This window comes from Chanodichthys erythropterus, chromosome 10 (assembly GCF_024489055.1).
Source record: "Chanodichthys erythropterus isolate Z2021 chromosome 10, ASM2448905v1, whole genome shotgun sequence".
NCBI classification, from domain to species: Eukaryota; Metazoa; Chordata; class Actinopteri; order Cypriniformes; family Xenocyprididae; genus Chanodichthys; species Chanodichthys erythropterus.
In genome coordinates, this window is record NC_090230.1 from 47,934,369 (window position 1) to 48,006,457 (window position 72,089).

Genomic DNA, 72,089 nt, shown 5'->3' on the forward strand with positions numbered 1-72,089 from the left:
AAGGAATGACAAAAGCTTTCACACCAATAAACAGTCGTTTTTAAGTTACTAGCCCCAATGAAATGAAAATCAAGCAGATAATCTGACAATGTCACTGTTTTTTGTTTGTAAAGTGTTTTTTGTTTGTAAAAACCTTTTGTTTGTAAAAACCTTTTCTTCACTTCAGTCAGCTTTCTTCTCCGTAATCCTGTCTGTTTGAACTGTACAGTCTTTGATGAGAGGTTTTGTAGATAAAAAAATGGGCTTGTTTGGAGTCTTCGTTATGCTATGAGAGTTTATTATCAATTATAAGAGACATTCTTCAACTTGTCTTATTTTACTCCGGCTCTAACGACCTTCCCCAGCAATTTGAGGAGACGCGTCATTAATTAATGGCTTTGGTGCAACAAAATTAGCACTTTAGAGGCTCGACAGGAAACTTCATCAAAGTGTGAAATCCACCGGAGAGCAATCTGACACCATTTCCCTGCCGGCTTGGGAAGATCTGTGTCTTAATCAAAGGGCATCTGTGTTTTCTGAGATCTTTGGTCAAACCTTTTGTGTGTAAGTGTGATCATGTGTGTATGAGAGGCTTTTTGAAGATCAGAACTGCTTCATGAATATTCTGAGATCAACAGTGTCAATAAATGAAACAGATGTCTCCCTTGAGAGATCGTAGATGCGTGTTTATTCACCTTGGTCGCTGTGCCAATATGGCAACGCGTGTGAGCATAAACACGTCATGTCGGATGCTGTCATTCTGGGTGTGCCAAAACATGTTCACGTTTTGATAAATAAGCATCAGCATAGATTCAAGCTTGTTTTCGTATTGATTTGCTGAGCTTGGCTGCAGCATTAAAATTCAGTTTAAACATGTGACTACTTGACCTTCTGCCTTAAAGGAAGTTTGATGATGAAGTTCACTTCTAATTTCTGCAGTGTGCAGGACCATCTTTCCAAGTTAGATGATCAGTTTGGGTCTCAAGGAATGATCTATTCAAAATGAAATATTCAATGCACATTTAACATCTGTTATTACCTGTTAATCTCCAACAGCAAAAAAGTAGACTGTAAGAAAAAGTTATTTTTTTCACTGTATTGGGTCTTTATATATTCAAATATAAAGCTGCTTTTTAAATTTTAGGATGGGGTCCCACACACAAGGAAGATTATATTTGGGGGTCCGTGGCACCTTGAAGATTGAAAATCTAGTTTCAGAGCTTTAGTCTGAGACGTTCTACAGTGGGAACACAATGTTTGTTTAGTATTTCCAGAATTTACAGAAGTTACTGGCATTTTCCTGAAGATCTTAGTTCTGTTCAGCAGTCAGATTCAGGCTGTGGGAGCGGGCTTAGGGCCCAAGAACAAGCAGCATAAGCTTCCAGATATTTGTGGAGTGAACAATGGTCATCTGACCATGTGTACAATTCAGAGTCTGTTCAATATGTATGCGTATGCCCAGCAAAGCCTTCGTTCCACTGAATACTTGTGATGCATTAGATTCAGTAGAGAGAGCATCTTTGTGGCTGCAACTCATGTAGAGCCAAATATCAGAGACGCTACGGTTTGAATTCTGAAGAGTATTGGGGTGTGCTTCTTTGGTGGCTTTGAAAGTGTGTGCATGTGAGTTAGCCTATGCCTCCTCAAAAAAAAGAAAAAAAAAAGGAATGAGAAAATTTGGCTGTACAATAAGTATAGTGAAATGTGAGATTCAATATGTAAACAACTTATTTTTTCTCAAGTAACATTATCCAACATAACGCTGTTCAGACTGATTCAAACCAGTAACAGATTTTTATTTTTTCTAAACTACTGATTAAAGGAAGCAGAGTCATACAAATGAATCAATTACAAATAAATGGAGCCTTGTTGAGCATAAAAGACTTCTTTCAAAACTGCACCAAAACTGGAATATGGAAATGGACTAGGTAGAGATGGACTACACTGGTTACATTGTATGTTTTTCGTTCATTAAAAAGAACCATTTCATAAGAGTAGTTTTGCCAAAAGTACTGACTTTGGTACCAAGTCAGTACTGAAATTTTAAAAATGCATTTTGAATGCTGCTGAAAGATTATGTGTATTTTCATTATCTTTAGTTAGATGCATTTACATTGTGACTGTGTCTCAGGTGCAATCAACTCTGTGTTTGTAAAGGTGTGAACCAAATGGCCCATACAGACGTATGGCCCACAGAAACTGATGGGTGTGAATGACAAAGAAACAGCATTGCTCAGAGCAGATCACAGGGTAGATCGATCTCCTGTGGGAGGTCCTAACAGTGTAACCCTTTTGTCTTCATGTATAAAGTTCTGTCCCACAGACAGAACTTTGGGTTAAGATGTTTTGAAGGCTGACATGCTAACATCGCTGCTGAAGAACTGTGCTACACTACTACCTTCAATAAATTCTTCTTCCCACAAGAACTCTGGTCAAGCTTACTTATTTTATGTATTAGAGAAATCTAATACATTGGCGAGCCACCCAAACGACTGCACGGCCAAATATAGCAAAATCTAACACTGTTGAGTGGATTCTTAAACACCTCTGATTGGCCATTGTGTTCATGCACTCATCAGATATGTCTGTGATTGGCTACAATGATCAACGCTTCAAAAACATGTTGCGAATAGACGTCTGTGATGCTGTTCACTGAGCACTTACACAGATACACACGAGAGCGTTTGAAAGCAGGTATCTCTCAGTGGATCCGTCTATCAGCATGTATATTAGGGATGCTAGAGGGAAATGCTGGTATTGTCACATTTTTAACATTTCAGTACCAACTTGGTACCAAAGTCGGTACTTTTGACAACCCTACATAAGAGTTGTGTTTGTGAATCAGACTACACTGGTCATGTTGTATATTTTTGATATACTAAAATAAAATGGTTATAAGTGTCATTTGTTTGGGAATACGACTGCACTGGAAATAGCTGTTTAATCTTAAAAATAATAATAAAGGTAAATCTTGGGAGTTTATTAACTGATATTGAGCACATATAATATATAATATATTTTCTTTTACCCAGGCCTATTCAAGTCCGATTCATTCATTTGGGGAAGACGACAGGAAGGCATTAAAAACAGTGTGTACCACAAGTTCTTTTTCATTCCTGCGTTGGCTTGCCTCTCTTCCTGTAATGAACCTCATTATGTTCAATTACCTCAGAGATGCTGCTGTCCAGAGGGAGCTGCACTCAGACCTCTGGGGAGACGCGTCTCTAAAAACGGTCAACACACAACATCCGTTAGGCAATTTCATTAAAACTACGAGAGGCCTTGCTGAGGTGTGGAGGTGGGTTTGTGGGATATTTGTTTGGATACCCGGAGTGTGCCTGCATGCTTCCACTTCACACTTCCTTTAAAGTTCCTTTAACATCGTAATTGCCGTTTATGGCTCGATCTGGCTGAGAGCTTTAACCTGCTGTGATCACATAATGAAATTCATCTCTGTAAAGCTTCTATTTAGACAATCATGACTGTTTTTCTGTCAATTTCTGTAACTAAAAGTAGTGACACTACTGTTTTTAAAGTAGCTTTTCCTGTAACACAGTTTAGTTTTTTTCAGTGAGTAACATGAAGAAACCCGTTTTATATTTGCAAAAATAAATTTAAACGATATTGCATATTAAATATTAAATATCTTCAATGTACATAACTTTATTTGTAGCAGGTAATGTTTAAAAAGACAACCTGGACTGTAGTTAAACTAGTTTAAATGCAGTTTTAAAGTACCTTCCCTGACACTGCTGTATTCAATTTAAAGTTTTCAGATGGTATGACAAAGCTAAAGGCTAAGGCATTGATCAACTTTTTTACTAAGAGAGCTTTGAAAGGTCACACTGATGATTGACCATGAGAATGTGTTCTTTCTATTCTCCTGGGGAAAAAGATCCATAAAGCTCATCCACGAATATTCTAGCAGGTTGTTACAGAGCGTCAATGAGGCTCAAAATGTCTGAGTGAGTTTTATGGAAAGCAGAAGGTTAGAACTAGTGACCTTGTCTCCGTTGATTAAACTGTGCCGCCACATGGCAAATATCTTATGATCTACCAGACTTTTTTCCTGCTGTAGTCATTATCGTGAAACAAAGCTTGTTAAAGATGCTTCGGGAATTACGGCCCATCTCAGATGTTAGCCTTTGACCTTTGCATTAGCATTTTGACCTTTTCATTAGGTCTGTGTGATGACGGACTCTAAAAGGTGTAATAACTGAAACCGTATCCTTAGGCCTCTTTTGCACAGAGGTCACACTCATAATAAGTTTGAACTTTACTTTTATTCATACTCGACTGGGTAAAGAACCTGCAGATGTTATAAATACTGAGTTTGTAAATGAGGATCAGAGAGCTCATGCATGTATGTTTCAAATCGATCAATGCTCATTCTGAACACTATTCACTGAAGTGATGTTGGATTTGAATCTTGACTGATCCATATTCCATTTGCCCTCTGACAGAAAGCCATCACAAATTTTTTTTTTTTTTTTTTTTCCTGTAGCAATGGAATTGATCTTCATACGCAGCACAATATGTGAACATAATCATAGAATGATATGCTCTTTTTTTGTTGTTGTTAATTATTTTTTTGATTAAATGTGTAATTTGGAAGTAAAATTTTCCATGTCTCATCTTTTGGTCAGTATCCATGCATTAAAACTTTCAGGAATAGTGGGAATGTCACAGAGAATCCACCGCTCTTCAGTGTGTGGCAAATGCTAATGAAGGTGTCATAATTAATGATGCTCTCTTGATTGTTTGTCCCCGCAGCGCTGAGAGATAACCGGATTGAGCTGGTCCGAGCCACGTCGCAGGAGCTGACGATCAGCATCAGCGAGGTCACGCTGGCAGACGAGGGGCTGTACACCTGCTCCCTCTTCACCATGCCTGTCAAAACAGCCAAGGCTTTCCTCACCGTCCTGGGTAAGACATCATTTTACATACTGTGTGTGGGATTACATCCTAATGCAGCCAGTTGGAGCATTGAGTTATTTAGCCTTAAAGGAATATGATCTCATAATTTACTCACCCTCAAGCCATCCAAGGTCTTCTTTCAGCCAAACACAATCGGGGGTACATTAAATAATATCCTGACTCTTCCCAGCTTTGTAATGGAATTGAATAGTATTCAAGTTCAAAAAGCACATCCATCCATCATAAAATTAATCCATACCTCTCCAGTGGGTTAATAAATGCCTTCTGAAAAGAAGCAATGGGTTTTTTTAAGAAAAATATCCATATTTAAAACTGTAATCACTAGCTTCGGCAATGGCGTACGCGTTCATGAGAGAGTTACGTGGTTTTCGCGAGAGGGGTCTGTTCTCACCTCAACTTACGATACGCCTATGTCATACGTGGGGTCAGAGGTCACCCTTCCACCAGAACACAACTCTCTCGTGAATGTGCTTCATTATAGTTTAAGTTTTATATATGGATGTATTTTATACTGAAGACTGGATGCTGAAAATTCAGCTTTGACATTCACAAAACATTGTAAAATATCTTAAAATAAATAAAGTTTTTTTTCAAACTGTAATAATATTTCACTATATTACTAGGGCTGAGACAATAAATCGATTCTCGATTTGCGATACAATGATTCTGGATTGATCCTGATATTTTTATGTATCTCGAATCTCTCTCTAATTGATTCTGAGTTTAGTTTTTAACAGCAGATGGCACTGCATGTTTTAAATCAGCCGTACTCTGCTTGCTTCCAATTCCTTAAACATACAACTTAAACCTAAAATAATCATTTATAAAGTTCGAAAAGGTTGACGCATGTTTGCAGAATGCTTTTACGACTCCTGTCATAAAAGCATTCTGAGCCGAGGTACAAGAATATTTAACCACTTACATGACTCAGCCGAACGTGCAAGCGCTCTTCAGCATTCTTCTTTTAAAAACTGAGCTCAAAATCGATTTGAGAGAGAGTTGCAATACAGTAAGAAAATATCAGAAATGATCTGGAATAGATGTATCGCAAATCGAGAACCGATTTATTGTCCCAGCCTTAAATGTTACTTTTTTTTTTTTTTTTACTGAATTTTCGATCATATAAGAGACTCCTTCCAAAACTTAAAAAAAAATCTTACCAACCCCAAACTTTTGAACAGTATGTATGTATGTATGTATGTATGTGCATGGTCATGGATGCCTATTTTGGAGGACAGAAATATTTCTGTATCGTACTAAATGTGTACAACCAGTCTAAACTGGGTTAAGGATTTTCTTAAAGGAGCTACATCGAACCATTAACAAGTCAAAAGAAAATGACAAAATTTGTAGTTTCCAGAAAGTAGATAGATAATTAGAATTTTACCTCAGTGGGGGCGTTTCAAATCTAACTTTGGCCTGGATCAGGATTTAATTAAATTGATTCACCCGGTCGCCTTCAACAAAGACACAGATGATCACAGAACAGTGTTGAGAAATGACACAGAAAGAAGTTTAATTAGTTTCCTCTATCAACTTTTACTACTTTTGTCAATCAAAAGTCAACCAGACTTTGAATCAAGTCCCAAACATACCAGAGTTAATGTCAGCTGTGACAGTCCACAAACAGTGCTTAATGCCATATTTCTGCATTAATTAGGAGCCCAATTAGCTAGTCTCATTTTAATTAGTTGGCATACACCATTAAAATCATTACAGTTGTACACTCTGTCAACAAGCCTGCATTACATTAATGTTTTGCTCATTGTGAATACATGAATGGATAAAATTATTTTCCATGTTGTAATTAATATCTAGGAAAATACGCAATAATATACACAATGCTTATTTATTATTTAAACATTTTGTTACATGGTTGTAATATTTGATAACGTTGTTATGGATATTATGTTTTTCACATTTATAATGGATATTATGGGTTGTGATTTTCACAAGTACAACATGTTCCTGAAATAACATCCTTTGTTGATCGAGCTGAAGTTCCATCAACAAAAACCCAATATAATTTTTCCATCTGCTCTTGGATTATTGCAGAAAATAAGCTCTGACTAAAAAAGATTGATTGTTACAAGTTTTGTTCACCATGATCATCTTCACAAATGAACACAACTTTTATGAATTTTGAAGCATGAATACAATCGGCAGAAGTAAAAAGTACAATGTAAAAAAACATTTTTCCTGAATATTTTAAGTAAGATTTAAGTTTGTAATTAATTATTTGTTATAGTTTGCAATTAGACTGTGAACATGGACTAGTGAGATGAGTTTACCTGTTTGGTGTGATTGCGTTCAATTTCCCATCCATGGTAGTCCCATTTAGGTACTTGTTAGTAAGTAGAAGCTTTAAAAAAAATGTATACTGATGTATTTTATGTTGTAGAATAAAATGTGAAAATATCTTGAGCTTGTGTTAAATACAGACCTTATTTTAGGCGAAAAACCCATTTAAAAAACCTATTGACTTCTGGACAATGGAAGCCGAAGTGCTAAATGCTAACTTGCTTCTGGGTTTTGACCTACAAAAATACACCATCCCTGTAGCCAGGGACGTGCACAGACATTTTGGGGGGCAGGGGCTCAAATGGAAAAAAGGGCACTTCTCATAATTATTTATTTTAAAAAAATAATAAACCCTTAAATATATTAAGACAACTCTGACTTCCCTTACACTCATGCAATTGTTTTATACTCCACAGATTTCTACAAAATAATCATTTCACACAGAGACCACTTCTTTAGTATTCACTAGGTTTATCACAAGAGAAGTCAACAACAACTATTTTCAAGCTATATATTTAGAATAAATGACTGCACCGAGGAGAGGGACATAGTTTCACTAATAATTTAATTCAATAAAATTTTTTTTTTTTACATTTTTTATTTTTTTTTGTGCTATTGGAATACTTCTTTCATGAAGTGGACAATTTTAAGATTGTGGTCCATTTTTGCTGCCATGTCTTTTACTCTAATGGAAAGAAAACTCAACCCTAACCCTACACATTTAGATGGTGTTTGTTTTAAGCCTATACCCTCCATCTGTTTGCATCTGTAGATTTATTCTAAATTAACCAAAATAAGCTAATCTGCATATTTAAACACATCAATAATTTGTTTTCCTGAACTGTTAATGCTTAATGCTTAATGCACTATATATTATAACAAATGCCAAAAGCGTGCTGATTGTTGTTGTTAGACAGCACAGCACGATCAAATCCACGATCAAAGCCAACCATGATTAAAAATATATTATTAGATAAATAATAATATTCAGCCACTTCTTTGTGATAGAAATGCAACAGCCACTGTAATTTCTTCAAGAATATGTGGACATCAAACATGCAAAGACAGAGCGAGGGTTTAAATTTTTATCCATGTATTATCATGTGTAAGCGTAGATTTAAGAATAGCATTATGTAGCTAATGCTGTATTGTGATTTTTAAATAGTTTTAATAAACCATGCATCCTTAGAAAACTGTCTAATAATGCGGTTCATGGATGTGCGTCCATGGAATGATCCTCTTCTGGTATTGACAGCCCTACAGATATCTTCACCATGGTTCAAAATGCAATGCATAGCACAGTAAAATAATTGAAATTATAATATAACATGAATTAGTATCAAATCAGGCAGATGCGTTGATGGTGGTCAAACTATTAATGCAGCGTTACATGTATAAATAACCATAAATTGCCAAAACTTTCAGGTTTGTGAACATAGGCTTGCCTACCTGAAAGAAATGCACGGGATGCATCCATCTAGGGCTTTTTTCTTTTTCGCTTCTCATCGCCAGACAGCAGTTGCATTTTCGCGGGAATAGTTGTCACAAGTTTTCACCCAGCAGCAAACTCGAGGTGAGGTGGAGCGGGGCGCGCGAGCGTAAGTGCGGGCATGAATGGCGCGTCGCGGAGTGAGGGCATCTGAACTCGATAAAACCGACCTGATATAGTATTTTTTTTATTTGTTTTATTCAGTAAATATATTTGTTTGACAGGGAAGCTGTGCGCAACCAGGAATATATATTAATTTATTTTAAAAAAAAAAGCACCCTAGAAAAAAGGGCACTTTCTCTCGAGAAAGAAAAAGGGCAGGTGCTCAAGCCCCTTTTTTGTCTATGTGTGCACGTGCCTGCCTGTAGCAATCTGCAGCAGACCCAGCGTACTTTACTGGAACTAGACTAAACGTTGATTAGTACATCGTTTGATTAATTATGGCTTTCAACTATCAATCAAATGTGCACAAACATTGAAATATGACACAGCAAAGTGGCTCAAGTGAATTTGACCCTAAGTGGTTTTGTATAAAACATTTGTGTCAAGAAATGAATCGGTCAGAAGCGACAGCTTGGCATCTTCACGTTTCTTGTCTTGGGACAGTATTAAAAAACAGCACGGCACTCAGCTGAGGTTGCAGGCCACGCTGCTTTGGAATGACTGATGTATTTACTCTGTTGCTTTTTAATGCATAGTACATTGTGGTTGTTTTTGCTTTGATTTATTTCTTAGGAATGTGATTAAGGCCTCTTACTCAGGGGAGCAATAAGGCCTGTGAACTGAATGCCAAATGTCTGATCTCATCTTCAATCAAAGAGAACCCAATATCTAATTTTCCTGACTAATGTTCCCTATTGATTTTTCTTTGTCTCAGGCCGCTACCTCAGAGTGGAAGCTCCTGACACAGTAATGTATTTGTGGGCCACAGAATTTCCTGTGTGCTTGAAATATTTTGTAAGATTGAAATGCTGATTGCTTTTGTACGTGGAAACAAATGTTTGAGGTTCACTGTCTTCTCTTTTAGGTGATGGTTTTAGGATATGTTATATGGCTGTTGCTTTTAAACAAGTCGAATGAATCTTTTTTAGATGAAAGTAGAGCTTTCATGTGTACATAAGCTATCAATTAAATAATACTGAAGAGGGAATTTAACAACACATACTTTGCAAGTGGGCCTTATGTCTACCCTCTAACAGATTAATGGCTCAATTGCTTTAAGTTGGTTCAAAATGTATTGCTGTGGATTGTAGTCCAATGACAGTCAGTCTTTTTTCAATACAGTAATCTAATGTTGAAGTATACTTCATATTGATACACTACCATTCAAAAGTTTGTGGTCAGTAGATCAAATAATCCTAAAAAGAATGTATTAAGGTTTCCACATAAATATTTAGCAGCACAACTGTTTTTAACATTGATGATAAGAATGTTTCTTGAGCAAGAAATCAGCTTATTAGAATTATTTCTGATAGATCATGTGACACTGAAGACTGGAGTAAAAGACGTTTTATTCTAGCTTCATGCATTCTGTTTTTATCCAAAAAAAAAAAAAAACATTTTAAATAAAATGCTGAGAAATATTTTTTTCAGACTACAATGTGCATAAACAATGCTTGTTTCTGCTCCTTTTTTGTCTGTGTTTTGATCCAGAGACTCTGTACTCTTTCAGAAGATGCGTAATAGCGCCCCTACCATAAAACAGTGAAAACATGGAAAGCCAGAAAATGGCGGGGAAGCGCTGTCTCATAAATGACAGAAAATTCTGACAATGGCAGGGAAAGAGTTAAACTCTGCAATAAAATGATCAAATAACCACTGACAAAAAGGGTCTAAATTTAAATTAACCTCAGTGAACGACAAAAAAAACCCCAGGCAAAATAAAAGGACTTGAGTAATTCATAGAAGATGATAAATAAAATATCTCAAATCTTTTTCCATTAAATTCACACTTACCTACTGTTAATATTTTGAACTCTAAAATGCTGAGCTATCTCTCTCTTTTCTCTCTCTCTCTTTTTCCTTCCATATTTAGGTGTGCCTAAGAAACCAGAAATCAATGGACTCACCAAGCCTGCAATAGAGGGCGATCACATCACTCTGACCTGTGTGACTTCTGGCAGCAAACCTGCGGCTGATGTCCGATGGTTCAGAAATGAGAAGGAGATTAAAGGTAAGGAATACTGGTGAAATACAATCAAACGCACATTAACACATTATAAGACAAATCACAATGAAGATGTACTACTTTTGAGTGCATATTTCAAGCTCAGTATGGAAGAAAGCTTAGGTTCAGTGAAATATGTAGCTAACTACTTATCTCCACAAATCCATCACCATATAAAAATGTCCCATCTCAGTCAGACGGAAAAAAGAGAGGATGAAAGCATGCATGTGAAGAATTCTCTAAGTAGGAACTCTCTCGTACGATGCAGATGGCATTGAGTGCCTTTGTCGTGACTTGTGTGTTTTCTGCACTTCTAAAAATACAGCGGTTCTAATTAGCATTGAGGCGACGTTTCCCACGCTGACTGATTATTGTGTCTCCGGTGGACGGAACCTTGGGGAGAGGCCTTTACAGTGAGGAAGAAGTGAACCCCAGAGGATGAAGCATGGCTCAACAGCTTTTTATGTCTTTGGAATGACTTTGTTTTGCAGCAATTAGCTTGTTTATCTGTAAATTGCTGTATTAAACGGCAATACATTTTATTTAATCATGCATTGAATGTACATTAATAATAACTAACCTAAAGGGCTGTTTTCACAGCATAGGGTTTTGCATTCCACTCCACTGCTTTTCCATCATTTGTCTATGTAAATTTGCAATAGACGGATGTGTTTAACCATTGCACTTGTGTCTTATGTCTTTTGCAGCATCTTGCACTTGACATGGCATTCTTAAAATGACTTTTTCAACTTTTTCTTATGTTTTTAAACCCAAAACGTGTTTTGTTTTCTTATCTTAATAAATATTGTACTAGTTTCATTTTTCTGTGCAGTAACACTACAATAAAGGAGGACCATAGCTTTCAAGCTTCAAAAAGGACGTAAAATCCATATATTCTAAGTCAAATGATAGCTTTGTGTCTTGGACAGATTGAAATGTAAGTTAATATTCACAGACAATTTTCCCCTCCAGTGAGCTGTTAATTTCTGCAACCAAATCGAGTCAAAGAATGAACAAATCATTCAGACCATTTTTTATGAACCAGATCAACTAATTCATCGAAAAGATCTGCCTCAAAAGATTCGCTACTACTCTCTTGAACGTACCAATGAAAGTATTAGGATATAGTACACAAGTCAATATTTATGATGCTTGTATTTTTTTGTTGTTTTTTGTTTTTTTGGTTATTTTGGAGCTTGACAGTCCCAGTTGTCATTACTTAAAAAGTGGCCAGAATATTCTCTTAAATCTCCTTTTGTGTTCCACAGAAAGAAAAATAAAAAGTGATATGGGTTTAGAAAATCATGAGGACAATTTTCATTTTTGGGGTGATCTACTCCTTTAATCTATGACCAAAAGAAAGAAATAAGAGGAGTACCTAAAGCTTGAGAGAGAAAGTTTAGCCTCTTATCAGTGCCTAGTCAAGGGTTTTTATAATTTTGACTTAGAACAGGGATCCTGATTAGGCTCCTTATCAGATATTACATCTGCGGTCAGTCCCTCTGGTCATTTGATAAACAGACAGAATTTGTGGTCAGGGGAGGATTTTCACAGCTTATTTCATTTCATTAAGGGATCAGTGATGTTTCAGATGAGAACGGCAGAAAAGTAAGCTGCTTTGTTGGAGATTCCTTTAAGAAACTGATACCTGATCTCCTTACGTGTGACTCAGGCTCGCTGTAGTCCCAGATTAATGATACGATCTTCGTATTCATTAACAATCATGGTGTTTAGGCTAGGTTGGATGTATTCCTTAATTAACAATGATTATTTAAAGCAACAAAACAACACATTTGTAGAAAAGAAGAGATGCATTTAACCTTGATAGATGTGAACATTTTTAATGTTTTGCTGCGATAGTCCATTTCTTCACATTACTTCAAAATTCGGTTGTTTTCTTTTAATTAACTCAGAATGTATTTGATTAATTCAGCTGTATTTTTCTCCAGCCGTAAGGTCAGAGATTAATATGACCATTCACATTTGAGTTTTCGCTCCCTCTCTAGACTCCGAGATGTGTTTTGTAATGCAGGTGCAAATTACCATATGCAAGTTTGTGCAAAAGACATTTCATCCATCAAAAATGCAAGAATGGCATTACCTAGCACGAATTTGCGAGCAGGTGGTTAGAATGAAAAAGCAGCATATGGTAAATATATTCAGATAATACAGCATATAGCCTGTACCGTGAACTCAGGAAGGGGTTTGCTAAGGTGTCTCGTCAGTCCACAGTCTCATAAAGCGTGAAGTTTATAGGCTCTCAGTTGATTGCAAAGTGTCAGTCTTAGATGTTTTCATCATGAATGTGTGTTGTGATGGATGGATCCAATAAGACAATAACACATTTCAAGGATGCAAGAAAGAGAAAATGAGTGGACCCCAGAGAGATGAAACACACATCATATATAAACTCACATTGTGTGTGTGTGTGTGTGTGTGTGTGTATGTATGTGTATATATATATATATATGTATATATATATATATATATATATATATATATATATATATATATATATATATATATATATATATATATATATATATATTATGAAATCTGCCCACTTTTTTCTTTTCAAAATCAAACATTTTAATTCAGAAATTAATCACTTATAAACAGCATTTTAATATACAAAATAAATTAATAAATAATAAATAATTTATCAATGTTAAATATGAATTCCAAATATTATTGAAATGTATGTATTAAAATTATTAATTTTTGTAAGTGAATTAATAAATATTAATACAAAAGTGGCATATCAATGATCGATTTGTAACTGAATTAAATTAACACATTGAAGCCCTACATATCATAAAATACTGAACACAAAAGAAATAACAGGGAGCGATTTGATAATGTGAGTCACTCTAGCTCAGTTTGTTTTGTCTGGTTGTCTTGGTTTCATGGCAGAGAGGTGTAAGTAAACGAAAGGATATTGCTTTTTGGCTGTGCTCGCTCCAGTTGATCGGCCTGTTGTTTTCTTGTAGTGCTTCTTTCTGTCTGCCTTTGTGTTTGCGGTCTTCCTGTCGCTGTGTTTGTGAGCCGTGGCAGCTGTTGTCATTGCTGTTTTCGGCATTTCTCCTCCGCCGTGTGAGGCTGAACTGTGATAAACGCATTTATTTTGGAACCCTGGACTGGGAATAGCAGTTGCATTATTGTGGGATCTCTGGGACTGTAGCAACGCTCAGCCTGGTATTAAATTTGTGCCGGTCTCCAGGATGCAAGACATCTCACACTTTCTCCCCCCGAGTATGCAGTGCCCAAGATGCTCTGCGTTTGTGTGTGTGAAATTGACAGCTGTAATGGAATCCAATATCACCACCTCTCACATTCTCACATGCCTCTCTCTCCCTCTCTCTCTCCCTCTATCTCCGACTCCTTATTCTCATCATTGGAGTAAAATTGTGCATCTGTTTATTACATGTTAAACTAACCTGCAAATATTACATAGACTTCATCTTAGCAGCCACCTCCTCCCCAGTCCATGCAGCATTTGTGAGTCCAAAAGTCTAATACCGCTATAGAAAAAAATCTTATTTTGCATTTTTCTAATCAAAATATTTAACTGCAAATTATATTATCAGCATAACAATTGGAGTGAAAAGGTGAATTTGAAAGATGTTGAATGTCTTATGCTGGGTTCAGACTACACAATATGTTTGTCTGTTACGATAGTCACTGTGTCAGATTATCTGATTTTGACTCCTAAATTCTTGTAGTGTTGTAAACGTCAGACTACACGATGCTTCCCTACCAATCATCTCTCAAGAAGGCACAACTAGCGACTGACTTCTGAAAACGAGACTAAACTGAAACTAATGTAATTCCACCTACATAGTGTTAAGTTTAAGACATCAAAAAATATGTTCATACACATTTATACCTCAGTGCTGTATATTGTTTAAGATTACACATGAATGTTTACCGGAAAATAAGGGACTCTTATTATGAAGTATTCAGGAAGTTCAGGTGTAGTTGTTGTTTGAGCGCTAGGCGGGAGAAAAGCTATGTTTATGTTGTACATGAATAAACGGGTGATCGATTGACTTCTGAAGTGTGTCTATGAGCGTAACACATAGCAGCACCAATACCTTCATCTCTCTTTCATTTTGCTGTGTTTGAAAGCTGAGTACAGAAGAGCTTCTGTGCTCCTATTGGTCAGTGTTATAGATGTGACAGAAGATGTGGAAGACAGGGAAAAAAAATTTAACATGCTAATCTTTCTGACTGGATGCTGTGAACCGTCACAGACACTCACTATATGTCACACACAATATACAAAAAAAAAGATCGATTCTTGCATCCCGACGGCCATTGTCATTCACGAATCACCATGAAAACCCTACATCAAACATATCATGCCAAAATCAGGTTGATATCGTGCAGTCTGAACCCGCCATTAGTATTTGGTTTGTCCTTTTTTTTTTTTTTTTTTTTTTTTTTTTTTGCATTAATGACATCATAAATTCTAAATATTTTTTGATTAATTTTGTGTTTTGTTTGTTTTTATATACACTATTGTTCATAAGTTTGGGGTCAGTAGATTTTTTTTTAATGCCTTAAATTAATAAAAAATGAGAGTAAAGACTGACATTAAGATTTAAAATAAATTGTTATTTTGAACTTTCAAAGAATCCTGAAAAAAATAATGCATCACGGTTTCCAAAAACACATGAAATGCTTCTTGAGTGTCAAATCAGCAAATTAGAATGATTTCTAAAGGATCATGTGACACTGAAAACTGTGTCATTTTAAAGGTGCAGTGTGTACATTTTAGTGGAATTGCATATACAGCTATGGAAAAAATTAAGAGACCACTCCAAGTTCAGAAATCAATGTTAAGTGGTCTCTTATTTTTTTCCATAGCTGTATATATATATATATATATATATATATATAATATATATATAATGCATATAATGTGAACGTGTACAGGTATTTGCATGTAGGTTGTGCATGGTTCTTACCCCCACAGCTTCCTCTTACATCATGTTGAGTGCAATCAATCAATAGTCATTAAAAATGGAATTCTAAAATGCCTCCTGTGTCTTGGCAGAAACATGAATAAAACATGTGCCGTAACGACATTTTCCATCAGCCCTCATCCCAAACCTCTGACAGCACCCTCTTCCCAAAGTCTCAGTGTACTTTGTGTTTACACAGAGACTGCAAAGAATCGTTTTCTTAAGCAATATTATTCTCTTATTTTCCAGTAAAATATCTAAATGTTATTTAAACAAGATAAATGTACTTGAAAAGCAAAATTGCTTAGCCTTAGTTTTTTCACCCTTTGGGCAAATTGTTCGTTCTTGTTTTAAACATAAATCTAACAAAGTTAGATGAGGTTTTAGTGAGGTTTGTACTTAAAACATGAAGAAGAAAAAATGCCCACGGGGGAAGAAAAATTAACTCAAGATAAAAGTCTTATCTAATGCAATTTAGCTTCTAAAGTAATCTTGTTTTAAAAATGTTTAGATATTATTACCGGAAAAAAATTACTGATTAAGACCATTATTTTTGCAGAGTAGATTACATACCAATATGCTCCTATAGAACAGTGGGAATGTTTCTTAATAAAGGGTGCATATCCATCCCCAGACCTCCTTCAGGGAGGATAACTCCCCCGAGGAGAACTATGAGAACATGTAACAGATTAGCCGACAGGAAAATCTCCAGAGCAGATGAAAGAGAGAGTGATCATCGTCCTCTTTTTTTCCTCCGGGGGTTCCAATGGAAACTCTTTCTTTCATTCTGTCTCACTGTTTGAATACAAAATGGCAGAGTAAGGCAACATGAAATTTTGATTTATTCTATGATTTTATTGTATATACACACAATAAAGCACACAAGCTGCATAACAATGCACTAACATCCACTTCTTAAGGCAAGACACTACAGGTCAAGCATTGTTTTTTACCTTGTGCACTGAACCAGAAATCTTCACTTCTCACACACACCACACTTTCCAGTTTTATTCCTATCTATATTCTGAAGGTTTTTACAGAGGGGTTTGTTTATATATGGTTTGCCTGATGATATTATACAACATTTAATTCCTAAATCATAGTGAATTTTCTGATTTATGGAGTGATAAGAGATATCATAGGCTTATATCCCTTTTGTAATAAACCTTTTACTCTAATATGTCATCACAATGAAACAAATTTTGAACCTGTTTTATACAATGTTAAGATTTCTGTTCTGGAAATGTATGCAAATTTGTGCAAATTTATTGATGAAAACTATAATTGGCATATTTAACCAACATTTTAGAAAACTTGTAATGCAAAGAAAATTGAATGTAATTAATCAACTCGGAATGTATGGTGATATCTATTTTTTACCCTATTCATATTTCCTAGTGAAAAAAACTAGGGCAGAAATTGATTGGATCATTGTGGTTTGCTATTGCTGTGATGTCATGTGAGTGACAGACTTTTTTGATTAAAGATTAAAGATTGTTTTTAATAATAATGTGCATGGATAATTTATATATTAATTACTACAATATAGAAAAATAAGAATCTTGAATTCATGGTGACTTTAACAACACGTGGCAACCAGCAGAACGCCCTAGCAAATGCAAGCTGACAACCATTCAGATGACCTTCGGAAAATGTAAAAATCTAAGTAAATCTACGTTGCAGTGTGTGTGTGTGTGTGTGAGTAAAATGGCTGCTCTCTTTGTCTGTTTCACAGTGGTCAGTGTCTTTAGAACTAAGTTACACACAAAACATCTGCTCAGTCCTGGCTGATGAAAACAAACGCCCAGGTGCCTAGATAAAAGCTCACAGCTGAACAAGAGAGAGAGAGGGAAGTTCTTAGCGCTGCTTATGATAGGCAGGGAGACTGACGGCAGCCGCTGAGTCTGAACACACAGCGCTCCTCGCTGTTTAAGCTCACTCTTTCATCCTGGCTGCGGGGGCCAGGAATCAGAGTCCAACTTCACAGCAGCGCACGAGCTGGATAATCTCTAATGTGTGAAGAAAGAGAGGTCATTCAGACGGTGAAGTCTGCCTTGTTGTATGTATTTGATCTACACGGCCTACATCAGACACTTCAAGATAGGATGCAGTGTGTCTGTGAAGTGATTGTAAACATGTACCAGACTGGAAAATTGTTTGAAATATAGCAGTTAGTCAGTTTTACTAAAGGAGATTAGGACTAGGTTCATCACAGGCCAGGGATGGCCATTATCACCGCCCTAAAAATAGTAGAGTACTGTGGGTTGGGCTTTTGATTGATTACTGGGCACAGCTTTGATTACTGGTCAGGGGTGCATTTCTTGTACAACGACGTACTGTTACTCACTATTTAACCATCATAGTACTATGCATTGTTGGAGTAATTAACTAGCTAGTCATTTCTGTTTCCTGAAACTATAGTAACATTAGGGCTGCGATCGTAAATCGGTGCATCATGATTCGTGGATCAATTCTGATATTTTCCAAATTAATTGTGATTCTCTCTCTAATCGATGTGTTTAACCACATGCTCAAATGCTCATGAAGAAGAGCGCTTGTGCGTTCTGCTGAGTCTGAGAATGTATTTGCACCTCAGAATGCTTTTATGACACAAGATTAATGTAAATAGCCCACTGCAAACACTCTTGTAATTCGCTTCAACCTTTTCAAACTTTATGAATGATTATTTTATAGAAGGTTCAAGTGATGAGTTTGTAAGAAATTAGACTACAGCTGTTTCTAAAGCACGCAGTGCCATCTGCTGTTAAAAACTACACCCACAATTGATTTGAGTGGGTATTGCACTGCATTGGGAAAATCAATCCAGAATCATTTCTCAATTCGCAATGAATCGTTTTTTTTGTCGCAACCCTAATGGTGCTTTTCCACTGCATGGTACGGTTCGGTACGGCACGGTACAGCATGGTACAGCTGTATTAAATAGTACCAGCTTGGTTGAGGTTCCAAGCAAGCCGTACCGATACTAAAATGTGACGTGTAAACACCGCAGATCATTAATCACTGGTCAGTGACAATTGTCACAACCAGTGTCACTGGATTTGAAACACGAGACACCAAACCACTAGATTTAAATAGTCAGTAACAGCCACCGCAGTATCATTTGTTCACATGACTTTTTTAAATGACTTGCTTTAAACAACCGTCGCACACAACTTGAAAAAAGAAATGGCTGTATCATGGTCAGTAGACAAGATGCAGACATTCCTCTTGTTGGAAGCCAAGAAGCGGATCCATGGCAGTAGAGGTGGTGCAACTATAACGATCAGTCTATCCCACCTACTTTCAAGCGGTACTAAACTGCAGTGGAAAAGCAAACCAAAAGTAAAGCGAGCTGTGCCGTGCCATGCTGAGCCAAGTCGTACCACACAGTGGAAAAGGCCATAAATAACATGGTGCACTTTCATCCTTGAAACCACATTGGTTCAACAATATAGGACTGCCATTAATGACATCACGTTATTACTCAGATGGCGGAGTAATAACTAATCAATTAGAGATCGCAGTTAATATCAGATGGTACACATTTATATGGTGATAACGATGGAACAATGGTAGTTGGATACTTTTGAGAAATGCACCCCTGGTCTGTTAACAGATTACTGTTGGCGGGGCAATTGACAACTTAGCAGAGCTTCACACTATTACAGGGTGTGGCTTTGAACTAATTGTGGGTGGGGCTTGTGTCTGTTACCTGTGGCGAGTCCATAGCAATGACACTGATAAAACAGCTTATCCTGTGAATGTGTAGTTGCGTCCTAGTGGAGGTGATATCATCACACTGTTAGCAGTCAGACAGTGTGTGTGTGTGTGTGTGTGTGTGTGTGTGTGTGTGTCGGAACAGGATCATTAATTCCAACCAGGCTCAGACAATCGCATCAACAAATCCCATCTCGGTCTAGCGTATTTGACCCTAGTGAAAGAACTGCCAGCAGGGAGACTGTTTGTGTGGATTACAAAGATAAAATTGCACGGCACCAGAAGGAGCTTTTACATTGACACCCACACTGACCATTTATGAAGGATATTTGAACAGTGAGCCATGGCGGAGAGCTGTGCAGTTTGAGTAACTGATATTTATAGTGATCCTGGTTGGGGATTGGGGGCGTTTGTTGAAATAATGTTGTCGTTATCGGTTCTCATGTCTCTGGGACATTAGGATTAGCGGTAGATAGATGAGATGGGCGTTCAGACGCTCACTGCAGCGCTCCACTCACGTGTGGAGAAACTCCTGAATCTCTCACCACAGGCAGAAGATTATGCCGCATAAATAAACACAAACTGACAATTTTTGTGAGGAAATTCAAAACCGCTACCTCGAATTTAAGCTCTCGCCATGCGAACGCACAGCCGACAACCAACTTCAGTCAAATACACACATAAATATCCCCCCATCCACTAGGAATGACCACTGTGTTTAGCCTGAGAGCAGTTCGCGGTGATCGGATAAAGAACGCTTTTGCTCTCTCCCCCTCTCTCTATCTTTTTCATTCTCTCTTTTTATATCCCTCTTGCGTGCTCACTAATGGGCTTGCAAAATGGGGTAGAGGCGGCGGAGATGAGCTGTACACCTTTGTGCCTCCTGTTGTTCTAAATACCTCCCTTTTAGGTGGAAAACAGCATTTGAATTCAGAACTGCTCACAGCTGAAATGAAATGCTAATCTCACCCCACGTTTTATTCTTTCCTGTTCTCGCTGCTCTCTGGGCTCACCATATGCCGTAGCTATCGCAGAGTTCCAGGAAAGCATTCCGGTTCCAGAAGGAGCACAGCGCTCAGCCTTAAAACCGAAAATTAGCGATATTTCACATTAAATTGCGTCACGTCGAATTGCGTCCAACTATGTATGTAATTACACGTGCTGATGTGTGTGTAATAAAGATTAGATACAGTTTTAACGCTGTTGTGTGCTTTAAATGAGAGCTTGTGTGTGTGTGCACTGGTGAGTGTGCGTCAGTGATAATGTTTCTATTACTGGTTTGACTTCATAAATATTAATGTAAAACATGCTGACCTTAATTTCAATTCTGTCTGCTGGCAAATCTCTCCCCTCTCACCCACTCACTAACTTACCGAGAGGGACAATAGAAGTAGACAGTGCAGACAAACCCTCATTATGCTGTTTTTTTTCTTTTTTTGTTTTTTTTTTTCACCAGGATGGAAAGATAGTTGAATGAATGGATGAGTAAATGAATAAAAAGATGATGGAGGGGAATGGGAATAATATATTTAGGCAATCAAATCATTAGAAAGCAGATGATGTTTTCATTTCGTTGAGATCCAAAAGTGTGGTGTGAATGTGAGGAGGTGGGCGGCAAAATCCAAGTGAACGTCCCATGAGAGAAAGCGTGTGATTGGCTGATTACTGTCAGTTAAATAATTGCTGCCTATAATTTTCACAACCTATCTGCAAATTCTGTCAGCTGTCAGAGCTGGTAGAAATGGACCAAATAAAAAATAAAAACTAAACTAAGCCACCTGGGAATAAAAAAAAAAATTAGCGAACAATCAGCTCAGTTAAATGAAAGGGGCACCTCCATGCCTGTTATTATTCAAAAATAATTTAATAATACCAAAAAATTATCAGGAGTGTCAGCAACATAATTTGATGTAGGTTGGTTTCAATAAATAGTGTGGTAATATAATCATCAGAATAGCATATTATAAAAATGTTTGCTTGATGATAGTGTGAAATAAATATTGTTCTATAAGCCTTTAACCAGGAAATAATCATTAAAAATAGAGATGAATTTCCGTTGTATTAAAAACTCTCAAACGCAGCAAGGAGATTTTGCCTCCGTGTTACAGAAGACCACCACATGTCACTGAGTTGTTCCAACTGTAAAATGCACTAAAGTTGATCTAAAGAAACTTCTAAAGCATGCTGGGAATCTTCACTGGCTTTAACCATGGGGTGGAACAAACTTTCCACTTTCACATCTAATTGCTGAGAGTGTTTGTCAACTCTCAAATAAAAGTTTTTTTATGTTTGTTTGTTTGTTTGTTTTATTTTTTTTTTTTTTTTTTTTTTTGCTCCATTCAAAGCCATACACAGTTTTATTCATCTGAACGCTCTTATGAACAGACTAACAACTGTTTATTTGTTGTATATCTGGAAATCTGGAATAAAAATGTACCCCCAACCTCTTGAATGCATCCCAAAAGAAAGAATACCCATAGAAATGTACCTTCCTCTCTGAATGTGTGTGTGTGTGTGTGTGTGTGTGTGTGTGTGTGTGTGTGTGTGTGTGTGTGTGTGTGTGTGTGTGTGTGTGTGTGTGTGTGTGTGTGTGTGTGTGTGTGTGTGTGTGTGTGTGTGTGTGTGTGTGTGTGTGTGTGTGTGTGTGTGTGTGTTTGTGTGTGTGTTCAGGTTTCTAAATGATATCTTCTGCATGCTCAGTTGCTCCTGAGCGGGTGGCGACACCCCCAGAGGAAGCTGATTGACAGCTTGGCAGTGATAGCAGGAGTGATGCTGGGAGAGGAAAAGTAAGGGGGAACAAATGGAAAGAGAGAAAGAATACGATTATTCATATAGGCGAGAATTGTGTGGATTTGTACCTTACAGTTGAACCTGAATCTGAAGGTTTTGGAAGGAGTGAAATCTTTTGTAATTTTGTCTTTAAATCCACAAAAAACAAATCAACAAAACATGATTTGCATAATGCACTAATTAATTCCCTTTTTCTATTTGTGTTTTGTGAACCACACTGTAAAAATTACATTGTAAAGATTTAAAGTAAAGAAAATGATTATGTAGATGAGGTAGATCATGTATCCTGTGTTGTTTTTTAATCCTATGTTTTGAAGTCCTTAAAAGGTTCCATATAGATTTTGATTTCAAATGGAAACTTTTAGAGGTTCCAAATATGATGCGAGTTATAGAACCCTTTGAAGTTCTGAACCATTTCTTCTAAGGGGCCATTCTTCCCAAAACACCAAAGTCTAGATACACATTTTTTAAAACTTCTGACTTTTTTATAATGGCATGCCATGCAAACACAATAGTCAAACACATCCATCTAGTGCATGTTTACATAGAAAAACAATGGAAAAGTAGTGCAGTAAAATGTGTGTTCTGTGTCATCAGCCCCTAAGAGTGTTGAAGTAACAGCATCGCTGTAAAATATTATGGTTCAAAGAGTGTGATTTGATTTAAGATTCTCTCTGGTGTTGTGTAAAATGAGTATGTTCTGTGGTCCTTACATTTGTTTGAACTATCTGGCAATAGTGAAATGGTAATTTACACTCTTAAAGATGTAATAATATCCTTTTGATGAGAAATATTGTAGTATTTGTTAAGCTCATTGAGATGCAATGGATTAATTGCCCTGGATTTATATTGTCAGTGCTACTAGACAGCAGCGTATGCAGCATAAGCCTATAAACGCAGAAGCCATTAACACATTGAAACAAACAAAACAAAACACAATCTGTTGTTCAACTAATGGAGTTTTCAGGAGGAAATAAGGGGAGCTGTTTTACTCTGATAAATGTCTCTTGTGCAACACTATATATACATCAAAACTAATTCTATAGAAGAAAATGTAGGCTAATTTAATTAACTTTCAACGAGGATTTACTTTTTTAAACTGATGAAATGAACCTGTCAAAATTGCGAAAATAAATCTTGCTTCATTTGCCATGAGAATTCAGCTCAGTTAAATGCAGAAAAACAAGAATTGGATCAATATTTTCGACTTTGAGAGAGTCAGATAAGAGTTAAAGTTTTACTTTTACCAGTTTTATCCAGTTTGGGATGTGAGAAATGACAGAGGCAGGATTCAAGAGCATTCCAAACACAGCGATGTGCGTCAGTGGGTGGAAATAATGAATGCAACTCAACTCTGTCTTCACAAAACTAAAGTTTTCTATTGAAACACCAAGTCTTAAAAAAAGAGTGGTGCATCTTTCTGAACCCCTGTGTTTCACAATACTTCAAATTCTCACTGTAACTTTGACTGTAATGTATGTGAAGCTCAGAAACACTTTTCATCTCTGTTATGCTGCTCTTATCCGCTTCTCTCAGGTGCCAAAGAGGTGAATGCCAGTGGCAAGACATTCACAGTGAAGAGTTCCCTGCGGCTCCAGGTGGACCGGCAGGATGACGGTGTGGCTTACACTTGTAGAGTGGACCATGTGGCCCTGACTGCAACCCACGAAGAGACCACACAGGTCTTGGAGGTCCACTGTGAGTATAGCTGGGTCCCAACTAAACCCAAGATCCCATGATGCTCAAATCCATTTTCCTCACTATAAACCTACTATAAATTACTATAAAAGGGTTAGTTCACCCAAAAAATGAACAATCTGTAATCATTTACTCACCTTCATATCATTCCAAACCTGTAAGTTTGTACATCTTCAGAACACAAATAAAGATATTTCTTTAATGAAATCTAAGAGATTTCTGTCCCTCCACTGACAGTCTACGCAACTATCAAAAATTGGTTTAGTCCAAATTTTCTGAAGAGACATGATCGCTTTACATGATGAACAGATTTACTCAATTCATATGGATTCGTTTTATGATCTCTTTATCAGCTACCAAAAAGTGGTAGTTGCGTAGCTGTCAACGGGTTTGAGGATGAGTAAATAATGACAGAATTTTCATTTTTGGGTGAACTAACCCTTTCATGTGAAACTGCAAGTAAATTACAATGTAATGGTTTAAAAAGTAAAGAAAGACTTTTAAAATGGCTTTTCTAAATAACAGCAGTGCATTATACATTGGGGTTCAAAAGTCTGAGACCGCTTTTGACATTTGTTTTTCTGTATATTTATTTACAAAGGCTACTCTCAAATTAGTGTCATGTTAATGTTACATTTAAAAAAATACTACATTTTGAAAAGTAAAATTAGTATTAATTGCAGAATTTATTTTTGCTTTACGCACAGCTTTCACTTTTTAACATGAATGAATAACTGATCTTTTATGCATATTATGTTTAAGATCCTATGACAATGCTTGAGTACAATATTGTCTTATGTTGATATATTCCTATTGAAACAGAAAGTTTGGACTAGACATATTAAAGGGATAATTCCATTTCATGAGTTAGAAAGACTTTAAAAGTTAAAAAATATATATGTTGCAGGATATTTTTGTTGACTTTTAGGTGTACACTTGTATACATGTTATATAAAGACATGTACTAAAAGCCATAAAAAAACTTCATTTTGATTTCATTGGGTGTTGACTTCTTAAAGTTAACATAAAAAGTAATTTTGGCATCTTTTAAAACTTGATATATGGTGGTAAAGCAAAAATTATGCACAGTGATTACAGACATGTCATTTACCAGTTTCTCTTTGAAGCTTTGACATTTAATCAATCTAGTGAGATGCAGTGGAGCATTTGAGCCTGAGTTATGTCACATCACTTACCTTTTGATCTCAGTAGAGTGTCATTCCTCTGCTTGGATGCTGCTGTCTGAAACAATATTTCTTTGTTCGTCTCTTTGTCTCTGTCATAGATGCTCCCATTGTAAACATCCTACACTCCGCAACCCTCCCACAGGAAGGGCAGAACCTGAAACTGGAATGTGTACCTCAAGGAAACCCCTCGTAAGCATCCACAATTTATCAGCATCTCACTGAATTATAATGCTTGCAAAAAGCTTTGGGAAGATGCGTTGCATATCTACTGCAACAAGGGGAAATCACCCTGTGGGCAGGCCTACGGCTAGCGGCTTATAACAACATGCTTGCATTAATGTGATGACTCATGAATTTGATTCTGTTGAAATTAAACAGCTATGAATAAATAACCATTAATTCACACGGAAAACAACATTGAGAAGCTCGTATCTGTTGGTACAAGTGAAGCTAAAATAAGGCCAATATTTTATAATATTTCCAAAGAAAAAGGCTTCAGACAAATCTTTGATAATCCAAATAGCTTAAAACTGTTCTAAGTTTGAAGCTAAAATTGAAAACTTTAAAACTCTCTCAGTGAATTTTGTATTCTCAAAGCCATTGCTGTAACTTTGTGGTGTTGTTTTCCATTGATTGTAGCATTAAAGGGGTCATTTAATCATAAGGAATCCAATTTTCCTTGATCTTTTGAAATTAGGAAAAGGATATCTTTTGAGAAAAGTCTTCATTGTACTAGGAAAACATACTGTAACTTTCAGAACTCAAAAACTTTTCCCTTGACACTTAAGCTGCAAATTGTTTGGCATTTACATTTACATTTATGCATTTGGCAGACGCTTTTATTCAAAGCGACCTACACTGCATTATACTATACATTTGTGTCTGAGTATGTGCAATCCCTGGGATCGAACCCATGACCATTGCTAGTGCCACGCTCTAACCACTGAGCTACAAGAAAGCATAATTCTAATGTCAGACAAATACATTTGAATCATGAAAACATATTTATGAAAAGAACGCCTATTTGGTGTTCAGATACTCAGTCACAGTGATGTAAGAATGAGGAACCAGAAGAGATGCTATCATGTCTGCCAAACCTTGTGTTGTTTCTGGCTGTGTGTAGCACCTACAGCTTTGCAGATCCCAAAGTTCAAAGTGTTGCTATCGAAGGATGGGAAATTAAAAAAACTAAACTAAATATGAATTATGCTTTTTATTGGAAGCTAAAAATCAGTGTTTCACCAGACCAGACCCAGTACTCTGGACTAAAGATGGAGGAGAGCTGCCAGACCTGGACCATATGATTGTCGAAGGAAGAGAACTCACATTCACGCCGCTGAACAAAACAGACAATGGCACCTACCGCTGTGAAGCCACCAATCACCTCGGCACCAGTCACGCTGAATATAAGCTGGTTATTTATGGTGAGTGATGTCTGTCACATCTGCAATGCTAATCAAACCTACGTTTCTACCCTGCTAATAATTGTCATTTTATTGTGAAGCACTTGAAAGTTGCAATGCCTTGAAATGATTACTAGATCAATATCTAGCTTAAAGTGATAGTTCCACCAAAAATGAAAATTCATCATTTACTCAGCCTAATGTTTTTCCAAACTCATGTGCAGAACACAAAATTAGATATTTTCAAGAATGTCAGCTGTTTTTGTCCATATTATGGAAATCAATGGGACCCGAAACGTTGTCCTTGTATAAGCGAATTGCAAAAGCGAGCTTTGATTTGAGTTAAAAAAGACTTAAATTGCAATTCGTTCATCATACAAAATTATTGTATTGCTTAAGAAGGCTTCGCACAAATCATATGGATTAATTTCACATTACCTTTATGACGTTTACGGAACTTGAACATTTTGAGTCTCATAATATGGGCAAAAGCTAGTTATTTTATGTTACACGCTTGAAACGACATGAGTAAATGATGACAGGATTTTCAGTTTTGACTGAAATATTCCTTTAATTTAGTAATAATCTTCTGCATCATAAATATTGCACAAAAGATGTGTCCATATGCAGCAACACACTTTCTCTGTCTTTCTCTGACTTCGCTTAAGAGAATGAGTTAGCATAACAGTAAAGCATGATGGGTCTCGATACACCCTGAGGTTCAGAGGCTACACTGCGTCCACATCTGCCATCTCTTTCATCAGAGGCAGCTGTGCGGAAACGCTCACAGGCTAAGAACGGATATGACTGTGAGCATCAAGCGGAAGAGTCTCCCCTGCCTTCTTGACACTAAACCCCTCCAGGCCCGAAAATTGTTCTCCAACCTCTCCATTCTAGAAGTTTCTTTTCTCTCACTTTCTCCTTCTACCTCAGCTTTTGTATCCTCCCACGGGCCATCTTAAGAAGATTTAATTAGCCGTTATGGTGCAGTGTAGGGGTCCAGTCAGGGGCTCATTGAAATGTCAGGACACTATAACAACAAGGAGAACCAAAGCTTTTAATGATGTTGATACTATAAAACTGACACCTTCTCTGTAGGAATAAAAAGCTAATTGGGTGTCACAAATATAAAGCACCATGTCTGAATTCATTACTGTCTTTTTAAATGGCAAAACATGATGCCGTGCTTCCATCAGTGATTAGCACAAAACCCGGAGCAGTATAATGGTCACTGTCCTTCATCAGATCACCTATCTTGTATTGTGCCAATTCAAAACGCAATATTACCTGTTCAATATGCAGCTGAATGATTGATATTCCAGGCAGAGGGCTACCATGTCAGTGGGGTACTTGAGAGAGAGGTATAGTCAATATTATTATTCAAATCTCACCCTTAATTAAAATTGGGCCATGACATTTAAATAAGATATTAGAGCAAGCCAATAGTATCTAGACTGTTTGAACAGGTTTGAACACTTTAATAAATCTCTATATCCCCCAACTAAAATAAAACCAAGAGCCAAAATCTCATGATCTCCTAATTCCATAAGCTGTACTTTTAAAATGAGCACAATTTCTGTTATATACTGTAGTTAGGGTTTTTTGAAGGTGAATTTCGGCTGTACTGGCTCATCAAACAGAAAAGAATAATGAATGTTTTTAAAAGTTTCCCAAACATATCTGCGATCTATCATTGGTGGGTTAAACCAATAGCCACGCCCCAAACTCACCCTATTGGTTGAGTTAGTGTTGCTATGTTGGGCTGGCCGGATGATCAAACCAACAAAGCTATGTTTTGAAAGCAATAGAGACTGTTTATATTTTTGGAGAAATCAGCCAATGAATGTGGTTTACTTGTAGTCTCTGTTTTTTAACATCAAGATCATTACTCAAACTCTTCAACCATACAGTGAATGCTTATAACCCTGCCATCTGCAAGTCATTATTTTTCTAGTAATAGAATCTGGTGCCAAATTACTTGCTCTTGAGAAATTATCAGGTACTGTATGTATATCTTAAAGCTGAATTTCACAACAGCAAGTGATTTTGCACAGGATTTTATTATTAGACTGATAATGACTTGAATAATATCTTTTCACATTTTTCTGTATGGTTGAAGTGTTTCCCCATATCCCTGGGCAGGAATATACTGTTATGTGCTAATTACCTTTCAGGGGTGAAAATCTTTTATTTGTTCATTATTAAATCCATTATGAATAATGTATTTCGGAAACAAAGATAAACTTTGTCTGATCCTTTTCGAAAAAACTCCCAAGGCTCCAGCCAACAGTAGTGTTGTTTGATAAGGCAAAATTTTTACTATTGCTCTTATTTTGAGCTAGGCCTTTGTTGATATTCCTAACCTATGAATATCAACAGACCCTTTTCAGCAGGGGCGTAGCACCAAATTTTGGGCCCTGGGTACAAACCATCTTGCTGGGCCCCTGTACCAAATACCATAGTGATACCAATGGGTGGGGTATTGCATTTTTATCATAAAAACACTTAAAATGTAAACAAAATAAGCCACACTCTGATTAATATATTTTTGTTTCATTGTCAAAAGTACTACTAACTTGCTAAAATATCCTTTATTGTCACAATACCCTTTTTAAAGTGTAGGCTAAGTACAAGTTAATTGCTGATTATTTGTCTGTTTAAAATAAATGCAGACTATAGAATCACAGGGTACACTAACCGCCAAACTATACATTCAGTCTTTGAATTACGTTTTAAAATAAGTCATTTTCAATCATTAAGATGTGCATTAAACTGAGAACAATCCTGTACTTAATGTAAGAGCGTGCGCGGGCTAATTTGCATAACAATGCGGTAAAATAGGCGCTAACGATTTGTGTTTTCGCGGGTGTTAGATTTTGATAATGGAGGGAAATATACAGTGTTTTCATGTAAAGTTCTGACTCTGGGGAGAACTGCAGCAGAAAAGGAGACAAGCTGCGCAGGCTCCGCCTCCGTCTGCTTCTCACTCCGTTATTTACTCAGAAATATTGTTTGCTCGCTATGTAGGGTGTGATACTATAAAGTATTGGTATATTATTCAAATAGAGTACGAACATAAATGTATGCTATTCTACCTGGAGTAGATATTTATGTTAAAACAATGTCAATGCTCGATGATGCATTTGTAGCTCACCTTTCTTTTTAAAAACCTGAGTGAGCAACTGCTTGCCCTCATTTGCCTTTCTCTCTTTAATCTTCTTTTCTTTTCGTTTTTGAGCCCCTGATTTTCCTTTCTTAAGGAAAGACATTACTCTTCCCCTGTCTTCCTAGTTCATATCACGGCTAACTCCAGCTCCTGTCTCATTAACTGATTCACGAATCACCGCAGGTCCGCAGAAGCACCTGACCTGCGGATCGTACCATTTACATTGATTCGAGAGGGGTGGTGGGGCCCTGCACAGCATGAAAATGACTTTTTTATACCAAACCAGTGCCTAACTACAAGTTTAGTTTTGCACAGCAACTTTTTTATTTGTAAATAAATGCTATACAAATGTTAGTGCATGTATATGTATGTATAGAAAACTGACTTCTAAGGGCCCCCCCCTGCCTCGGGCCCTGGGTACTCGGTACCCTTTACCCCCCCAGTCCGACGCCCCTGCTTTTCAGTACTGAAAGAATTAAAGTTTGTTGTGTAAGTCACCCTGCACTATTTATGCTACAAATGTAAATGATACCTCAAATAATAAACAGTGATTGGACAATAAAATAGCTGAAACAAATCTCATATGAAGCCAATAAGCAATGACAATGCACTAAAAAACATTCAGGACACGGCCTAGCAACGCCTTGAGTTTCACATGGCCCAGCATCACTTACATTTTCCTCAGAGAATGCACAAATCTAGCCGTGAGCTGCTGTTTACTAATGTCTGCCCCTGAAACCTGTGGTTTGTCTAATTTCTAGTTAGCCAGGGCTGGTAGCTGATGTGCAATTTTGAGCTATCAGTTGGATTACTCTGCTTGTCTGCTTGAGTCCATTAGTATGAAGGCAGACTGGTGATTTAGCTTATCAACTTGAGCCCAACTCTCCTCTCCTGTCCTTATCACTGTGCTAAACATGCTTTATGCATGCAAAACAGCTGCCAGCATTACTCTGATTGTGGAACCAAATCACATTCAAGAGGCTTAAATGATACCCCCTGTTTTAAAAGCATAAATCACTCAAATTAAACTGCACCTTGAAATGAAATGAGATTATGAGTGAACTTTGCTTTTTTGTAAGAACATTTTAGCCTGGCCCCTTTTACTTAGAATATACACCGATCAGGCATAACATTATGACCTCTGACAGGTGAAGTGAATAACACTGATTATCTCTTCATCATGGCACCTGTTAGTGGGTAGGATATATTAGGCAGCAAGTGAACATTTTGTCCTCAAAGTTAATGTGTTAGAAGCAGGAAAAATGGGCAAGCATAAGGATTTGAGCGAGTTTGACAAGGGCCAAATTGTGATGGCTAGACGACTGGGTTAGAGCATCTCCAAAACTGCAGCTCTTGTGGGGTGTTCCTGGTCTGCAGTGGTCAGTATCTATCAAAAGTGGTCCAAGGAAGGAACAGTGGTGAACCGGCGACAGGGTCATGGGCAGCCAGGGCTCATAGATGCATGTGGGGACCGAAGGCTGGTCCGTGTGGTCCGATCCAACAGACGAGCTGTAGCTCAAATTGCTCAAGAAGTTAATGCTGGTTCTGATAGAAAGGTGTAAGAACACACAGTGCATCGCAGTTTGTTGCGTATGGGGCTGCATAGCCGCAGACCAGTCTGGGTGCTCACGCTAGCCTCTGTCCACCACCGAAAGTGCCAACAGTGGGCACCTGAGCATCAAAACTGGACCACAGAGCAATGAAAGAATCACGTTTTCTTTTACACCACGTGCGTCGCTTACCTGGGAAACACATGGCACCAAGATGCACTATGGGAAGAAGGCAAGCCGGCGGAGGCAGTGTGATGCTTTGGGCAATGTTCTGCTGGGAAACTTTGGGTCCTGCCATCTATGTGGATGTTACTTTGACACGTACCACCTACCTAAGCATTGTTGCAGACCATGAACACCCTTTCGTGGAAATGGTATTCCTTGGTGGCTGTGGCCTCTTTCAGCAGGATAATGCGCCCTTCCACAAAGCAAAAATGGTTCAGGAATGGTTTGAGGCACACAACAACGAGTTTGAGGTGTTGAATTGGCCTCCAAATTCCCCAGATCTCAATCCAATCGAGCAACTGTGGGATGTGCTGAACAAACAAGTCCGATTATGGAGGCCCCACCCCGCAACTTACAGGACTTAAAGGATCTGCTGCTGACATCTTGGTACCAGATAACACAGCACACCTTCAGCGGGTCTAGTGGAGTCCATGCCATGATGGGTCAGGGCTGTTTTGGCAGCAAAAGGGGGCCAACACAATATTAGGAAGGTGGTCACAATGTTATGCCTGATTGGTGTATATTGCAATAGAGTGTGATCAGAAATGTCTATCCAATCACACTGGAGACTGAAATGCAAGGTGTAATGCAATTTTTTTTTTTTTTTTTTTTTTTTTTTTTTTTTTTTGAGTAGCATCTGCTCTTTTTACATTTTTAAAGATGCACTAATATCGAGCTCTAAGCTGCTCTGACATTAGGATATATTATTAGGAACAAAAGGCATGTTATGGTGATTGTTCTCCACATTTCTCCCCGCATTTCAGCAGTGCAGACCGCTTTTCATATATTTCATCAAATATTTATGCATTTCTCTCTGCATGAGGCTTGCTTTTTCTACCATTTTGTGAGCAAAACTTATTTTGCTATCATCTAGAGGCTTGATATATTATACACAAACCAAACTCATTATCCATAAACATCATAAGAAAGACATACATTTCTGGAATGTCAGGTGTCCTGTACATGCTGTTTTTTTTTTTTTTTTTTTTTTTTTTGTTTTTTTTTCAATACTTTATTCGTGTGCTTTGTTGAAATAAATCCATTCAGTTTTGATATGCATTGTGTCAGCATAGAACTATTGTGTTTCATTTGTTCCATTGTTATGGTAATGTTTTCTTCCCTCTTGTCATTGTTGTTTTATCTTACGTCCGTCCCTTTCTGTTTACATGTTTGTTGTCATTGTTTTTTGTTGCGTATATGACAGATGCCCCCACCACACCGTCACCATCCACAACCTCCCCTGCACCCACCCTCCCAGACACTACAGGTCCCTTAGACTCCAAGCATCTCAATTCTGCTGTCACCGGTAACAGAGGTACTGTACAAAACCACTGCCCTTCCTCCTTATCCTCCTCGTCTCCCTCACACACTTCCCTTTCCATCCCTATATCTCTCTTTCTTCTCCCCAACCTGGTTTCTTCTGACTCAAATCTGCAGCTCCAAGGACATCTGGAGAGAAGTGTTTTTGTACCCTACAGTCACTCTTCTGCACCCTTGTGTGTCCTCGTTTAGTTCCTTTCTCCTCCATCCTCCACTCACTTAGGTTCTAACTATGATTTCTAGCATCTCAAATGTGACAGTTTGAGCCCTTTATATGTCTTTATCTTCATTCAACCCATCTTATTAAAAGAATGAATCAACAAAAATGAAAAAAATGTCATTGTTTATTCATGCTAGTGTCAATTCAAACCTGTATGCAATAATTTTTTTTCTATTGGAGAATTTAAGAATCTTTACAGAACAACTTTCCCTTTGCTGACGCTGAAGTTGTTTAGACTCCAGAAATGCAACTGAGCCAGGTTTCACCTTAGTATCACAAAATACCACTCAGGGCTTTATGCTTACTTTTTTCCCCAAGAAGCACATGTGAAAAGTTGAAAAATTTAGGAGAGCAATTAAAACCTTTAGGGGTGCAATAAATAATTTATCAAATAGTACAACTGTAATACACAGACAATACTATTAAAATATATACTGTATATTGAATAATATGTTAATGTTTTGGCGGCTGCTCAATCAAAAAGATAAAATATGCACTCTTACAGACATCTACTGCATAATATAATATAAACACCATAAAGTAAACACTGTTATAATTCATCAGCAGTAGATCTCAAGCAATCTATTGGCATAAACGCATGGTATTAATTGGTAGACCGCATTTTGACTTTGAAACATGCTGCACTACTGCTCGCATTTATTTACTGAAATCATATTCTTTTGAAGTTTAATCACATTAGGCCATATCACAATTCACGTTTTTCCATTCCCAAATTTAAGACCTCTTAAGGCGAGACACCCCAGGTGAATAGAGTAAAAAAAATTAACTAATAGATATCACCATACTACCCCATGTGATTGATTACATTAAAAATTGCAAACATTTTTTGTATTACAAGTTTTCTAAAATGTTATGTTTAAATATGCAAATGAGGTGTTATCTAATTAAATATGTGCTAATTTGCATACATTTCTAGAACAAAAATCTGAATATTGGATGACGTCAGGTTTAAAATTCTCATTTAATTTTTTGGACATATTGAATTCAAAGGTTTTTACAGAGGGAATTTTGGATATCTCTTTTTATCACTCCATAATTCAGAAAATACTATCAACATCCAGAAAAAAAAAATATTTTCACCATTTTTTTAGGAATAAAATGTTGCATAAAATCAGGCAAATTCTATATCAGCATATCCCTCTGTAAAAACCTTCAGAATATAGATAGGAATATAACTGTAAAGTTTGGTAAGTTCTGCTGAAGTGGAGATTTCTGACTCTGAGAAAATATACAATTAAAAGTGTATTTTGGATGTTTTCTTTCCACCAGTCTGAAAAAACACTTTATGAAAAGCAAAAAAGTGCAAAATCTCAAAATTGACAGGTGCCTGAAAAAACAGTGTTTTTGCCTGTAGTGTCTGCCCTTAAAATAATAAAGACGTATACCATAAACCATTTAAGATATTTATTAAGATATTAAGATATACATTTTACAGTATCTATTTTTAGTCGCAAATGTGAGTGTTGAGCCCTGTCACTGGTTCTTGGTCATATATCACAGTGTCAAACAACATATGAGTTTTGGTGGTAAGTAAATGTATGTTAGATGCAACTTTGGTCACCCTCACTGTCCTCTACCCTGACGTTTGTGCATCTTTAGAGGATCTGAACAATGGTTCTCATCAGTTAAGTAGCTAGACACCAAGCCTGTAGGCATATCTGTACCATGTGACGTGTTCTTTAGATCCTTGCAGTGAATGCGGTCTCAGGGGTATCAGGGTCTGTTTTGTTTCTTGTTTATGAACGCTTCAGCTAAATATAGATAGTGTGATTTATAAGGTGTATCTAAAAAATTTTGCAATCCCCGTGGACTCTCCAAAGGGTCGTTTGAATGTCTGCCTATTTTTGTGCCACTTGTGAGGGGTATAGCCCTGTTGATGCAACTTTGAGGGAAGTTTGTGGCTGTGTTTGTATTGTATCATGGTTCTATTCTTCAAAGTGGCTTACTTGGTTAAATTTGAGGATAACACGGACTAAACATGGGATTTTGTGCAGATTAAAGTTTATCCTGCATCAGTATGTTATCAGCAGGCTGACTATTCCTAAGGATATCCAAGTTTTATGCCAGGTTATGATGGAATTATCCTTAAACTGCATTGTGTTTACTACCAGAGTCAACCAGAATGGAATCAGCTATTTGTGAAAAAATACCACACACATGCCTTCTGCTGAAGCAAATTTCTCTCTGAGCTTTTAATGCTGAACGTCTGCAGTGTTAACAGATCTTATTTCTTTAAATGCATTAGCAGCTCATTCTCCTGCCTACGATCAATGGGGGCGTACCAGCGGCGAATTTCTGGCCTCGTCGTTCTGCCAGGCTTAATGGGAATAATAACTCTTCCTCAAAGAAACACGGGGCCCAGACGATGCCATCAGTGCGTCTTCCAGCCCTGTTAAATCTCCCAAATGCGTTTTTATGGCTTGCAAATTAGCTGTGACCTTAAGAAGCTGAAAGGTTGAGTAAAGTACTGGGGATGCTGAGAATTTAAAAATATTTACAGCTCACTTTTCATAATCAGCATGAAAGCGCCCTGCCGTAGACCCCTGCGCTGTTATTGTCCCACAGAGGCACTTTTACAGGGATAATGATTGGTCATGCCTTTTGTCTTTGGACAGGGAGAGGAAAGTGCAGAAATTTATCTGTTTTAGGGAGGGTCTGGGTTTGGGTTCATTAGCCAAGGCCAGAAATGAAAGGGAGCACAACAAAGCACAGCAGTTTTGCAAAATTATTACAAAACTTTTTAAACTTGTCCAGCGTCTGCCAAGAATTACCCGGCTTAATTGGATTTAACTCCAGGACATAAACATTGAAGGGTCTATCGTGGAAGTACTGAAGTTTTTGAAGCTTTGAAATATGTTGGCTTGAAAAAAAAACCCAATTATTTCGAATTATGTCCTATTATTTCCGCTGTAGGTCACTGTGGATTCCACCAAGACCCTTTGTCAAAAGAGACACATGATACATGGCTGGAAACTACTAGCCTCCTGCAAGGAGTCTCGCAGTGTGGAGTGAAACATATGTTTCTTGAAGCGTTGACCAGAAACCTAGCAATTACTCAACATGGCCACACCGCAGGAGCATAATGGGCAGACGTGGGCCTGTCAGTTGTGGCCTGAACACTGCCTCGTTCATGGGCTGTAGTCCCAGTAAGAAGCAAACAAATGAGCAATCCTCAGAGAATCATTTGCAAGTTCCAATTCTTTGTTCTTGGTCTGCAAGCAATGCATGCTGCCTTGGAAAGCTTTGTTCATCCAATTAGTGCTTTACGAGAAGTCTAGAGCCACGTTTTAGTTTCTCAAGTTATTTCATGTGAACACTTGTAGCTGCGTATGTGTGAATCGAAGACGAGGTTTATCGTGATTCAGTGTGATTAAAATGACGAAAAGAGACTTTTTACAGACTGCACATTCATGTTCCAGTAAAAATGACCTTTTCAAAATGACCTTTACTACCTAAACCTAATACAGTTTAAGAGAACTAGGGGGAAAAAACTTTAAAATTAATTTCATATTGTTTCTTAATCCGTTTGACATTTGTTACCCATTTAAAAGAGATTGATAGGATTGTGTTCTCGTTTGGGTAGCAAAACGCAAAAAGTACACAAGCCTGTAATTTTATTATTGAAGCAAAGTCATGGAGAGAAAATGCGGTATATTGTAACATTTTCTTTTAAAGTCTTTTAAATTGCAATATAGAATTATAGGCTAGCAAACATCAACAGTTTTGTTACTTTTTGTCTGAAATTTGAATGAATTTGCCAGTTAATCTCAAATATGTGCTCATATCCATTATTTCCTGTAATAATCAATTAGCACAGTGAATTAATTTTTTGGTAGGTCAGTTATGTGTGATGGCAAAGCGTAAAGGTGGTAAACACCCCCAGGGATGTAGGAACAATCTGAAATGTCGGAGGGACACATTATAAACCTTATCAGCTTGGCTCATGAATATTAATTAGATGACTTAACATTTTGTCCTTGCTAAATAGCTGGTAAGTGACCGCTAGCCATAGTAAATTACCACTTACATAAATGCTTTATTTGGTCTTAAAATCTTTATAGGTGGCTGCAAATTTCTTCCTTGGCACAGCAGCATAACTATAATTATTATTTCCCAAAAAGTGGAGGGGCACACTTTGAAATATCTAAAAGCATTATAATATTTGCAGTGCTCCTGGGCACAATCCATCTCTGCAATTTCTAAAGACATTACTTATCCTGTGTGAATTAACAATAAACATTACAGACAATTACTTTAGAGACATATATCCAGAAAACGAATCCCGAATAGGGTTTTAGAAGTGTAGAGTGAGAATTTCATCTTGGAAAAAATTCATCCTGCTGCTTATTCTCAATAAACGGATTAAAATGATGTTAAACTTCATATCTATGAACATCTTAGAATTATTAATTTAAACTTCAAGAAAGGTGTGTTCCAGGATGAAAAAGCTTTTCCTCAGAGGGGCTGCCAGAGGATACCAGCAAAAAAAAAAAGTCTCTGTTTAAATGGATAAGCCAAAGTTTCAGCTGCCGTGTCCCTGGAGGGTCAGTTAAATATTGAGACAGGAGTCCTTAGCGCCCCTCTTTTCTCTCCTTTCTGAAAATGACACAACACAGGAGGAATTAAAATGTAATGCAAAGGTCTTTTTCCTCAGTCACACAGCACGGTTATTGATGATCTGTCACATTAAGTCATGTCGAGGGAAGACTTATGGTAACAATTTAAAATATAACAGGAAAGGAAAAAAGAAAAATCATTAAACTCTGCCACCGAATATGAATTACGAATAAGACTCTCTTCATTCATTTAGTTTCTGTGGAAAGGAGACACTTTAAGTAATCCTCTGGAAGCCTTGAGCTGCTTTAATTTGCCGAAATGAACACTCTCGCCCAGCATTCACTGCAGATCAAATTTGAAGCATGACGGCCTAATTATGAATGTTCCAGTGTAACGTCTCCAAATCATTCAGTATCTTGCCTGCTTGTGCCTCTCGGTGGAGAACACCTGTATTTGTTTTCTTTTCACCCTATTTGGGTTCAATCATTCTGTCTCTCTCCAGACATACTTTTTTTAACCACAATTAGAAGCTGTAATTTGTTTTGAAAATCTAATTAAACCATGCTGACCAACTCAGCAGTCACCTTTGCCCCCGTTTGGCTTAAGATCAACTCTCAAGAGCATTCGGTATGTAAATCAGCCCTCTAAAGACTCACGGGTCATTTAAGAGGCTGCTGTGCTGGGCAAAGGGATGTGAAAGATGGCCAACAAGCATTTAGCCTTTTTTTTCCCTTTCTGCGTGGATGGTGAATGAATGGAATGGTTGATTTGGATGTTTAATGTTTAACATTTATTTCCTAGATTGGGCTCCCATGAGGGCCACAACTTGAATACAAAAGCCTCCATTTCTTCCTAGTAACAGTTTTCCATTAGACACAATTGTCAAATGTTCTATCTCAGCAGAAAATGGGGAATAATTGACTTATTAAACAGTGCATTAGGCCATTATTTATCTTTATTTATTTATTTACGGAGTCCTAGAGACCTCTAATATGATTTAATTGGCTGGCTTTTACTGCTTCCAATGTGTTATGAAGAGAAGTGAGAGAATAAGAACTATAGGATCTCTAAGTGAGGCAGAATATTCGTATCCCCTCCTAGACAGAAAAGACACTATAATGCCCATTAACTGGGAAATCAGCCAAAGCTATGCTTTTAGATTGTTTAAGAGACTGTAAAATTCTTATAAAATACTTATAGGATGTTTTATTGACCTGTTTCTGGGGCTTGTGGGTATCAAAAAGGTCTATAATACCTAGAGAAAGCCATTCGTTAGCATTCCCATTTATCTCAGCGGCAGTTTCTCAGCTCATGTAGATTTTTGAATGGTCATCAATGGAGATAAATGCTTTTTACCCACCGAACGAGCAAAAAACCCTCTCCAGATTTTCATATAGAGTGCAGTATGTTTACCATGAGATACATTGTTCCTCTGTGTCTTTATTTACACTTATTTTATATGCCATTTTTAAACTTTTCTATGCATTTCTGTGCCAATGGCATCACCAAATGGAACTGCAAAAATAATGACTTCACTCTCCCGCTTTTGTTGGATGTTTAAACAGATAGTCCCATCCAAAACTCACACCACAGGTGGAGACAATGTACCTGTAAATTACTTTTAGTCATCACTGCATATTAAGTTAAATAGGAAGTATTTTAACAAAAAAAAAAAAACTCTAAAATATTAAAATATATAAGTAAACCTTTTTCTGAGCCTTAAATTTGTAAGTAACCCATTTAAATGTGGAAGTTGCAGATGTTCTCAGACACTGAGGACTAATGTTGATGTATGGTAAACAGCTTAATATCCAGCCGAGTTTCTAATCAAGTCTAATGAGCTCACACTTAAACTCATAATTTGGTTAATAACGGCATCTTTCCATTCCACTGCATTTTACAATTTATGCGTAATTTGGTTTGCTTCTGGTTGATTGTGGTGGAACATTTAAATCCAAGAGTCAGAGCAAATCATGCATATAGCAATCAAACATAAATGCCATTGAATAGCTTGTGCTGGATTTTCATATTAGGTGATTTATTGGGAGGTTTCCATTCAATTTGCTTTCCGCATAGACCTGTACTTTAAACGAGGTTGGTGTTTTGATATGTTACAATTCTTTCGCTAGGCCAACCATCTCTCTTCACCTTTCAATTTGGAAGCACATCAGCAGTCGCCCAGTAAATGTTAATTTCCAGTATTCGATTGTACCATGAAGGTGAAGCTTTCCAGTTCAGCACTTTCTCTGTTATTGTCCTTCAATAGCCCATTGATGTAAAGAAGATCACCGAAGCGTTAACGTTCGTTTTCCTTCATCCGTTTTACACTTAGCCCACGCTCACCGTCGCCCTTTAAGGCATTTATACAAATATCTCCAAGATTACGGAAACAATAATCTCCTAGACAGCATGTGCCATTCCTTCTGAATTAGCATGTGGAGTTAATGGTAACGCTCACCTTGAAATGTCATCCCGACAAGAGCGCAACATGGCCGCCCCTGCTGCTCCTGCACCCCCGAGGCCTCTTCTTAACCCCCTACCATGTGGATTTGTTAAAAGAGTGTTTCCTGCATGTTTCTCCTCTGAAACTCTTTCCTTTAAGAATTCATGTGACTGTAGGGGTTTGTGCAGTGGGTGCGTTTTCAGCGTTGTTTAGCCACAGCTGGATTGAAATCCTCTTCTCAGATGTGTCGCTGGTGTGAGCGGTGTGGTTTCACTGCTGTTAATTTGTTACATTTGCCAGAGCCACACAATGCAGGGGCCAGGGGAAAAAAATTCTGAATATTAAAATAGGAATGTGTGTGCGGTGCTTCAATATTAAATCATAAGGGAAGGACTGTGGCAGGCCTTATTAAAAGATAATGTGTGCAAGGGGAGAGGAAACATATCACTTCTCTGTTGGTGGATCTCGCTATGTTATGCATGTCTATGGACAAACGCTCTGACGAGTTAAAAATAAAAAAGAAAGAAAAAGAAAGTCAAGTGTAGGGTCTCTAAAGGAAAATCTGTGGTGTTTTTTTTCTCCCCTTTTTCCATGTTCTCTTAGAATTTATGCTAGCAAGTGAGTTTTTGGCTAAAAACTTTAAAATGGTCAGTTCTGTTACCGTCAAACTCTGTTACCAAGGTAGAGTAACAATGTTACAGTATGTAACAGAATTGACAGTAACAGAGTTGACAAACAATACTATAAAGAAGTCAGTTTTGTCATTAAATGTAAAAAAATAAATAAATAAATAAAAATAAAATAACTTGAATTAAAATTGAATATGTTTTTCAATAAGATACTGGAAAGAATTTATGTTAGTAAACATTTTTTTTCCTTATTTTTATTTTTTTATTTTTCTCCAATTAAATAATCATTCATTTATATATCAGACAAACCGTAAAAGTTAAAAAGTAAACTGACCCTAGTGGATTTTGATCACAACAAAAAATGCAATTTTATAATCAATTTGCATGAATATGGTTTGAAAAATATAGTGGTTTCCAGAAATGAAACCTTTGTGTTATTTTCTTATATTAGATGGTGGTTAAAATTTCTTAAATAAATAAATTAATTTCCTGTTTTTTCAGCTTTTTTTGCCAATATTATCTTGTTATTGTGAATATAATATGTATACTTTTGTCTTTTGTTACAAAAAAAAATATGCTAGGTATACCAAAATATGATACAGGTTGTACAAACCATAAAGTTTATCATAAATATGATTTATTACAAGTTACAAATGTACTGTGCAAAATTCTTAGGCACATCAGTGTTTTCACCCCCCAAAAACTGGTTTTAAGCCAGTTATTTATATATTTTGCTGTAGTGTGTCAGTAGGAAGCATCAGTTTACACTTCCATACATTAATTTTGTCATTAATTGTAATAATCCAGTAACATTTTTGAATGCACAAGGAGTTTGACAAAAGCCGGTCCTCCACATGGAGATCTGATCTCACCATCATCAAATCCGTCTGTGATTACATGAAGAAACAGATGAAACTGAGGAAAGCTAAATCCAGGAGAACTGTGGCCGTGTCTCCAAGACACTTAAAGAAATCGACCTGGAAAGATACAGTACTGTGAAGAGTTTTAGGCACTTGTGTAAAAATGCTGTAAAGTGAGGATGCTTTCAAAAATACTGTCATAAATAGATTTTATTTATCAATTAACTTCTATTAACTAAATCAAATCAATATTTGGTGTGACCGCCCTTTGCGTTTAAAACAGCTTTTTGTGAAGGTACACTTGCACATTGTTTTTCAGGTAGCTTTGCTGGAAGGTTTCTTTAAGCATCTTGGAGACACGGCCACAGTTCTTCTGGATTTAGTTTGTCTCAGTTTCTTCATGTAATCACAGACAGATTCAATGATGGTGAGATCTGATCTCTGTGTGGAGTGCTGGCTGTTGTCAGACTTATTGTTCATTCAAAAATCTCACTGGTTTATTACAATTAATGGCAAAATGAATATTTGGAAATGTAAACTGATATTTCCTACTGACACACTACAGCAAAAGATATAAATAACTGGCTTAAAACCCTTTTTTGGGGGTGAAAATATGTGCCTAAGACTTTTGCACAGAACTGTGTATATATATATATATTATATATATTATATATATAAGTTTGCACCCTAAAAATGTCTTTTAAAAAGAGTCATTATTTGAAAATTATTATAAAATTCTATAAAAAGTTGACCCTAGGAAAGCGTAAGGGCAGAAGCTGTACACCACTCTTGTTTTTGCTTTGACTAATGAAATGAACTATGTAACTCCTTCTCCCTAACTGTAGAAATTATCCTTAATATAGTTAGAGATTACCAGGCCTCTCACTGTCAGTGGACTCACCCTGGGACGGCACTCAGCATGGCAACCCCACTGCGCGTTGATAAAAATAGAGTGAGGACAGAGAAGGGCTAATTATCACAACACTAAGGGGATGTACTTGAGATTCACAGTCTAATGTTCAGGGACAAAAGTGTCTGAACACATACCAGTACAGAGAGAATTTTTCTTGTTACTTTGCTACTTTGCTTACTCTACCATTTTGGTAGAAAAAGGGTGAAGCCGAGGCCGTTTGATAGCCGAACTAAAGTCACACACACCTGCTGTGAAATACTTTTTGGGACTTAAGTTTGATTTATTGATGTCATAAAAATTGAGAGAGTTTAATACCACAGCCTTTCACTGTTGGAAATTCAGAAACATGTGCCTGTCAGATACGAGGAACCGTTCCACATTTCATATTTCAGCGAGCCGCTAAAAGGGTGATAGAGATCTGCACATATTTTGTTTTTTTATTGTGATTGATTGTCACGGGGAAGTCAGATGCAGCTTGTAGGTTTTTATACTCCTCCTGTAAACACAACAAAGAGAAGAAATGCTATTATTGAGAGGGAGAGAGAGAGAGAGACTGTGAGATGTCAATCAGAGGGATGGAGCCGACGTCGATCCGAGGTAGGATTCTCCATTACTGAAATGAGAGCTGATGGACTGTTTGAATGGCTCTCTGGCCCTGAGTTTATCCCGGCTTTGTGCGGCTGATACAGTAATTGCAGGCAGTGATTAGGAAGCTCCCGCAGCACAAAGCACAGCCCGGATTAAACGCACACACTGTGGCAGATGCAACGCATGCTGTCAATTATAATATACCACTCCAAATGGCACTAAGCGGGGAAATAATAAAGAACCACAGCTCGCAGAGAGAAAGGAGATGGGCCCATCTTATAAATTAACAAAGGTCGAAATGAAGTCGCCCACAATTTGAACAGCAGGTCTTGTCCTCTACAAAGAGCTTTACTCTAATCTACACCCTTAAAAAAAGGTTCTTTATTCGGTCCATGGAAACTTTTCAACGCACAAAAAGTTCTAAAGTTGTAGTGGAAAAAGGTTCTTTATATTATTAAAATGTTCTTCACACCAAGGAACGACACATCATTCCACTAGGAGATTTGTTCCTAGAGCATCAGTGACCCCGTTGAAAGGACTTTTGACCATGTTGCGTATGTTTGGAAAACACTGTTTGTGTTACGGCTCATGTCTTCCTCTTTACTTTCATTCCGTGCATGCATAAAACCCTGTCAAACCCCCATATGGCTCGACCTGTCAGTTCAGAGAGACTTTCTACTCCTTGACCAGCCCTAACTATAGTTGAGCAGACAGGAGAGGGCTGAAGCTTTAGTCCAAACTATCTGTTGTCAACCTTCTGATATTTTGAAAGGTAAAAGTAACAAGAAAGGTTACAAGGTTTACTCTCTCGCTCTCTTACAGATCCTAATGCCCAGAAAAATGTGCCAGATCACGCTCTAATCGGTGGAGTAGTCGCTGTTGTCGTTTTCGCCACTTTGTGCTTAATTATTGTATTGGGACGCTACCTGGCACGGCATAAAGGTAAGATTTTCCTTTACTGTCTGTAAAATCTAGATAAAAATACATCATTTACAGTAGGCATCAAATTCCTGAGACCACATGTGATTCAAAACCTGCAAATAAACAATTTTAGTCACGTGGCTTATTGCTTTCAATAATAATTTTTAATTAATATTTCACAATAATATCTTAATCAACTTTTGACTGGTAGTGCATAAAAATTACTAGCATTGTCACAAGTGGTCTCATACTTTTGGACCCCAGTTCATATATATAGTTATGTTAAAATTTCTGTTTCTCGAAAATATCACTTCTTCTTTTCGGTGACACTTTATTTTTCAGTCCTTGTTACATGTATTTACTGTAGTATATAAATAAGTATTCTATGTAGTATTCTAAATATAAAGTATGCATAATTACATGAAACTAACCCTAACCCTATAGTAAGTACACACACAGTAGTTAATTATTATTACTCAGTACTTAAAGGATTAGTTCACTTCTGAATGAAAATTTCCTGATAATTTACTCACCCCCACATCATCCAAGATGTTCATGTCTTTCTTTCTTTAGTCAAGAAGAAATTAAGATTTTTGAGGAAAACATTCCAGGATTTTTCTCCATATAGTGGACTTCACTGGGGTACAACGGGTTGAAGGTCCAAACTGCAGTTTTAGTGCAGCTTTAAAGGGCTCTACATGATTCCAGATGAAGAATAAGGTCTTATCTAGTGAAACAATTGGTCATTTAACCACAAATGCTCTTCTGGCACTAGCTCTGCTATCCGCACGCATGACGTAATCACATTACAAAGGTCATGCGTGATGTAGGCGGAAGTACTGATCCAGTGTCTACAAAGCGAACGTGCAAAAATTAAGCCAAACGCCCTTTACAAGAAAGAAAAAAGTTAAAACGACGACGTTTAAATCGCGTGACGTAGATTTCCTTCTGTCACACGTGACCTTTCAACATAATGTGTGGCGCATCGCAGAGCAGTGCAAGACAAGTCTTTGTGGTTAAAAAGTATATACATTTTTTTTTTTTTTTAAATGACGGATTGTTTCACTAGATAAGTCTCATATTCCTCAGCTGGGATCGTGTAAAGCCCTTTGAAGCTGCATTGGACCTTCAACCCATTATACCCAACTGAAATCCACTACATGGAGAAAAATCCTTTCTTTTTAACTGAAAGAAAGAAAGACATGAACATCTTGGATGACATGAGGATGAGTAAATTATCAGGAAATTTACATTCAGAAGTGAAATAATCCTTTAAATGTATGATTACACTGTAACATGGACACCTTTTAATAAAGTGTAACCTATTTTTCTTATATGAACTTGCCGTTTTGAGGTTTCCAACACTTCCAAAATTTTTTTTTATCAGAGTCCACAAAAATAGGTATTGTAAAGTTTCAGTGACATTTAAAAAAAAAAACACATTGTTTTTTAAATCAAGACCTTGCGTATGTGTGTGTGTGGTTTTTTTCAGGCACATATTTGACAAATGAGGCCAAAGGAGCAGATGATGCCCCGGACGCAGACACAGCCATCATCAATGCCGACGGCAACCACGCACACGCAGAAGAAAAGAAAGAGTATTTCATTTAGACTGCAAGTGGCACTGCGCTCCTCTCTCTCCTCTCATTCCTTCCCTCCTTCCCTGCACCGTGTAGGAACTTCTTCAGACAGCAGCGGAAGCTTCTTCTCACACTTCTTTTCCGTTCTGTTTGTTGTTGTTTTTGTTTTGTTTTTTCATTTCAGTTTGGTTTTCTTTTGCCTTTTTCGATAACAGCTCACCTGCTACTTTTTACGAGCAACTTATTTGCTGAAGATGTCACCTTTTGTAATCATTACATAGCTGTAAAACACCCCCAAAGTAGTCCAAAAATGTCTAAATTTCCAAATATGGAAAAAAAAAAAAAAGAAAGAAAATTGTCTGCAGCCATCCTTCAGTAAGGACTCGCCATCATCCTCTCACAGTGCCTAAATATACAGATGTCCGCTGAATTTCAGTCAATGCCTTCATGTTTGTCAGGCCTCTGATTGGTTGCTTGCTTTTTATCTTCAGCGTTATGATTTTTGAAAAAATGTTTTGTAGTCTGTTATTGTTTTAATTCATTTTTACTTTTATTTTGGTTGTGATTCATGCTGAATCCATTTATTGTGATGTTTCTCCCAAAAAAAATGATGTACAGTAGTAAAAATATACTCAGACTTGAAGTGAGGGAGGTTCCCTTTTTATTCTACAAATTTTTAGGTGTTAATAATGTTATCGGTACGTAGAGACTCTCCATTCTCCAAATGATCATTACATGATGTGAAACTGACAGCTCACACTATGGCTAAAATCAGTATTTTGTACTTGAACTGTAGATATCGAATACGTAAATGAATAGCTCCGCAGAAGGTCTCAGTGTGTTCCACCGAAAATCACCTTGTGTTTTTGAATTAGGATAAGCAGTTAGGTTAACCAGCGCTGGTTACCAAATAAACCATAGCGGGTTAGTGAATTAGCAACCAAGCAAAGAAAGAAAGAAGAAGCCCAAGTTGTATATGTTTGTGTAGTATGATGATGATGCATCTCCATTGCTTGGTTCTTATGACACTCGGTTCTTCACCAGTCTGTGTGTTCCTACACTGATCGGCCGTCCCATAACAACAGATCCACGGTCGAGGTGAGAACCATCCGTACGCCATCCTTCAGCTGTTTACACAACCGTTGTGCCGAACACAAGAGATCTCATAACACAGAAAGCGATACTTTAAAAGGAACAAAAATAACTAAAGCGCAACTTTCAATGTTCTTAAACCTTCACGTCATTGGTCAGATCAATATACAGCCCATGAAAGATCCCAAAAAACTTTTTATGCAAACCCGAGCGCTACACATACGTTATAATTACATTAAGAGAACGTTGCAGATGTGCAACATTCACCCACCTGCTCATTCCACAGCGTGAGGTTTAGTCCAAACAAAAATAAGCACAAAACGACTCGCATCGATTCATGAATGAGGTCTAATGCAACAATCATGAAGTAAAAATTTTCATTACCCAAACTGGACTTCAGTACACTAAAGTCATGGATTATGTTAATGGTTGGAAGTGTTTTTGAAATGAAAGTATCTTTTTTCTGTTCTTTTGTTGATTTCTATGATGAATAGACAACCTTGCTAAGGCTGTATAATATATCTGCTAAATGTGGTAACTAGTGAAAATTGTTGTTAGACTTTGGGATCCCTAAATCCATCAAGTTTGTATATTAGCTGATCTAAATATTGGTGGGGAAATTTTTTTTTTTTTTTTTTCATTTGTTATTAAAAGATTCTTCACAACTTCATAACCTTTGCTTTAGCTCAAGGCATGTATATACTGTATAAGTATCACATTTTGGGAAAACATTTTTGAAAGTTTTTTTTTTTTAGTTCGACTGTAAATTATTTAATTTTGCTTAATTGAAAACCACTCAATGAGTATGACGCAATTGTGACAGCAATGGGATACTTGTTAAAACGGCAAAGCTATGTATTTGTTGAATGGGAGACTTGTAGAATTTAAAACACTTTCTTGTTCTTTCTTGTAAATGATGACGATTATCGTTCATACTTGGCTACCAGCATTGCTTTCACAGTCTGTCTCCGTTCTCACACAGTAAAGATATCAGTCAAGCTTTACATTTTGATAGTCATATCTCGAAAACATCTTTTCATTTTAGTCCTAAGCACCACAATAACACATATCACTTCCATATACAAGTATGTTACTCAAATGTAATTGTCCTGTCACATGTATCCCTAATATGTGTGAATATATTAATGGATAGGAATATGGTATCCTTTGACAGAGCCAATGGGCTGTGTGTTATCAGTCAGATTACATACTACTTAAGGCCAAACCGTTTATCAGTGCACAAAAAAAAAAAAAAAAAAAATCAATTTAAGCCTTATGAAATGAAACAACCGCTCATGTGCTGACATGCTACTCAAGCCACGATTACCTTTAATTTATTTCTCTTTTCTTGCTACTTTCTTTCTCTGTGGATTGGCTCAATGCCATCTGTCTGGCATAATAACTGCTAACAATGTTTGGTACTTGTCTGTCTGATTGTGACAATGACCTAATGCTGCCTTTATGGTCAGTAAATCACATGCAATTATCAAGAAAATATATTCACTTGCTCAGATTTTGACCCGTTACAGAACATAACCTTTCTAAGAACAAATAAATCAGCTTCTTTTATCACCATAATTGCCTTTGTGTTTGTAGTGGGAGCTTCATGTTGTTTTGTCACTTCAGCTCTTACTGAATCTTGTCTAATTGAAGACTGGTTGTTTCCTTTCCTTCAAACTTGCCTTTATACATTGCATGTTATATTTGCCACCTCATATTCATGTTTTACTGCACCAGAATGCATTTCAAGTTTGATATTTTTTTGTTCAGGTAGTGATTACAATGGAATTTATGAAGGGGTTCAAAGCTAAAACGACAGCCTAAAACTTTTGGTTGAAACCCTTTATTCAGTAAATCAGAGACAATTTGCCATTTTAGTCCCCAGTTAATTTACTTTAGATGGTGTGGAAAGACTAGTAAAGACTGCAAGTGATTATTGAAATACAGACCACTGTTCTGCTCCAAAACACAAAGTACTTAACATGCTCCCAGTGCAAAATAAGCTTAATATTGCATTAAATAGTGAAAAGTATTGAAATTAAATCAAAACTTATTCTTTTATTAAATATTTGTTTGTGCTAGTGGGTGTAATGCTTATAAAGTATCATGTCATTAGCTTATTAGCAACATGCTAACTGCAAACTCATCTGAATGGCTACCAGTGTGGAGTGTTCCAAATTGGTCACTACATTACAGTTAGGATGCTGCCTATGGCCGTGTCCACCAAAGCGTTTTTAGCCAGCTGAAAACGCTAGGCACTCTGCCTAAAACGCCCGTCTGTGAGCGCTTGAGAGCGCTTCTGCAGCAAAGCTTTTTTTACGCTTTGTTGCTATGATACGGAATAAAAGTTGGCCAGTGTTGCATTTGTCCCGCCCCTCCTTCACTCTGATTGGACGGCTGGCTAAAAAATGACAGTGATGAGCGAAGCGTTTTACTCAAAGTTGAACATTCTTCAACTCGAGGCGACCAGTAAAAAACGCCGAGCTCTCAGCGCTTGAGCGTGAAAAAGACGCTCAGCGACGCTCTCGGCGTTTAAAAAACATGGCATTCCCATTGAAAATAATTGAAAAAGTATGCTAGCAGCTGGAAAAAATGCTCTGGTGGACACACACTAGGTTCATGTTTTGTCAGTCATAAACCTTTTTGGAGTCTGCAATTCATATACAACTGTTATGTCACTGTGTTTTGGAAACAGACTGAACATTATAATCTGATAAAAAAGGTTCCATATGTTCATATAAAATGGACCTGGCTTGTTTCTCATCCTGACAAACTATTAAAATACAGACTATACCAATTAGCAGGCTTATTTGAATCTATCAAAAGGCAGAAATCTTACCTAAGAACCAACAGTCTAAAAATGCTCCATATGTGATCACAGGGATATGTGGAAATGGAAAAATGCACTCATAGACCTTTTATTTACTGAAAAGATTTGGTTCAGTATCATACACTGAAATAAAAGCATTAGTGCATCTAGCAAAGATTATTTTTAAACAAACCAGCCAGTTTATGAAACAACAGAAACTGTAATACTGCAAATCCAAAACTGTTAGTTTGTTACCCAATTACATCATTTTAATCATTTGCTTTTTTTTTTTTTTTTTTTTTTGCATCTCAGGTATGAATCAAGTGTTTGTTTTTTTCTAATAACATACAGGTAGCTCATACCAATGTATTTCTATTTGCTTAATCATGCTGCATTTAAAACATCATTATAGTGTTGATTTGATGCTCTTTTCTCATGCCAGCATGTGTATATATGCAACGCTTCACATATCTCCAATTCACGTCACACAAGCTGTATATTGTTTTAACACATCTGCATAATAAAGCAAAGCTGTCCAGTTGCTGTAACGACCTGTTGCGAAATTTAGAGCAGAAAAAGATGCACACCATTTTGGCTTGTAATGTGTTACACTAAGAGGGCTGTTGTCATAGTAAGGACACACTACATGTAGGTCAAGATCAAATAGTTTGCAGGAAACAGTGTTTTCACAGTTTTTCACATGACCTTGCTAGATTTAGCACCTGCACCACAATGTGCGCTGTTCCAGAAACATCTGTAGATTAATTGTAAAAAATAAACCGACAAACGCTACTTAAATTTCACCATGTTCCTCTCACATTGCATAACGTGCCAGTGAAGCAGATGTAGTGGGTAGCATACTGTGCACTGGTAGAGCGAGTACCTGGTTTTTAAGCGAATCGGCCTATCTAGCTGTTGAAATGATAGTGGCTTCAGAACACGAAGGGTTTGTGCTTCTTGTAGCAAGCTGAAATGAAAACGCCTCATTTGGTTTCTTTTTGTTTTTCTTGTTTCTTTTTTTTTTTTTTTTTTATGTGTTCCTTGGTGTATTCATTTGATTCAAAATTCAATTTTAAGCCTAATTCACATGTATGGAATGAAATTGTTAAATAAATAAATGCCAAAATGTCCTGTCTGTTCTTCTTACTGTCTAAATGCAATAGTTAATCAGGATTTTCTCCATTAATTTCTTAATGTCTGTCCATATATCTGCAAAACCATAGCAACATTATCCATCTACACCAACTTAGCACAAGCATCTATTCAGAACACCCTAGCAACAAGCCATCACACAGAACTGCCTATCAGCACCCTAGCAACAAGCAAGGAACACCCTAACAGCAATTGAGAAAACCATAACAGGAAGAAGCCACCTGCCTAGCAACATCCTAACAACCACCCAGAATGGACAAAGTTTACTAGACAAATGTTCCTTTTTTAGCTGCTCTTTGCTTTTAATCTTTAGGGCCCATTAGTTCACTTCAGAATTACAATTTCCTGATAATTAACTCACCCCCATGTTATCCAAGATGTTCATGTTTTTTCTTTCTTCAGTGGAAAGGAAATTATGGTTTTTGAGGAGAACATTCCAGATTTTTCTCCATATAGCAGACTTCAATGGCTACAAAGGGGTTAAAGTTTCAAATTGCAGTTTCAATGCAGCTTCAAAGGGCTCTACGATCCCAGTTGAGGAATAAGGGTCTTGTCTAGCGAAACAATATATATATATATATATATATATATATATATATATATATATATATATATATATATATATATATATATATATATATGTATACAACAATATTTTTTCACCACAAATGCTCATTTGTTTAGTTGGAGGAGAGTTATTCGCTTTACCACAGTACTTTTGCCTACATCACGTATGACCTTTCTAACGTGATTACGTAATGCGTGGCGGATCGCAGTGCAAGGCGAGCTTTTGTGGTTAAAAGGTATATACATTTTTTTAGAAAATGAGTGATCGTTTTGCTAGACAAGACCCTTATTCTTCGGCTGGGATCATATAGAGCCCTTTGAAGCTGTATTGAAACTGCAATTTGGACGTTCAACCCATTGGTAGCCATTGAAGTATACTATATGGAGAAAAATCCTAGAATGTTTTCCTCAAAAACCATAATTTATTTTAAGACAAACATCTTGGATGACATGGGGGTGAGTTAATTATCATGAAATTTTAATTCTGAAGTGAACCAATCCTTTAAGGATAACTGTAATGATAAAGGTACAGTTCTAGATATAGTTCCACACCTCAACTGACAATAACAGCAGAGAGATTTATTGTTAGAATCATTTTCAGAAGGTTTTTTTTTTCTTAGCTGAAGACTGATAAAAACATTGACAGCCAATCAGAATCCATCCTGCTTTAAAGCATGCAAACAGAACGATGTCGTCCGCTGGTGTGGACGCAAATATAGTATCTTTATAGTTATCGTTCTTGGTGTGAACGAGCCTTAAACCTGTAGTTTTTGCACTAGGTTTGTCTGAGTTGCAGAATGTTCTGGAATGTAATAGAACACAGACATGGCTGCTAGCATGGAGACAGAGAGAAACTATGAGAGATAAAGGCAGCACCAGACCCCTGAGGGGAAGTGAGACAGAAGCCCTCAGGGCAAAAAACCATGATCATTTTGAAATCTCCACAGGGGACATGTCTTCACTCCTACACACACTCACACCGAGGTCAACAATACCACAAAAAACATCTTTGCCATTTCAAAACGGCCTCATAGTTTGGGTGTATTAAGACTAGGCAGATCAAGACTAAGCACAGCCACCCAATATATTTAGCTGAGTAAAGAAACTCTATTGCTGTAATAGTTTTTTATCATGAGACATATTTAGCAAAACATATTTGTGCATAAGAACTAGAATTTATAAAAGCAGTTAAACACAAATAAAAGCTTCACTTTCCTGCTTTAAAAACCCTCCTGAATCACTTCCACTTCCAAACAAGGTGTTCAAAACTTTTTAACAGACCGAGGTTAAAAGTGGTCTGTGGTAAATCAACATCATGCCACAGGTAACATTAATATAGTTTAACTTGTTTTGAACCCAGAAGATTGCTTTAATAATGACTACTATCTGAGTGCGAATCAATTACTTTTTAATTAGCCAAGTTGAATGAACTTAATTACTTAAAATAATTGTTGTAGGGGTGAGTAACCATAATGCCCCTTGAAATTGAATTAAACTAAATGACATCAAGATTTCTGGAATTAAATCTACTAAATGACAGCTTACCCATCTAATTTTCGATACCAGATAAGATGACTTCTTCTGGACTCTAAATGCATTCATACGTGTTCTTAAAAAAGAGCATTTCCTCATACTCTTGAATATGGAGCCAGAGTTTAATGTGTTTTGTGTCAGAAGTGAGAGAAGTGAATGATATACTGTCTGAGTTATGAGAGTTTCACCTTTCCCATCAATCATACGCCGGACATGTGACCTTCTCCACTGATACTTTGGAGTGATGGGAATGCCATCCATGACAAGAAACCTTTTAAAGGGGGTTTAAGACACCCACAATCTTTCAGAGGATTGGAATACAGGAGCCACCGACAGCAGATATATATATATATATGAGAATTCTTGTGGAATCCTGTTAGCAGGAGTTCAACTGGATTTAGAACAATGTTGTGTCAACTTTAATAAAAAAAAAGTAAGGAACTTTGATAGAAAAGTGTTTTTATAAAAATACAAAACAGTTATTTTCAAGTGTAATAATATATTACAATATTTTTCCTCTTTGTCGCCATCTCTGTTTGAAACCTGCGACTGCAGTCATATGCAGAATTGTTATCGTTACGTGCATTGTGCATTGGCATGGCAGATGAATCTAATGTTTGCTGTCAATCACTACACCGGTGTGGATACTGTACTTCAGAATCACAGATTCTACGTCTTGAAAGTATGACCAATATAAGAATTTTTACTGGAAAATATCAGCTGAACAAGTAAGTAACATGTCTGCCACTTTTGTTCTGACCATCTGAGGAAAAAAGCATTAGGCCTACAATAAATCACGCTGCCAATGATGATTAAATCTAACGACCGCTTAGCTCATATCACGTCAAACCATGCAAATTATTATTATTGTTATACTTTGTACTCAAATTGTTAATGTTAACAACATCAGCATTGGGTGACTGTGTATTTAGTGTATATTAGCGTTACCTGAAGATTTCAATTTCTGTAGTGACTCCAGAATCCGGAGTCTTTTGCTTTTGACTACAGGTGAATCTCCAGTTGTCACTGATTGTTGTCATTTGGACCTTTCTGGATTACAATCCGCCATCAAAATGATAAGTTTAATTATTTCAGCTGCTGTGAGAAAAGGCTATAAATGATCCGCTACCAGCTGCATCCTATATGCATAGTCTACTAGCTGGGACTCCTTCCTTTGTTCCCTGAAATCCGCCAAGTCGCTCTTACAGTTTTTCTCAGTCGCTTTGGTACATTTCTCGAATCAAACTCACAATTTGCAAAACAGTAAGTGCATTTCTCAAAACAATTTGTACAAATAGCAAAACACCATGGATAACCTGCAAAAGCCACTCTCTTACTCAAAATCCTTAGTTCATCTCTCAAAAGTAAATATCTGTGTCAATGAACATGTCAGTGCCATCAGAATGACAAGTCCTTGTGTCATTGTGTACGGATAAGACAGTCAAATTGTTTAGTCATTTTCTCAATATAACCGTTTACTCTGGAGGGACGTTCTGATGGAAACTATGGCTAAAGTTTTGATGACAATTATTGTCAATTATAAGTTACATCTTAGTGTATGTGTGAGTGTAATTGCAAGAGAATGGAAAAGATTCAAATTTACTCTCTTACTGTTTGTACTGTATTTTATTGACAGAACATGTCATTGAGTCATTGAGTCATGTCCTTATTGAGTCATGTCATGTCGTCAAGATTCACCTGGGAGCAATTTACCAATTCAGGACAGATTTAGAAAAAAGTCTAATGGAAATATAGAAAGTATAGAAATATGCTTGACATATTATGATAACTTGTTCAACCATTTTGCATGTAAAGACTTATGCTATGAGCTTGTGCCTAAATGTTGTGGGGGGTGAGACTATTCAACAGAGACCCAATATAATACATTTTGATCAACATGACATAAGCAACTGATAATGTAGGAAACAACAGAGAATTGTACATAATCATTTGCATGGATGTACCAAAGCATTTACAACTTGTTCAAAGAAATGAGAAACTGCTTTTTTGATGTGCACAAGTGACACAATGATGTGAGAATTGAACAGGTAGTTTTGAGAATTTCAATTCTGATCTGAGAAATGTACCAAAGCGACTGAGAAAAACTGTAATATAAAACATTATTACAAGCTTACCGTTGGATTTAGTTGACATGTAGCTGCAATGTTACTTAATGAACAGAATTTCTAAAGATGACCATGAAAATAAAGTGTTACCTCATATCTTTAAGTAACCATTCAATGAATGTATTGCTAAGGACTTTAAAAGCATACAGCTTTTTATGATTGTAACTTCTCAATCAAGTATTCACGGCAACTTTCAGTATTGCTTACCTTGGAGAAATCTGTAGGAAAGTGCCTCATTAAAGGGCACAATGGTGATAGAGATCTCTCAATATCGCTCCAGTTCACCTGTTGACCCTAGCGAAGTCAACTCCCCTTAACCACAAAAGACTTCCACCACCCTATTCAGTAACTGGAGCTATCAATCATCCCACAGCATTCTCTGAGGCAGTCTTTTGAACAAAGATCATTTTTTTTAACTTGACTGAAATTAAATATGGTGTCACAAGCATCACAAAGCATCTTTCAATATGGATGTATACATTGATTTAGTAGTCTATGCATGTGTCTTCCATAGCATGTGAGAACAGCTTTTGATTGAACACATTTATATGCACTGAACAACACTGAATTCAGAATGCAGACATAAACTTGCATGAAAGCCAATCCTCTCACGTGTACTGAAATGGTTTGCAGCACTCTCTGTTCTTTTTCTCTTTGGCCTGTATGCATTTTGCCACAGCAGCAGGATGGAGAATGTAGTGTGTCTCTGTCTCCTGTGGAATGTATGCCTGCCTGCCTTTGCACTCTATGTTAATGCAGTCGTGTGTCTGCCAGAATTTTTCCCTCACCTGGGCCTGAGCTTGAAGCATCAACGAGAGCCATACACATAAACAAAATAGATGGACAGCTTCTTGTTAGCAGCAAAAGGCTGCTCAGTCATACACAGCCATAAATGCACAGACACATGGGGAGTATACATTCATAGATGAAGTCATACATATTCATCCTCCACTAAAAAAATAACCATCACGGTGTCCCTGTGTCAGGCTGTATGGGAATATTTTCCCTCACAAACACACTTTGAAGGGATAGTTCAGACAAAAATGACAGTTCAGTCATCATTTACTCACCCTCACGTCGTTGCAAACCATATGACTTTCTTTCTTTCATGAAAAGTTGTATTTTGAAGAATATCCTGGCGACTCTTTTCAATATATAATTGAAGCGAATGAGGGCTGGGGCTGTCAAGCTCCAAAAGGACGAAAAAGCGACATCAAATTATTGTAAAAGTGCTCCATGAGACTCATGAATCATATACGTATGCCAAGTCAGTCATATTTATGTGACAAACGGAAGCCCACGAAATAAAAATATATAAAGGGAAATTGCGATTTTTAATATCACAATTCTGACGTTGCGATCGCGAGTTCATATCTTACAATTCTTACCTTTCTTCTCAGAATTCTGCATGTGAATCGTGTGTCTAAAAATTGCGACATGTAAACTCGTGCTGTCAAATTCGTGAGGTTATTACCTTTACCTGTTTTATATTTTTATTTCGTGGCGAAAAATAAGATTCCATAACGAAGCAAAATATAACTTGCTCTCTTTGGCACGTTCATGAGAGCTCATGAGAGAAGTAGTGATTCATGAACAAATTGATTCAGATGAATCGGCTGATCCAGTTCGTAAAATCAGATAGAGTGATTTGTTTGCTAATTAAATTTATTCGGTTACGTTAAATTCACCAGCTCAATGATCCTTTTGTACTTAGTTAACAACTCTGGACTGCTCTTGAATCTATGATACAACTTCAGAAAACTTTTATGACATTTTATTATACTTTTATAATAAAAGTATACTGTCCTTCTTGAAGCTTGAAAGTTCAAGTTCCCATTGGCTGGAAAGGAAAAACCAGTCACAAGCACAAAAGTCTCCTTTTTGTGTTCCACACAGTTCTGTTATTGTTAAAGGTGCTAAAGAGGATGTTTTGTTTTATACATTTTTGCAATATTACTTGAAACTGTCTTTACTAACTGATAAAAGACTATTTATTAGGTGCACTGAAAGGAATATTATTAATATACATCATCTGTGCACGAGGTAGGGCCTTAAAAACATCAGCCAATCGTTTACGCATATCGCATAAACGATTGGCCCTCTGGCTTGTCAATCACTGCCATGACGTTCCTTGTGAGAGACGTGTGCGGCTGCGCACTCCAGTAACTTTCCACACTCCACAGGCGCAGCATGCAATGTTTTTGTCAGGAGACAGGATTAACAATTCTAGATTATTAGTTACCTGCGGTGAGTCCGACATAATGAATCCACTAACACGACACAGCGAATGCTGGTGGTAAACACTCGTGTTCCAATACTCGTGCACGAGTTTTGGGAGGCGTTCCCTCGAAAGGAGGGGGGGTTGTTCTTACGCATGTGCTCATTTCAAAAACTCAGTAACAGTCTTTGGTTTCTCAGTCGACGAAAAGATCCTCTTTAGCACCTTTAACTAAAACTAAAACTGTTAAAAAAATATTCAGTTATTGAAATAAAATAAAACAAATATTAGATAAAACTTTTTAAAATAATGAAATAAAAAAAATTAGAAATGTTGCACAGGCAACATACTGAAATAAATACTAATAATAAGTACTAAAAATGATATAAAAAATAAATTAAAGCTAAAAAGAAATATTAAATATAATAAAAATAATTAAAGCACATAACAAAATTGCAAAAAATAAAAATAAAATGACAGACACAGACATATCCGATGAGCCGTGAAAACAACGGCCAATCAGAGATGTTTACGAATCCACTCAACAGCGCTCAAAGCGTCACGTTTTTAAAATTTCAGTACCGACTAGGTACCGAAGTCGGTACTTTTGACAACACTAACCACCTGACGCGTAGTGCATTAACCCTCTGGACTTGCATATTAATGAGGCATTTCAGTCAGGTAGGCTGTGAAAAAAAACCTTCTGTGATGTCTCAAGCTCATTATGATATATGAAACATACAGAAAAATATTATTACAATATAAAGTAATGGTTTTATATTATACTTTAAAATATAATGTATTTCTGTGATGCAAAGAGTCTGAATATAGACTTTTAGTTTAAAAGCATGCACATTTGGAGAAATATTGGATTCTCATATGCTTATGTCAATTTTCTATACAGAGGAGTTATATTAACTTAATATTCATTGTCATTACTATGAGCGCTGGTGTTTTCAATTCATCCTTGAAGTCGGAGGGCGCTCTGTGCATTTTAGTCCACAAATTCATCTAAAAGAAGAAGAGGCTATTCCATGAATGGAGTTTCCAATTCATACAGCAGCAGGAGGGCGCTAAAGAAACAAAAACTCATCTAAACTTCATCTGTAGAAGACAAGTAAACAGGAAGTAACTGCATGTCTTCTAGAGATCGCTAACCATGACTTTTACATCCAGATAAACACTTTTCAAGACAATAAATACACGATTGAGATAATGAATGCATGTATTGACTGAATTAGCGTCTGAATAGCGCTGGCTCCGTGGGCGTGGCCGCATTAGCAGATAATGAGCTGAATCACGGATTTCTGACATGGCTCTCTTTTCATACAGATTACATAAACAAAGAAGGTTTGTTTTCGATTTGACTTACATGATTTAAAACCTGACATCTTAACGTTTTTTTTTAGACATAAGTGTAATTTTTTTGTCATTAGTATTCACTAAGTTACAGTTCATTTTCTGAGAACTATCAGATTGGAGATCGTTCAGAGGGAGATGAGAGATCACACATCATGCTAGTTTTCTTTATTTTACAAAAAGCACAAAATTCTGTTTTTACTCTGAGTGTACACAAATGAAAGAAGATATTCCACAGATTAAAATGGTGTATAACTCTTAATTGTATGTGCAACATTGACGGAGTATTTTGAGTCTCTTTCACACTGATAAGAAAAAAACCACGGTGGTATCGCCGGCGATACCGTCAGACCTCAGAGTGTTAAAATCCTTTAATGCATGGCTAGCCATGGATTATCCCGCTTATACCTCGGTTATTTACCAAGTTAAAAACAAGTTATAGCTGATGTTTACAGTGTCATTTTTTTTAACAGACGGGTAAAAATGACGGTTATTTTCTTAAATTAAGGCTCGTTAGTTCTAGCACTCCGTCCGCTTTAAATAAAATAGAGCCATCGGATTGCTTTTATTTTAACAAATTATCACATTTATTTAAATTCATTAGTAAAAGAAAGAGTCAGAGAACTGAAAGAGAAAGATACATAACACTCTCCTCATCCTCTCATCTCACTGACGCCATTTTGGCAGTTACAGTCATTACCCTCTAAAGGACGTAAGAGATGTAACCATTAATATTAAAACAGTTCAACTCCATCGAGCGTATGTCTGCCTCATTCACCTTGGGCCTGTCTAGGGGAGCCAGTGTCTTATTTTACATTTTTATGTATGGCATGTCAGACTTGAGCAGATGGTATCTGTATGAATATGGGCGGCTTGTCACCCTTTCTTATCACCTCACACCCTTACCTGACGAATATCACTTCCTGAAACAAGACCCCCTGCAGGAAGTATTGGCAGAGGCCGAGGTGTGTCAGCACGCTCTCAGTAGGACACTCCCAACCCAGACATGACCTTCAGAACCAAACTCTCTCAACTGTCTTGTGTTGCCATTTTCAAGATGCGAGCTGGAGACTCTTTCTGTCTGGTTGGTTTAGCATGCAGGGGTTTATTCAATCAAATTACCACGGAGGTGCTTTAATGCTTGTTAACCTTCCCTACCACCGGTGTTCAATCGAAAGCAATTTCAACATCCATTCTACCCGTTTTATTCTCATTGATAATAAGCCAATAACTGCTGTTGATTCAGAATCAATCTAACTAGTTTTTCGCCTAAGGGAAACGGGCAAAGTCACTTTGTTCTTTAGTAAACAGCTGCTGAAGAAGCTGGTAAAACCGAGCGATCCGAAATTGAAACCAGACCGTCCGTCCTGTATTTGAGCTCTTCGATATCTGTCCATCCTTTACTTTTTTAGAATTTGGTTCTCTGTCATTGCACTGCAAAACACGTGAGCTTGCCAGAAACCTCAGCACACGTTTGGGAAGTCATTGCCCTCCCAGGGGAAAAATGTGAAATGCCTCATTTTGGATGTCCTTCCCAGCACACATTATCCTTTGACTCGTTTTCTCTCAAACCTCTTCCTCTTTTCTACTTTAATGTTGGTAAACCATTGACTAAAATAGTATACTAACATAACATAATAGGTACTGTTTAGGTGTTTACTGTGCACATGTAAATTTTCAGCATAGAATGCCTGGATGACCTACTACAACTGCCAAAATATGCAGTTTTCAAGAGATCACACTGCACAGAATACTCTATCCCACAAATGTTTGACTATAGAGTGCAACAGTGCCTGTACACTTTTCAAGCGGCCTTGGTTCACAAAATATTTTTCCCATAGGGATTTTTAAAAAGTCTTCATTAAAGCTTTATAATCCATGAACTAAACCAGCTACGAGGTGAAACAAAACTTTTTCAAAAAGTATTTGAAAATCAGACAAAGGTAGTTGTACAAAGGCAGGTTGTACAAAATTATGTGTTGAATCAAATTGAAATCGGATCGCACTGCAACGTAATGGGGTGAATTGTATCGGTAGCTTTTCATAATGTATCTTGTTGGCTATGCATCGAGATGCGTATCGCATCGGCCTCAGTTATGGAGATGCACATCCCTAATATACAAGCAATTAACCCTGTAGCTCACAGTAAGTCCGTTCTTAAAGGTTTATAAGTTTTTCCCCTGGTTTCACAGACAAGGCTTAAGCTAAACCAAGACTAAAATGCATGTTTGAGCTGTTTTAACTGAAAGCAACTCGAACTGACATACCTTAAAATAAGTTGGTGCCGTTGTTTTGTCTCAAGATGTACACCAGTAATGTTTTTTTCTGGTTTACATTTATAAAAGCTACTTAAATATCCTAATTGAACTAAGGTTTAATTCTGGCTCAGGCTAAGCCCTGTCTGGGGAAAATGAATAGGAGTTTTACCTCTGAAACCCGGATGTTGCATCTGTACTTTTTATTTCCAGACTAATAAACCATTGACAGTGGTTATGTTCAGAACAGCATACTAACACACTAAGCGAACTAGTTCTGGAGTATATAATATGTATTCTGTGCACAGAATGCAAATACCTGGAAACCTATATTTGCTATATATAGTATATACAAAAAATGCACAAAATATCCCACATGCAGTGCAATATGCTTGATGACATTCTAGTCCCATATTTTTTCCACTCATTTTATGTGCCAAGAGCTAAAATAATTGGTAACATTTTACTTGAAGGGGTGTGCATAAGACTGACATGACACCTTCATAATCTTGACATGACACATGTCATGAATATGAAGGAGGTTTTATGAATGTTTATGACAACTGTCATTAAGAGTCATTCGCTCAATTATGTAATTTTTAATGCAAAGATGACATTGTTTGAGTTGTCTTTGTTACGACAACTTGACATAAACCAATACATCATAACCTGTCAGTGTCTTTGTCATGACAACTTGACATTAGCAAAACATCATAACCTGTCATAAACATGACATAGCAGATTAATGATCAAATTTAAGAAACTACTTAGCTTTATGGGTTAACATTACATTACATTATTTTGGTAACATTTCAGTATAGGGAACACGTATATAAACGATTGACTATGACTTTTCCCTCAATAAACTCTTAATTTACTGCTTATTATAGTTAATTGTTGGGTTTAGGTATTGGGTAGGATTAAGAATGTAGAATATGGTCATAAGGCATTAATATGTGCTTTATAAGTACTAATAAATAGCATTCATATGGCTAAAATATTGGCTAATAGTAATAAGCAACTAGTTAAAAGACCCTAAAATAAAGTGTTACCATTATTTTTGTAACAGTGTCATCTTGTTTACGAAATTTGAAATTGTCTATTATCTGACCTTCTGTTGGAGGAAACTTAAAAAAACAAAAAAAAACATGAAATGAAAAATAGTAATGACGCTGTTATAAAATTATTTGTCAGAGTATTGTCACTTAATGACAAGTTCAATTTGTACCACTGTACTTGAGCTCAAGATACATATTCATGACACTTTTATAATGACCTCATGACAGCCAATGTCAAAACCAACAACATGACAGTTTAATGTAATGTTAACCCATAAAGCTAATGATGTCAAGTTGTTATGACAAAGACACTGACAGGTTATGATGTATTGGTTTATGTCAAGTTGTCATAACTTGGACATCTCAAACAATGTCACCTTTGCATTAAAAAATGACATAATTGAACGAATGACACTTAATGACAGTTGTCATAAACACTCATAAAACCTCCTTCATATTCATGACATGTGTCATGTCAGTCTTATGCACACCCCTTCAAGTAAAGTGTTACCAAATAATTTAACATGGAATTCAATTAAAAAGCAAAATAACAATGATGCAACATAAATTAACATTTAAAAGAGACATTTCTAAAATAAGGTAATGTGAAGTTGGAAGTGAGGAAATAAGGAAATAAGGAAATTTTATCAGCAAAATGTCATAATATCGAGAAGAAAATAAAAATATTCCACATTCTGTTTTTCAAAAATAGTTGGTAGTTGGTATACAGTGTATACAAGGCAGTATTCAGAAAGTAGTATTCCTTTCCAAGCCATGCACTGATGAAAAGGCGGCTGGAATTACACAAGCACACAGTATGATCGATCCTCCCTCTTGATTTTCCATTTCTTATTCGCGGTGTCAACAAGATGAAGAACTTCCATCCCCTCATCTCTATATTTAAACTATTCTCTAGTTCTTCCTAATTCATCATGTGCTTCCTCATTGGGAACTAATGGCTTTGTATAAAGATCATGTTAGTTAATTTCGGACAGTCGTGTGTTAGTTCGGGCTGGTGTAAATGATTCTGCTATTTTCTGAGTCTTCTCAAAACACAAGGTTGTAGTTGCTACAGTAGCACATGGAATTAACCCTGAAGATACGCAACACATTGCGTATTTTTTACACTTTGCTGAATTGTCTATTAGTTGTGCTAGTTCTTAAAATACATTTCATTTCAATAAATCATTAGACAAAAACATTGACTTGTAAATAAAAATAAAAAAGCCCAAGAAGATTTTAACGATGCACTTCATCAACACTTAAATGATACTTAAAAAGTAAGTAAATATATAGGTAAATTCAAACATTTGAAGAGTCTAAAATCATCCAGGGGTCACTATAATTTTGAATGTTACTTTAAAGTTACCATCATCATATTCTGCACGAATCAAGTCATTTGCATGTGGAAAGACCCTTTTCCCTCTTGCATGTAATTACATTGCTTGTAGCACTAAATGACAGCTCTTTGAATCCTTAGTGCAAAGCATGGTGGGTTGGGACTGCAATTTTAGAAGAAGTAAGCGACTAATTTGACATAACGTAGCTCTTTTGCACAAACCATTAGGGAATGTCTCCTTTTTTTGCAGGTCAGCACAGGCTCGTGGTAAGTTACTGCCATCTATGGTCTGAACGGCTCTTTTCAATCAAACATGTTCTTTTAGAAGATTAGTGAAGGTATGAGATTCATGCCTCAAAAAATGCAATATGCATAATAATACACTTTAAAAATAAAAGACAGGAATGTTGCACCACATCTATATAGTAGATTCTATAAAGAAAGCATAATGTTGCACCACATTGTTAGGTCATGACGTAAGGAATACCTTTTCTGGGTCTAAGCCTCAACAGCCGTTTATGAGCATTATTTATTCATATCACACATTTAAGCAAAGCTTTTAAAAACTCATTGTAGTCTCCAGGCTCATGGCGTCCCAGACACCAATTTTTAATCGATTCATAAAAGATGAATCACAGTCTGGCCATCTGAAATTTTGGTATGGAGATAAAGGTTAGGCTATCAGGATTTTTTGGGGTAGAATTACAGCAAACCGTGAATGTATAGCAGCGTTTGTTGTTTTGCTTTTGGCATCTGATAGCGTATTTGGACCTGGAAGCACTGACGCATTGCATCAGACTTAACAAGTGGACGCAGTCGATTCGAAAGAAAAACTTTTTGCTGTACCACATCTATACAGTCAATCTTAAAAAGAAACCATAACGTTGCACTACATGTTCTAAATCTAGGATGGTCTGTAGGTTTTGTCATATTTCCTCCCTTCTCAAGTGTCTGCAACAGTTATCTGAATTAGAATGACTGGCACACAATTGAGATCCACTCCATTCTAAATTCTCTGTGTCCACCTGCCTAATTTCAGAGGCAGGGGTATCTATCACGCTCCGATAGCATCTACATCCAGCAGGCGTTTATTCTGTCGCTACCACTCTGCAAGCTAATGAATCAGGGGTGGACCAAACTCTACAAAGAGATCCTATCAGGGCCTGCCACAGTGAACACAAGAAAAATGTATGCAGCCTTTTATTATGAGACAACTCAGCGGGGTGATGGATGGTCCAAATTTAGCCTCAGCAAACTTCACTGAGCTTCTGTTGATACTGGCTGATTAATGACTGTGTGATCCGTTCAACAAAGGGAGGAAGGTGGAGGAAGAGGAGGAGGGATGAGATTGAAGGAAATGTCTCCGATATTAAGTTTTATTGACTGAAGCATGCTTCTCGACATGAGGTCTGGAATGCAAACAAGTTGGCTGCTTAGTTAAAATAATTTGCCATTGACATCTGTTGTGTTGCGAGAAGTAGCCTGTCCAGGACAAAAAAGGCAGCCAGGATTATTCTCCAAATGGTGCAGTTGGAGCCGGAATGGAGAATAAAAGATCTCCCATGGAAGTGGTCATCTGGAAACTTTTTAAAAATGCTTGGCTGCCCACATCAATCCAAAGAGGTCTATAATACCTGGAGAAAGCCATCCATTAGCATTCCCATTCATCTCAGTGGCAGTCGTTTGGCTGCCGTATGCAGCACTGGAAGAATCTTTGTTCGTTGGTACTAAGTGATGAAATAAAATATACAGTATGATGTGATTAATACATTTTTGTCAGCATAATGGTGTAGTTTTACTAAGGGCTGTCGAGCTAAACACAGACCCATTGAATCAATCATGCTGCATGCTAGTGTGCACTATCCAACAAATGTCCATTATTTTTCATGGTCTACTAACTATTCAGATTCATATCAAGAGGGATTTTCAAAGGGCATTGAAGTCATCTGAAGGTAATGTTTCGGTAATAGCCTCCCGATGGCCTTTGTAAATATTTATAGAAGATGTCCTATTAAGATCATGAATGGGGGGTCCCTAGACCCAGATAATCTGTAAACAGCTCTTGTTTAACCTCAGTAATTTGGTTTAAAAGGTAAAGCCTAAGAGCCTGGAGTGCAACTAGTTACTCTGAGATCTGGTGCATGAATCTCTTCATGGACCAATCAATTTGGTTTCATTGCATCTGATCCAATCAAAGTCTAGACTATTTTACCTAAAGTGCCCATCAAATATCAGCTGACGGTGGTTTTCTGAAAGTCATAGGTAAGCTTATTTCAGCTGCAAAGTTCATAATTGAAAAGCCCTGAATCTTTTACAATTTGATTGTTATGCTGATGTTCTCCATCGTGCCATCTTTTCTTTTGCCATCACATTTCCATCACCCCCATGTCTCTGATTTATTGCCACTGCTTTATTAATTTCAAGTGCCACCGAACTTCCTGAATGGTGATGGATGTTCTTGATGCATTGTATTGATCTACCCAGAGCTCAAAGACAAAATTGGGCTCTTGGATGTCTTGCAAAGATTGAAAAACTGAATGTCACCAATCTTTCCATCTGTTGCTTATACCATAATGTATTAAAAAGGAATGGAGATTATGTCTTTTTTTCTGTAAATACATAGTAATCTTGAGAGTCTAAATTATGATCATTTAGAACCTGCTGCTGCGACATAAATTAAGGTTCCTGATGCATGCCAAAGAAGTTGTTAGAGAAATTAGAACAATATAAATAAGGTGCATATAATAATAAAGGGATCTAATAAAAAAAAAAAAAAAAAAACACTAGCCAAGCACTAATAAATATCCATAGATAAAACACACACAGCGAGTTATTAGCACCTTCAGCCATGGATGTACTTGATCAGATTTCAAGGGGTATTTGGTAAGATTTAAATTTTGTACAACTTATAAAACAGTAAGTATGACTTTAATGTATGTTTACATATTAAACACTATAAAACGCTTAGTTCCTGTCCTTGATTCTGGTCAATAGCTGTGTTTTATTCACAATAAGGGACTATTTTTTCCAGCGGAAGGAAGGCTTTAGTGAAAGTTTACTTCATGAAAGTTGCACTGATACATATTTTTGGCTTTAATATTTGTATTGTGTGGTAACCGTTTTATAAAAGCAATAAGGTCACGGCTAAAGGGGTTGCAGGCACGCCGCTTCACGCACAGCCTCTCGTACCTTATTGCTTACTTATACACATACTCATATTTTAAATTAGATTTCATGATGATCAAGTTTGTATTACTTCTCAAAGCAACTCCCATTTAATGACAGTTGCTTAAAGAATTATAGCAATGTTGTACAGTATAAAGTTGTGTAAGCTTGTTCTTACAGTCATACTGATCTTTACTTATACACTGCTTGTGCATGCAGTGTGAATGAATAGAAATGAATCATAAAAACACCACTTTTGTCACTTTTTTGCCCTCCAAGCTGTGCGCATATTTTAAGAGATGCCTTACAAAGCATGAAGAGACAGAAATGAAAAATAACTTACAAATGGGTAAAATCTGATGAAAGCTGATGGAAGCAGCATTAGACTTTTCTTACATAATCATCACTTTAAAAGCTTAAAAAGGAGACGAAAGAGTTCGAAGGACTCAAAATCAGGAGAAATTGCAAAATCTAATCCACTTCTTGAAGCTAAGCTGTCAAGTAAGTTCCAGGACAGCACTGCGAACATGCACCGCTCAGCTATCATAAAGTCCGTTCTCAACCGTGTGCCCATTCTGAGTCAATTAGCACGGGTTCGACTTAACCACCACGGTCGGCCTTCACCGCCACGACAAGTACAACAACCAGGCCTTCCGATGACTGTCGACAATTTTCTCGAACAATTAAAGTACACTGAGATTCATGTTCTCTTTTCTGGGTTACTGAGCGGGCTGTGTTGCTACTGAAGCCTCTCCCTCCAGGTGTGCTCAAACCTGCCATGGAGCGTGTCAGAGAAAGGAAGCCCATGGGAGACCATTAAGCTGCAGCCTTTCTCCCCACCGAGTGTAACAGCAGGTGGGGGTAAAAATAGTGCACCATCTGTTAAAGCAAGAGAGTCTGAATATCTTTCCCGAGACTCAGCAGGGACTCAATTAAAATGTGCATTTTCCACGGTGGCTAAGGGGAGAAGCGTGGCCACCCCGGTCCGTGCAGGCGTGGAAACGGCTAAAGGCCCCCCAGGCGGAGCGGGGTCCACATTTACTGCTCGGGTGACAGAATCACAGAGAACTGGGCCATTTGCTCCTTCAAGCCAATGTCTTTCTGTTTGACTTCCCAGTCCGTCAGACCTCTGAAAAAGGATATGGCTTTTTGCAAAATGGTTAAGTGAAAATGTTTTAAGGCTCATGACACCTGCGGTTTAACCTCATGTGCATTCTAACTTTATTCCAACTGCCTGAGGAAATCAAATTACATAGCAGCTTGGAAAATCTGGGAAATGGTGTTTGCACACCCTACTTTGCCATGGATAAGGATGTGGATTCATCATAAAATAGTTATTAATCACATTTGAATGTGTTGGGAGAACAGTACTCGGTGGAAATCGTAGCAGGTGCGGATGTCTGCTCATGCGCATTCACAGTTGCCCCGCAAGGGTCTAACCATTACCCACTCCAAATTCTGAGCCAAATTAGTATGAATGTTCTGGGTACAGGCACAAGTACCACCTGGCATATGGAACAATCAAAGTAGTTAGATGTTTAGTCAACGGACCAACTGCCAGCCAACCATCTCCAGACTCAATTCTTCAACATTTAGTCAAATAATCAAAAAGTCATTGACCTGAACAAGAGCTGAAGCGGGAGTTCAAAATGTTGCCATCACAGTCAATCAGGAACAAAGACATGTTGATGTTAATTGATAGTAAAGTGATCCTTCTTCAGTTCTGGAGAACCGACATTATATATAAGAAGATTCAAGTTTCAGAATTCCTTCTGACAAATTGAATCATTAAGGAAATCATTAATGAACTAGAGTTGTTAATCCCCTTGTAATGTCTGGGGTCAAATTGACCCCAAAGCAACTTTGACATCTCTGAAAAATATGCTAATTGTATTTATTAGAAGAATTCATAAACATGCACATCTTTTTACAGAGTTTTCAATATGCCTACATTTTCACCCAATCGGTGATGTCTGGGGGCATTTTGACTCCACATAAAAACATTGCTTAAATTTACACATAACAGGTATAGAACACACATAACATAGCTAATCTGTATATTTAATCATGTCAAACCTCTCTAAAGCAGGTCACATTGTGTTTTATTTCTGGATGCTAATCTGTTTAAGAGATTCTATTCTCTACATATGATTCTTAAAAACACTTAAACACTGCCCGCAGTTACAGAACTGACATTGGCCAGTGTGGAGTGACACATTAATACAGCTGCTAAACACATCAAAACTTTAATAAAAAAATGATAAAATGATTAGAAAAAACATTAGTAACATGCAAAACACCATATTAAATGTAAGAATGTAAAGAAGTTTGGGAGAAAAAATCCTATATTCATGTTAAAAATGTGCTGAATAAACTTTTTTTTTCATTATATGTGATACTTTACAAAGCCCTTCTCGCAGATCCACCTATATTCATAATTACAATGATAATCATACCACCCTGATGAATAAGACACAGCACAGTTCTTTGCTGTACCTCCATTTGGCTCTCGAGGACCCCAGAACCTGAAACTACAGATCAGCATTAGATGTTCAGTGCTGCTTTGATATGATACAGACTATGAGAATCATTTATTAAAAGTGCCCTAGAATTGACATTTTACAAGATGTAATATAAGGTGTCCCTAGAATGTGTCTGTGAAGTTTCAGCACAAAATACCCCATAGATTTTTATTATACCATGGTTTAACTGCTTATTTTGGGTGGCACATGCTCTGATTTGGGGTGTGTACACCTGCTTGTGCTCCCCGCCCCCAAGCTCATGACTCCATTAAACATTGCATAAACATTACTGAAGTTCACAATATAACTCTCAAAATGGATCTTTACAAACTGTTTGTAATGCAGCATATCAGAACATGTAAGTATGGAATGTATTTTGTGGATGTTTGCAAACATTTGATTCTGAATGAGTTTGATAGTGGCTAACGAGACTCGACAAGAATGAAGATGCGTTTATGAATTATACAAACTACAAGCATTTTTGGGTTAAAAATGAAAATGACAACATGGCTCTGGTCTCTGTGAAAACAGTAAGAAACATGATGAAACATAAATGTGGTAACTTTAACCACATTTAACAGTATATTAGCAACATCCTAACTAAACATTTAGAATGACAATTTACAAATATATATAAATATATCATGATATCATGGATCATGAACATTTATTATGGATCCATCTGCCATTTTTGCCATTGTCATTGCTTGCATGCTTCACAATACCTGCAGAACATCTGATGATTCGGCTATGCAGCTCCTCGATGTTAAAGGTGCCAACGAATGAAAAATTTAATTTACCTTGGCATAGTTGAATAACAAGAGTTCAGTACATGGAAATGACATACAGTGAGTCTCAAACTCCATTGTTTCCTCCTTCTTATGTAAATCTCATTTGTTTAACACTAGAACCGCCACGGGGTAAATTTTACCCGTGGCTGTTTTTAAAATGTACATAACAGGTTTTCAATAAAATTTCATTGACTTTTACTAAAATTGTGTAATTTACAATCCCTTGGTGTTAAAAATCGTTTAGATAAAACCAGATCAAAAAAACAGGGCATTTATACCTATAAGCGTCGCGCGGGTCAAATTTACCCGCTATATAATGCCTGTATTTTCGCGCTGTCATTTTTGCGTCCCCTTATGTTTAAACATTGTACATTGCTTGGCAACGCCTTTCACTCACTGAATTAGTGGTCATCGGTTTCATAAATAATGTCACAATGAGTAAAAGTCGGTAGGTAGAAACCCTAACTGCCATGAATGAAGGAGAGTCTGATGGTGGTGAGATCAGTGATACGTCCTGGGGCGGCTCAGCATCTGACGGCTCATCTGACAATGATCCAGAGCCTCCGAGAAAAATTAGACTGAGTCTGTTCTTCAGGACAGGATTGCTAATAGTTACAGAGAGACAGCATCAATAAACTTTGGATATAAATAATTAAGGTGAAGCTGCGCGCTTGAATTTGTCATCTCATCATACATCGTATGCAGTGTGGTGAATTATTATTGTTCATTATTGTCTATAGGCTATTTTAGTAATATAAATAACATGGGTTATCCTAATATATGATTAATTATAATATTACACCACCCAAAAATGTATTTACTTCCTTCTAATTCTCGTTGTCAGTGCAGACTTGTTTAGCTTGACCGTTATGAAAAGCGATCAGTGTAGCCTGCATAAAAAAAGCCTTGAACATAAAACAACAGGACAAAAATATAGTTGATGACAAAACACAATCATTTCATGACTCTAGACACTTCTTTGTGAAGACAGTGACATAATACAGTGAAATAATATGTTATTTAGCTATATAAAAACGGGTCTAATGTGCGTGGGTAAAATTTACCCGCATGGCGGTTTTTGGTTTACAGCGACCCCCAGCGGTTCTAGTGTTAAAAGAGGAACAGGCGAATCTCAACATAACACGACTGTTACATAACAGTCGGGATCATTAATATGTACGCCCCCAATATTTGCATATGCCAGCCCATGTTCAAGGCATTACACAAGGGCAGCCAGTATTATTAACGTCTGGATGTGCACAGCTGAATCATCAGACTAGGTAAGCAAGCAAGAACAATAGCGAAAAATGGCAGATGGAGCAATAATAACTGACATGATTCATGATAACATGATATTTTTAGTGATATTTGTAAATTGTCTTTCTAAATGTTTTGTTAGCATGTTGCTAATTTATTGTTAATGTGGTTAAAGTTACCATCGTTTATTACCGTATTCACGGAGACAAGAGCCGTCGCTATTTTCATTTTTAAACACTTGCAGTCTGTATAATTCATAAACTCAACTTCATTCTTTATAAATCTCTCCAACAGTGTAGTATTAGCCCGTTAGCCACGGAGCACAGCCTCAAACTCATTCAGAATCAAATGTAAACATCCACATAAATACAATACTCACATGATCCAATGCATGCATGCTGTATGCATGACAAACATTTGGTAAAGATCCATTTGAGGATTATTTTAGCTGTGGGAACTTTGTAAATGCACTGTATTGTAGTCGATTTTTCAATTTTCAATTCTAGGGCACCTTTAAATAATTTTAGTTCTCATCCAGAGATCATGTTGGTGCCATCAACCCATTTCCATATGTCCTCTTCATTTAGACCAATCCAGAATTCTTTATGACTAGAAATCTTGTTAGCAAACTCCTAGCAGGATAAATCAGGAAGACAGACATTGTTTAATCTCCTAACTTATCCACATACATGTAAACAATATACTTTTTTAGTCCTTTCTCCCTTTTTCTCCACTTTTTTTCACTCACTTGTTCCGCTTTGTTGTTTATAATGATCAGATCTGCTCCTCTCTCTTTACAGTACCTTCTGCTCTCAGTCCAGCTCTTCTTCTCATAGGAAATGAAGTAAAAACTGAATTTGTAGTACAACCATCCATCTGTAAACACAGTCAGTTGAACTATTACTTCAATATTCCTACCAACATTGAATGAAGTCTTATTTTTAGTTAGTGTATTGTTTTAGCTGCAGTTGAAGATTACCTGTTTCATTAAGCGTCTTCACCAGTTCATTTCTCTCTTCATTTAACTGATCTCTTTGTTTAGTGAGGTTGTCATTCTTGGATAATAATCCATCCCTTTCATTTGTCAAGTTTTTGTTCTTGCTGAGTAGCTTGTCTCTCTCTTCTGTCAGGTTAGTAAACTTGGTTAGAAGCTCTCTTTCTTCCATGATGTTTTTGCTCTTGAATTGAAACAGGTCGATGTTTGTAAAGAGTTGGAC

At 37.0% G+C, this 72,089-nt stretch overlaps 2 protein-coding genes across 4 annotated transcripts in view; one reads left to right on the top strand and one right to left on the bottom strand.

Annotated features, from left to right (window-relative positions):
* Window positions 1-4,781: 4,781 nt before the first annotated feature.
* On the top strand, window positions 4,782-47,327 carry cadm2a (cell adhesion molecule 2a). Its single transcript, XM_067397982.1, has 8 exons — window positions 4,782-4,905; window positions 10,743-10,880; window positions 14,496-14,504; window positions 23,885-24,046; window positions 25,332-25,422; window positions 26,479-26,657; window positions 43,951-44,070; window positions 45,542-47,327. Exons 1-8 carry the CDS (start codon window positions 4,866-4,868, stop codon window positions 45,658-45,660), a joined length of 858 nt encoding a protein of 285 aa, XP_067254083.1. The 5' UTR covers window positions 4,782-4,865; the 3' UTR covers window positions 45,661-47,327.
* Window positions 47,328-68,232: 20,905 nt separating this feature from the next.
* Window positions 68,233-72,089, bottom strand: part of LOC137028771 (C-type lectin domain family 10 member A-like) — a 13,886-nt gene continuing 10,029 nt past the window's right edge. For 2 of the 3 annotated variants that reach the window (XM_067397979.1, XM_067397980.1), the window contains exons 3-6: window positions 71,852-72,089; window positions 71,621-71,748; window positions 71,433-71,504; window positions 68,233-68,833 (exon numbers count right to left, since the gene is read on the bottom strand). The exon at window positions 71,852-72,089 is cut by the window's right edge and continues 92 nt beyond it. In XM_067397979.1, the coding sequence (XP_067254080.1) occupies window positions 68,753-68,833; window positions 71,433-71,504; window positions 71,621-71,748; window positions 71,852-72,089 (519 nt within the window). In that variant the 3' untranslated portion in view covers window positions 68,233-68,752. Of the gene's footprint in view, window positions 68,834-71,095; window positions 71,505-71,620; window positions 71,749-71,851 lie in introns of those variants that run through there. The other variant, XM_067397981.1, reaches the window with a different exon arrangement.

Excerpts from the sequence above, each read along its gene's own strand:
- cadm2a (XM_067397982.1), top strand. The coding sequence starts at position 4,866 with ATGCCTGTCAAAACAGCCAAGGCTTTCCTCACCGTCCTGG. Across the intron at positions 4,906-10,742 it reads GGCTTTCCTCACCGTCCTGG|GTGTGCCTAAGAAACCAGAA; the intron begins GTAAGACATCAT and ends TTCCATATTTAG. Across the intron at positions 26,658-43,950 it reads ATATAAGCTGGTTATTTATG|ATCCTAATGCCCAGAAAAAT; the intron begins GTGAGTGATGTC and ends GCTCTCTTACAG.